The sequence below is a fragment of the Natrix helvetica genome, assembly GCF_964273705.1.
Source record: "Natrix helvetica genome assembly, chromosome: 5".
Classification (NCBI taxonomy): Eukaryota; Metazoa; Chordata; class Lepidosauria; order Squamata; family Natricidae; genus Natrix; species Natrix helvetica.
Genome location: NC_138551.1, coordinates 4,306,892 through 4,376,076, shown reverse-complemented (window position 1 = coordinate 4,376,076; position 69,185 = coordinate 4,306,892). Strand labels below are relative to the sequence as shown.

The 69,185-nt window shown below is 46.6% G+C and overlaps 2 protein-coding genes across 3 annotated transcripts in view; one reads left to right on the top strand and one right to left on the bottom strand.

The window, feature by feature from the left end:
- Positions 1–8,600: 8,600 nt before the first annotated feature.
- On the top strand, positions 8,601–42,610 carry PDE6D (phosphodiesterase 6D). Its single transcript, XM_081956144.1, has 5 exons — positions 8,601–8,796; positions 33,524–33,612; positions 37,790–37,915; positions 39,031–39,136; positions 41,905–42,610. Exons 1-5 carry the CDS (start codon positions 8,729–8,731, stop codon positions 41,984–41,986), a joined length of 471 nt encoding a protein of 156 aa, XP_081812270.1. The 5' UTR covers positions 8,601–8,728; the 3' UTR covers positions 41,987–42,610.
- Positions 42,611–61,389: 18,779 nt separating this feature from the next.
- PTMA (prothymosin alpha) overlaps positions 61,390–69,185 on the bottom strand; it is a 16,573-nt gene continuing 8,777 nt past the window's right edge. For both annotated transcript variants that reach the window (XM_081956145.1, XM_081956146.1), the window contains exons 4-5: positions 64,643–64,716; positions 61,390–62,446 (exon numbers count right to left, since the gene is read on the bottom strand). In XM_081956145.1, coding sequence (XP_081812271.1) covers positions 62,399–62,446; positions 64,643–64,716 — 122 coding nt within the window. In that variant the 3' untranslated portion in view covers positions 61,390–62,398. The remainder of the gene's footprint in view (positions 62,447–64,642; positions 64,717–69,185) is intronic.

Below are 69,185 nucleotides of genomic sequence, written 5' to 3'. Positions count from 1 at the left end.
TAGCAAAGCATAATTCAGCATGCTAGCTGGGGAATTCTGGGAGCTGAAGTCCACCCATCTCTAACTTGTTAAGATTGAGAAATAAGTAGCTTATTTAGCTGCCAGTCTCACCAGAGATCCTGGTTACTGTACAAAGGTGGACACCCAGCTACTAACCCAACTACAATAGCAGGAATTGGATGTCTGGTTTAATGAAAAGGGGTGACATGATAGCAGCTTTCCAATACTCAAGGGATTTGTCACAAAGAAGGTGGCCAGGATCCAATCTGTTCTCCAAAGCACCTGGAGCAGGGTTGGGATTCAAAATTGTGGCTTGGCTTGGTGGGCCTGGCAGGGGAAGAATACTGTAAAATCTCCATTTCCTCCCAATCAGCTGGGACTCAGGAGGCAGAGAATCAATGGGGACAGAGTTGTGTATTGAACTGCCCTGCCATAGACTTGCCTTGCTGCCTCCTGATTGGCTAAGACTCAGCAGCCTGCCGGCGGGAGAATCCAGCTACCTGATTGGTCAATCGCCTGACAGCTCGACTATAAAAGAGCTGTCAGCTGTCTTTTGCTCGCTGTTTGCCGGCCTGATATTTGCCGTACTTATGAGCTGTTTGTCACTGTTAATAAAGGTTGTGTTAGCTTCAACCTGCCTTGCCTCAGTCCCTGTCTGCCTCGTTCTCCCTACAGAACACTGGCGACGAGGATGGGATCAGGTCTGAGGTAAAGGACAAAGGCGAAGTCACTGTTAGAGCTGTCTCAAGTCACTAGCGACGAGACGTCGCTCATCGCTGAATTTTTTTTCTCTGATTCTTCACGCCCGTCCTTCTCAGGATGGCTACCCAACCGGCATTCTCGGCATTCAGCCCAGACACCGAGACATGGGACCCTTACCTCGAACGGTTTGAGTGCTTCCTGGAGGCAAACAACTTCACTGGTTTGTCTAGCGGCCGTAAAAGAGGCTATTTCCTCAGCGCCTGTGGCCACAAGATGTTTGGCACAGCCAAGGCTTTAGCAGCCCCTCAGTCAGTGCACTCAATGCCTTGGGAGACGCTATTGGAGAAGCTGAAGAACCATTATTCTCCAACTCCCTCACATATGGTGAGGCGCTATGCATTCCGACAGAGTCCAGAGAGAGGGAGAATCCATGTCAGACTACATGGCTTCTCTCAGAACGGCGGCTCTTCATTGCAATTTCCCTGTGCTGGACGATGCCCTACTGGAACAGCTGGTCTGTGGTATCAGAGACCTCAGACTCCAGCGGCGTTTGCTGGAGCGAAAAGAGCTGACACTTCAGGCAGCCGTGGACAAAGCCACGGCATACGAGATGTCTGACAAGTCTACCGCAGAAATTCAAAAATTTCTGCTGCCAGACACTCATGCCAGCAGGGGCCACGCTGTCCACTACGACGAGGTCGAAGCAGACGATCTCTCAGACATTGAAGAGGACATCAGTCGCCTCAACCTGACAACCCAAAAAAGCCGGTCACAGAGAGACTTTTTGCCTCAGTCGGGTTGCCTCAGCTGTGGCGGGAACCATGCAAGGGCAAATTGCAGGTTCAAAGGCGCCACCTGTCAACATTGTGACAGGAAGGGACATTTGGCCAAGGTGTGCAGGGCGGCCATGCCAGTTGCTCTTCGGCCTCCTGAACACGCCTTGCCAAGGCAGTCCACAAGACTAGCGCCTGCACACCACCGGGACTGTTTTGCCATTGCCATTGACCAGCAGCACTCTGAATGGGCTGTCAGTCACGCATCGCTCTCAAAGCCGGCTCACAAAATATATCTGACTGTCCAAATTGAGGGGAAGCCCTGTAAAATGGAGGTGGACACAGGGTCTTCAAAATCCCTTGTCTCGTGGGCCACAATTAAGCGGATGCTGCCCAGCCTTACTAAGGTTACCCTGAGGCAATGCCCAATTCGCCTCAGGGACTATCAAGGGGAGCAGATCCCTATTGTGGGCTGTGGCACATTCCAGATCGCCTGCCAAGACTTCAAAGGGCCTCTCCCTCTCGTCATTGTCGACGGCCAGCTGCCCCGCCTCCTAGGGCTGGACTGGTTCTCCGCGCTGGGGCTCAACATTTCCGGCATCCATTCCGTGGTTCCAGACCCTTTCGCCGCGCTGACCAGCAAGTTCGCGGATGTTTTCGACGACCAGCTAGGTAAATATACGGGGACACCTATTTCATTTTATTTGGACCCCCAGGTGGCACCAATCCGCCTTAAGCCTAGGAGGGTGCCTTTCGCCCTACTGCCCAAGGTAGATTTAGAATTGGATAAATTAATCGCGCAAGGAGTGCTAGAGGCAGTGGACCACTCCCCCTGGGGGACCTCCATTGTCATACCCATCAAACAGGATGGGAGCATTAGGATCTGTGGTGACTTTAAATGCACAATCAATAGGGGGTTGCAAGCCAACCCTTACCCTGTACCTGTGGTGCAGCACCTGCTCCACTCCCTGGGGCGGCGTAATGTCTTTGCAAAGTTAGACTTAGCACAAGCCTATCAGCAGCTCCCTGTGGACGAGCCCACTGCCTTAGCCCAGACCATAGTGACCCACCGGGGAGCTTTTAAGTCCAAGAGGTTACAGTTTGGGGTCAGCATTGCCCCGGGCATCTTTCAAAGCCTGATGGAGCGATTGCTCCAAGGGCTGCCTGGGGTGGTGCCTTATTTCGATGATGTGCTTGTATCCGCCAAGGATCAAGCCGTCCTCATCATCAAATTAAGAGCAGTCTTGCATAGGTTTCGCCAAGCGGGGCTTAAACCTAAGCGTGGCAAATGCAAGTTAGGAGTCCCCAGCGTAGAATTTTTGGGATACCTTGTGGATGCCAAGGGCATCCACCCTACCCCATTCAAAATTGAGGCAATCAAAAAAGCCCCCACACTTACATCTAAGGCTGAGCTTCAGGCTTTTCTGGGGCTTCTCAATTTTTACGCCATATTTTTGCCCCATAAGGCTTCGTTGGCAGAGCCTCTTCACAGGCTCCTGGATTCTAAGATGCCCTGGCATTGGGGTCCTAAGAAAGCCCATGCTTTTAAGGCAGTCAAGGATGTTCTCACGTCCCAGTCACTGCTGGTTCAGTATAGTGACCGCCTTCCCTTGATTTTGACGTGCAATGCATCACCTTTTGGCATTGGGGCTGTGCTGAGCCACGTTCTCCCTAATGGCTCTGAAGCCCCAATTGCCTATTATTCCCGCACTCTCTCAGCTGAGGAAAGAAACTACAGCCAGCTAGACAAAGAAGCTCCAGCTGCTGTAGCAAGGGTCAAGCGGTTCCATGACTATGTCTACGGTCGATTTTTCCAATCAGTCACGGACCACAAGCCCCTCTTGGGTCTCTTGGCAGGGGACCGCCAGACACCCCCCCCCAAATATTGTCACCTAGAATGACCAGGTGGACAGTCTTCCTGGCTGCCTACAATTGCCAGCTGCTCTACAGGCCAGGGAAGAACTTGGGGCATGCTGATGCCCTCAGCTGCTGCCCCCTACCAGTGCCGGTGGTTGACCGTGCTCCCGCTGCCTCTGTCCTCCTAGTTGAGGAATTAGCCATGCCAATATCCGCCCAGGATATTGCCAGGTTTTCTGCCAAGGACCCAGTTCTCTCCCAGGTGCTGGACTGGGTGCGCAGGGAGTGGCCGCAAGGGCCAGTTGGTCAGGAGTTCCAGCCCTTTTCCGTACGCCAGCATGAGGTATCCGTTCTCAATGGACGCCTGCTGTGGGGAAGCCGGGTAGTACCTCCCCCCAAGCTTAGGGCGCCAATTTTGAGCTGCTTGCACACTGCTCACCCAGGAATCGTGCGCATGAAAGCGCTGGGCAGGAGCTACGTGTGGTGGCCCAAAATTGACCAGCAGATAGAAGACTGGGTGGCTGCCTGCCAACAGTGCCAGCAGTCAGGTCCAGCTCCCCCGTCAGTACCCGTCAGAGAGTGGGACATACCCCGGGCTCCATGGGCACGAATCCATTTGGATTTCGCTGGCCCATTCCTGGGACAGAATTTTTTAATTGTAGTGGTACGCCTACTCGAAGTGGGTGGAGCTGGCGCTCATGCCATCCACCACTTCAGAGGCTGTCATTAAAGTTCTAGAAAGACTTTTTGCAACCCATGGGTTGCCTGATGTGGTGGTGTCCGACAACGGACCCCAGTTCACGTCGGCACCATTTCAAATGTTCCTAGGCCAGCTAGGCATCCGACATGCGACCACGGCTCCGTTTCACCCGGCGGGCAACAGCCTGGCTGAACGAACCATCCGGTCTACTAAGGAGGCATTGGGCCGCCTGGGGCCAGGCAATTGGCAAAATAAATTGTGCCAATACCTCCTGGCGCAAGATATAACACCGTGCCCGGTCACCAACCTAAGCCCAGCAGAACGGCTAATGGGACGCCGGATCCGGATAACCCTGGACCGGCTGCTCCCCAGTTATGTTCCAGAGAAAAGTCCCATCACAGACTGCACTGCTCAAGCCTTTAATGTGGGAGACCTGGTCTACGCTCAGAACTTTGGAGCTAAACCAGGGTGGCTCCCTGGGCAAATAACACAGCTAACTGGACCCTACTCTTATAGGGTCCAGCTTGACGATGGGAGGGAGTGGCGCCGACACATTAATCAGCTTAGACGAAGATCGCCCGGTGCTCCAGACTTCCAACCAGGGCAGGCCCAATCCTGCCCTGGCGAACTAACGTTGCCCGAAGCCGCTTCCGCGCCCGTCTCCAACGACTTCTCATTGCCAGCCCTACCTGGCAGTCCAGTTGGTCCAGCGATGATCACTCGTCCTGCCGCCTTGGCCGCTCAGTCTCCAGCAGTTCCGCAGGCTCAGCCAGCAGAGACTCCTCCTATGGCCGCCGCCCCTGAACTAAGACGATCAGGGCGGATCTGACGTCGGCCAGCGTACTTGGCGGACTACGCATGTGCCAACTGGGAGGAGAGGGGTGTTGTGTATTGAACTGCCCTGCCATAGACTTGCCTTGCTGCCTCCTGATTGGCTAAGACGCAGCGGCCTGCCGGCGGGAGAATCCAGCTACCTGATTGGTCAATCGCCTGACAGCTCGACTATAAAAGAGCTGTCAGTTGTCTTTTGCTCGCTGTTTGCCGGTCTGATATTTGCCGTACTTAGGAGCTGTTTGTCTCTGTTAATAAAGGTTGTGTTAGCTTCAACCTGCCTTGCCTCAGTCCCTGTCTGCCTCGTTCTCCCTACAGAACAGACGGAGCGTGTCAGGGGTGGTATTTGCCAGTTCTCCGAACTACTCAGTTTCCACTACCGGTTCTCCAGAACTGGTCAGAACCTGCTGAATACCACCTCTGTGTCCTGAAGGCAGGACAAGAAGAAATGGGTGGAAGCTTAAAAGGAGAGAAGCAATCTGGAACTAAGGAGAAATTTCATGACAGTTAGAACATTAGTCAAATGGAACACAAGTTGCCTCCAAAGGTTGTGGATGCTCTGGTTTTTAAGAAGAGATTGGACAACCATTTGTCTGAAATGGTACAGACCAAATTGTTCATAAGGAATTTAACAAAACTACTTATTTCACCCAGCATCTCTAGGCAGCCTTTAACAGATTAACAGAGTTGGAAGGGACCTGGTAGGTCATCTAGTCTAACCCCCACCCAAGCAGGAGACCCTACCTACACCATTTCTGACAGGTGGCAGTCCAGTCTCTTCTTGAAAGCCTCCAGGGATGAAACTCCCACAACTTCCGAAGGGAACTTCTGTTCCATGGGTTGGCTTTTCTCACTGTCAGAAAATTCCTCCTTATTTCCAGGTTCAATCTCTCCTTCTCCACTTTCCACCCATTGTTGCCTTGTCTGGCCTTCAGGGGCTTTGGAAAATAGCTTGGCCTCCCCTCCTCTCTGTGGCAGCCTTACACATTTTAAAAATAAATAAGCAAACCTCTGCATTCCAGAACATTAGCTGTTCTCTTAACTTTTAATTAACTTCTGTAGCAACTGAGAATATTATGACATTTAAGCCTTCTCAGGTAAACAGGGTAGATTGCTTTGGCTTTTAAAAAATAGCAGCAGTAGGTGCAAATTCATCACCATTGATCCGTCTCTCGGGGCCAACATTAGAAATTTCCTGCTTTTTGATGGCTCCCCGAAGTTCTGGACAATGATTTGTTTATGTAGCGATGGGTAAAAACAGCAGGAGGCTGCTAAAACTATTTTCCTAAATTCTGTTGTGTTGTGACATTAAATTTTCATTTGTTTGTTTCTCTCTCTCTCTTCTTCTTTTTGGTCAAGTGTTGCCCTTTTAAATAATAAGGAACAGGAGCAACAACTTGGAAGCTGGGGAAAAATACTACCAGGAAATTGAGTTAAGTGAACAAACCACAGATAAGTTAATTATGGGTAAAACATATTAAACAAATGCAGCCCCAGCTAACAATTTTATTGTTGGCTAATCTTTCGAAGATCACTGCTTTTATATGGCAATTTTTTAAAAAGGTTAACCACATTTATTTATTTATCAAACATATATGCTGCCCATGTCACCAAAGGTGACTCTGGGTGGCTTACAGACATTAAATAACATCCAGGATAAACATTAAAACAATAAATGAGGCTCTTACATTTTTAAAATTCAAACAGGATGGAGAGGGAGAGAGCAAAGTTCACAGCAGAAAGTGATGAGGTATTCTCTAGTACATCTCTAGTCACTTCCAGCATGCCACACACCCGTTACCTGTTGATAAAGGTGATACAATATTGTTTGTCTATTAAGCTCCAAGTAGCTTGATTTTGCTAACATTTGGGTGAATAGATGGAATTTTTAATATTTTCCTTTTCTGTTTTAATGTGGATGCTTGGAACAATGTATCCAAAACTAGAATATTGATATACAGTTGTTAGGTAAATGAATAAACCCAGCCACCCGTGCAATGTATGAACATTAGAATAGATTAGAATTATTTATTAGCCAAGTGTGACTGAACATACAAGGAATTTGTCTTTGGTGCATAAACTCTGTGTACATACAATAGTAGAGTTGGAAGGCACCTTGGAGGTCTTCTAGTCCAACCCCCTGCCTAGGCAGGAAACCCTATACCGTTCCAGACAAATGGCTATCCAACATCTTCTTAAAGACTTCCAGTGTTGGGGCATTCACAACTTCTGGAGGCAAGCTGTTCCACTGATTAATTGTTCTAACTGTCAGGAAGTTTCTCCTCAGTTCTAAGTTGCTTCTCTCCTTGATTAGTTTCCACCCATTGCTTCTTGTTCTGCCCTCAGGTGTCTTGGAGAATAGTTTGACTCCCTCTTCTTTGTGGCAACCCCTGAGATATTGGAAGACTGCTATCATGTCTCCCCTAGTCCTTCTTTCTCTTAAGCTAAACATACCCAGTTCCTGCAACCGTTCTTCATATGTTTTAGTCTCCAATCCCTTAATCATCTTTGTTGATATGTGATAAATCATTATCATAGTCACCATAAAAATACATTCATTATGAATCATGAGATACAACAGTGATAGTCATAGGATACTAAATAAGCAATCAAAATCACACTAGGAAACTAAATAAAGCATATACATTGTAAAGATACAAGCAATAAAGTTATTGTCATAAGTAGAAAAGGAGATAGGTAATAGGAAGGATGAGAAGAAGAATAGTCATAGTGTCTTGGTAAATAGTTTGACAGTGTTGTGGGAACACTAGTTGTTTAGCAGAGTGATGGCATGAGGGAAAAACTGTTTCTAATAAATAGAATTCTTTATTGGCCAAGTGTGTGATTGGACACACAAGGAATTTGTCTTTGGTGCATATGCTCTCCATGTACATAAGGAGAATAAAATACATTCACCAAGAATAAAAAGATGCAACACTTAGTGATAGTCAAATTGTACTAGCAAACAAATAAAACAATATAAATTGAAAGATATAAGCAACATGGGTATAGTCATGTGGGAAGAGATAAACACTAAATGTTAGGTAAATGAATAAACACACACCCATCCTGCAATGTATCAAAACTAGAATACTGAGTTATAATTGTTAGGTAAATGAATAAACCCAGCCACCCCTTTAGAGAGGGGGGAAAAGTTATTTTTTTTTAAAAAGTGGAAAAGTTAAAAGAATGGGGAGAAATCACGAGTTTCCCAACTGAAGTTGCCCCAACAACAAGGGAGTCCAAACTTGGCAACTTTAAGAGTTGTGGACTTCAACTCCCAGAATTCCCCAGCCAGCATAACATAGCTGGCTGGAGCATTCTGGGAGTTGAAATCTACAACTCTTAAAGTTGCCAAAGTTGGACACACACCCCTGTCCAAAATAACCACGAAGCAACGTATCTCGGGGGAGAACAGAAAGCCCACGCGTGGAAGGGGCAAAAGCCCCGTTGCTCCTGCCTCTGGGCGCCAGGGGGCGCGCTCCGGCGCAACGCTTCCCCGCAGCAACGGCGTCTCCCACTGCGGGCAAGAATCCACGCTTTTTGAAGAAGATTGTCCCGCGGCAGCACCCGTCTCCAGCTGCCTGCGGTTGCTGCGAAAGCGGTGGGGGGGGCGTCCCTTCCATAGCGACCGGTGGGGCGTCGCCGCCCCCTCAAGCCTCTCCTCGTCTTCTGATTGGCCGCCGAGGCCGCCCGTCGGCATCCTCTGGCGGCGATTGGCCGGCGCGGGTCGGCTCCTCCCTCCCCCGGGTGGGTTGGTTCAGCTGGTACAGTGGCGGGCGCAGGGGAGTCCGGGCCGGCGAGCTCTGCCTTTTCGCCTCGCTCCCCTCCTCGGCCAGGCGTGCCAGGGGCGTCCAGCGGGACCATGTCGAGCCAGGAGGAAGAGGAGGAAGAGCAGCAGCGGGCCAAGGAGATCCTCCGGGGATTCAAACTGTATCCGGCCTGTCTGGGAGGCGCGCGAGGGAGCGGGGCGGCCGGGAAATACGGTAATGCGGCGGCGGGGGGCAAATTTGGGAGGGAGCGTCTAAAGAAGAAATACGGTGACGTTCTATTCTAGGGGCTGCCTTGGGAGTGGTGTGCGCGCTTATTGGGTGACTTATGGTACTTGGGAGGGATAGTTCATAGCAGTCCAACCTTGGCCCCTTAAAGTCTGGAGGACTTCAACTCCCAGAATTCCCCAGCCAGCTTTGCTTTGCTTTTCTGGCTGGGGCACTCTGGGAGTTGAAGTCCGCCAGGCTTAAAAGTGGCCAAAATTGGAGGCCCCTATTTTAAGAGGGGCTAGATAAATACGGTACCAGAGTGATGAGCAATGGGCTCATTTGGGGGGGGCTCTCCTGGGGCAGGTGAGGAAGGAGTGTCTTGAGCTGCCTGCGGTGCCCCCAAAACGTAGTCCTCGACTTACAATGGGTCGTTTAGTGACGGTCGCTGAAGAAAAGTGATAGGATCATTTTTCAACACAGCAGTGATTTTTGGGGTGCTCTCCTGGTGCAGGTGGGGAGGGAGTATCTTGAGCTGCCTACGGTCCCCAAAACGTAGTCCTCGACCTACAAGGGTTCATTTAGTGACGGTCGCTGAAAAAAAGTGACAAGACCCTTTTTCAATGGGGCAGTGATTTTTGGGGTGCTCTCCTGGAGGAGGTGGGGAGGAAGTTTCTTGAGCTGCCTAGGGTCCCCCAATACAGGTACTCCTCGACCTACAATAGTTCATTAAGTGACAGGACCATTTTTTTAAATTTAATGTTTTTTTTTTGAAGCACAAATAATACAAACAGTACATATACATCTGAATACAAAAAGAAAGACAAAAAAAGAAGGAAAAAACCCCCACATATTACACTGTACCACTCACCTCCTAATGACCCTTTTTTAAATTTTCCCCTTATATTTCTTAGATATACAATATATTCCAATTGTTTATTTTATCCCCTTCAAAACTACATATATTCTTGCGTAGATTTATTCCCTTTGCCTTCCACCAACACCGACCATTTTTCACAGGGGCGACCTTTTCAGTGGTTCAAAATTCAAACTCTGGGCCACTGGTTCATACTTTAACGACCGTGGCAGCGTCCCAGGGAGTCACACGATCTCCTTTTGCGACCTTCTGACCGGCAAAGTCAATGGGGAAGCCAGGTTCACTTAAGAACTGTGTGACTAATTTTAACAACTGTGACGATTCAATGAACAACGTTGGCAAGAGAGGTCGTAAACTGGGGCGAAACTCACTTAAATTCTCACTTAACGAAAAGTTTATGGTTGTAAGTCAAGAGCTACCTGTATTGGCTGGAATTCCCGTGTCGTCCCCCCCCAACTCTACCAGGTGAATAGATAATTTGGGGGCTGTGAGGTTGACAGGTTAAATACTGCTTATTATTCTGTGGCTCTGGTTCACACTACATAGAGGTAGTCCTCGAGTTATGACCACAATTGAGCCCTGAATTTCTGCTGCTAAGCGGGACAATTGTTAAGTGAGGTTTGCCCCCATGGGATGACTTTTCTTGCCACTGGTGTTAAGGGAACCGCCGCATTTGTGAAGTTAGTCACTTGGTTGTTAAGTGAATCTGGCTTGCGCATAGGCTTGGCTTGTCAGGAGGTCGCAAAAGGGGATCGCGTGCAACCGTCATAAATAGGAGTCAGTTGCCAAGCATCTGAACTTGGATCCCGTGGGGACAGTGCATCAGTCGTAAGTGTGAAAAACAGTCCTAAGTCGCTTTTCCATGCTATTGAAAAGTCATTAAATGAACTGTTGTAAGTTGAGGATTCCAGCATTTAATGGTTGACAGGTGATGACTGAGCATATCTTGCCTTAGGCTTAGTATTCTGCTTCTTCCCAGGTGCCCTGTGGTGAGAAGGGTAAAGGGCTAAGATTATCATGCCTTAATCCCATCACCCTGGAGCTGAAGGGGGAGATCTTTGTTATGTAGAGTAGACTGGCCCAGGCCTTTTAATGGCCATTAACAATGGTGGGGGCTATGAAGAGTGAGTCTCCTTCCTGCCTAAAAACATGTTTCTCCATTTCTGATCCAGGGAAAATATAATATTCTGCCTTTTTCAATATTTCCCAGGATATTTCATTCTTCTAGAAGAGGGGTGGGTGCTAACTTCCTACAGTGGGTTAATCTATTGCAGGGGTGTCCAAACTTGGGAACTTTAAGACTTGTGGACTTCAACTCCCAGAATTCCCCAGCCAGCATGGCTGGCTGGGGAATTCTGGGAGTTGAAGTCCACAAGTCTTAAAGTTCCCAAGTTTGGACACCCCTGATCTATTGTCTGAGCCCAGCTGGCATGGTTGCTTCATGCTGCCATATACAAGCATTCCTTGAATTATGACCACAGTTCAGCCTATCATTTCTGTTGCTCAGGAAGACATTGCTTAAGTGGAGCTTTGCTTCACTTTACGATCTTTCTTGCCACCGTTGTTAAGTGAATCACTGCAGTAGTTAAGTCAGCAACACAGCTGTTAAGTGAATCTGTCTTCCTGCTTTGCCGAAGGTCGCAAAAGCCGATCAGACCACCCTGGGACACTGCAACCGTCACAAATAAACGGCAGTTGCCAAACACCTGGATTTTGATCACATGGATGTGGGGGGATGCTGCTTGTAAGGGTGAAAAAACGGTCATAAGTCATTTTTTTCCCAGTCCCGTTGTAACTTTGATCACTGAATGAATAGTTGTAAGTCTACCTGCATGGTGCAAAAAACCCAGAAATAACCCTGGGGTCAGATCTCGGTAAGATGCATGGATGCAGTTAGTGTGTTTGGGAAAGCTCTGCTTTTCTTCTTAGGCTACCTAACATGTGTTTGAAGCGCTTCCCAAATCGCTTTTCGGACAATGGTTTTAGTATCGGCCATAATCAGCAACCCTGGAGCTGGACATGGCCCTTTCATCCCTCTGCTGAGGCTCCTTATTGCCGGTTGGCTCTGCAATTGATGGTGCTTTTGGCTAGGACAGGTAGAGGAAAAAGGACGCCACGCTAGGAGGAGACTCTATGGTGGGGGAACTGGACTTCCGATCAGCAGAAGAAAAAGGATGCTGTGCTAGGAGGAGACTCTATGGTGGGAGAACTGGACTTCTGATCAGCAGAGGAAAAAGGACGCCACGCTAGGAGGAGACTCTATGGTGGGGGAAGCGGACTTCCGGTCAGCTCCAGAATTGAACAGGGGAGTGGAGGGACTTCCAGTTAGGACCTTTGTGGCTCTTTGAGTGTTTAAGGTTGCCGACCCCTGGTATAGGCTTTGCGAGCTGATGGGAAACGGAAGGGATCCATACCTACTCTTTGCAGTTTCAATGAAGAACCTCTGTAGTTCTGGGCTGAAATGAGAGGTCCTTGGTGGTTGTTTCCTTGCAGACGTTTCATGACCCAACTAGGGAACATCACCAGTGCTAGAAGGCAGGCAGGGAGGGAGGGAGGGAGGGAGGGAAGGAGAGGAGGAAGAGGACTGTGGGGTCCTTGGTGCTCTCTGAGCTTCGTTGTATTCTTGCAGACGTTTCATGACCCAAACTAGGGAGCATCATCAGTGCTAGAAGGCAGGAAGGAGGAAGGGAGGGAAGGAAGGGAGGAGAAGAGAAAGAGGTGGTGGAGGAGGAAAAGGACTGTGGGGCCCTTGTTGCTCTCTGATCTTGCTTGTTTTCTTGCAGACGGTTCATTACCCAACTAGGTATCATCAATGCAACCTTCCACTCCCTTACAACACTGATGATGTTACCTAGTTGGGTAATGAAACGTCTGCAAAAAACCAAACAAAACCCCAAGCTCAAGAGAGCATCTGTCAACTGACTGCGCAAATCAGTCTTGACACCACCAAGGGCTCCTCTTAACAGCTTACCAGGCATTTACAATAAGTACTAACTGGGACTGTAGTAAGGTAGACTAATCCAGAGTTCCTGCTTTTATTTATTTATTTATTTATTTTCAGTATTTCTAGACCGCCCCCTCTCCCCGAAGGGACTCAGGGCGGTGTACAGGTGTGTCATTAAAACGAATACAAAAGACGAATATCCTATGCCCTTAAAAACGAATTAAACCTCATACAACTGTACAAAAAGTAAAAATTAAAAATTAAATTAAAAACAACTAAAAGTATACCCCTAGAAAATTTAAAAAATGCAGGCTTGAGGAACTAAAATTGGGAATTCGGAATTAGGCCAGGCCGGCTAGAATTTTACACCCTCTCTTCCGCCCCACCCAACCCTTTGGTGGGATTGTGTAGATGTCGGCTGTGGAATTCGCCCTCCAAATCGTTCCCCCTCGGTTGTAAAAGCAGAAAGGAGCGTGTTGCACGGAGAACCCTGCAAAGCTAATTGCTCGAGCGAGTGAGCCAAACGGCACATCAAGTCGAGAAGATCTTGAGTTGTAACAATTGCCATCCCTTAAAAACAAATCTCATGAGGCTCCACTCACATAAACTCCTCCTGCCGATAGCAAATGCTCTTCCACCTTCCCTCTCATTGCATTTCCCCCTCCTCCCCGGAGACAAGGTCAAAAGCGTCTTTTTAATCTCGCGAATGCGCCTCCTGCTTTGCGTGTTGCTACCAAACAAAATGCAGACTTGGAGCAGAATAATACGATGATGGTTTTGATGTAGAGCAGGGCTGTCAAACTTGATTTCATTGAGGGCCGCATCAGGGTTGTGTTTCACTCTGGGGGTGTGTGTGGGGTGTGTGGCCAGCATAGGCATGTCCTGCTTGATGTCACCCATGTCGGGTGCCTGTGGCAGCCTGAGTGCTCTGCCAACGAAAACAGGCTCTGAACCTCAGTTTCGCTGGCAGAGGATTGCAGGAGGCCATCACAGCTGGAAACGGAGCTCAGGAGCCCATTTTCCCTGTCAGAGGGCTTCAGGAGGCCATCACAGCTGGAAACGGGGCTCGGGAACCTATTTTATCTGTCAGAGGGTTTCAGGACGCCGTCACAGCTGGAAACGGAGCTCGGGAGCCTGTTTTAACTGTCAGAGGGTTTCAGGAGGCCGTTGCAGCCGTAAACGAAGCTCAGCAGCCTGTTTTAACTGTCAGAGGATTGCAGGAGACCATTGCAGCTGTAAACGGAGCTTGGGAGCCCATTTTCGCTGTCAGAGGGTTTCAGGGGGCCGTCGCAGCCGTAAACAGAGCTTGAGAGCCTATTTTAGCTGTCACAGGGTTTCAGGAGGCCATTGCAACCATAAATGGAGCTCGGGAGCCCGTTTTGCTAGCAGATGCACCACGGGCCGGTCCCTCACTTTTCCAGGGTGGCCCTGCGGGCTGGATCTAAACACCCTGTGGGCCAGATCCCGCCCGCAGGCCTTGAGTTTGATACCCCTGATATAGAGCATGCTAGCTTGAGGACGGCTGCAATATCTGATTTGCAGTTGTCCTCACCACATCTGGTGAGGTCTCATTTGGGAGAAAAGTGTATCTCCCAAGAGCTGTCCTGTATTTCCATGACAGATAGGAACAGCATAGCCTGTTGCCAGGAACACTGAATACAATACAATAATAGGATAGCAGAGTTAGAAGGGACCCTGGAGGTCTTCTAGTCCAACCCCCTGCTTAGGCAGAAAACCCTGCACCACTTCAGACAGATGGCTATCCAACATCTTCTTACAGGCTTCCAGTGTTGGGGCATTCACAACTTCTGGAGGCAACTTCTGTTCCACTGATTAATTGTTCTAACTGTCAGGAAGTTTCTCCTCAGTTCTAAGTTGCTTCTCTCCTTGATTAGTTTCCACCCATTGCTTCTTGTTGTACAAAACAACTTAGAACTGAGGAGAACTTTCCTGACAGTTAGAACATTTAACCAGTGGAACAGCTTCCCTCCAGAAGTTGTGAATGCCCCAACACTGGAAGTCTTTAAGAAGATGTTGGATAGCCATTTGTCTGAAATGGTATAAGGTTTCCTGCCTAGGCAGGGGGTTGGACTAGAAGACCTCCAAGGTGCCTTTCAACTCTGGTATTCTATTCTATTCTATTTCATTCCATTCCATTCCATTCTATATTCCAATATTCTATTCTATTCTATGCTATCTATTCTGTTCTATTCTATTCTATTCTATTTCATTCCATTCCATTCTATATTCCAATATTTATTCTGTTCTATGCTATCTATTCTGTTCTATTCTATTTCATTCAATTCCATTCTATATTCCAATATTTATTCTATGCTATTCTATTCTATTCTAAACCTTAGTGCGTGGGGATAATTTTTTACACAGTGCAGACCTGGGACTCTTTCTCTGTTTTGTTTAAGCAGTCGTGCTTCTGCATTCCAGCCACAATTTCTGATCTGGCGGTTTGATTTTTCAGCATGTGGGATTGTGCTTTGCTTGTTTGTTTTCACGTTGGCTGGGCATGAAGGCAGATGGATCCCTAAATAGCCGTTCTCTTTATAGCCTGACTTATCTTGGTCGTCTCTTAGGTTCACCAAAAGATCCTCGGTCTTTCTTTTTAAAGTGACACCCATATGCAAGTCGTCCTCGATTTACGACCACAGTTGAGCCCAGCATTTGCACGGCGGAGTGAGGAATTTGTGAAGTGAGGGTTTGCCCCGTTTGACGACCTTCCTTGCCACCGTTGTTAAGGGAATCGCTGCAAGAGGAGTGTTTAAGTGAATCCGGCTTCCCCCATTCATTTTGCTTGTCAAGAGGCGGCGAAAGGGGATCCAGGGATGTAGCGACCGTCATAAATATGAATCCGCTGCCAAGCATCTGAATTTTCTTCACTTGATCATGGGGATGTTGCAACGGGTGTTAAGTGTGAAAAGTGGCCAGATCACTTTTTTCACTGCCGTTGCAGCTTTAAACGGTCACTAAAAGAACTTTTGTCAGTTGATGTCTGTCTGTCTATTTATCTATATCTTTCTATCATCTACCAACCTACCATATTTTTGGGACTATAAGATGCACCGGTGTATAAGACACATCAAGATTTCGAAGAGGTAAATAAAGTTTTTGTCCTCCCTGGCCCCCAGGAGCACACTGCAGGCTTCAGCAGGGCTGGGGGGAAGGCAAAAATGCCCCCCCTTTTTTTACAAAAAAAATGGCTTGTTTTTCACCAAAATGGGGGCATTTTTGCCTTCCCCCCAGCCCTGCTGAAGCCTGCAGAGTGCTTTTGGGGGCTGGGGGAACGGCAAAAATGCCTCTGTTTTTGCGAAAATGGCCCATTTTACATCTGTTTTTTACAAAGATGGGATGCGGGGGCCTGGCTTTGGGGGGCCAAAAATGGCTGTATTCAGTGTATAAGATGCACCAACATTTCCACACTCTTTTAGGGTGGGGGGAAGGTGTGTCTTATACCCCCCAAAATACAGTGTGTGTGTCTGTCTGTCTCTCTCTCTCTCTCTCTCTCTCTCTCTGTCTCTCTCTCTCTATCTATCTATCTATCTATCTATCTATCTATCTATCTATCTATCTATCTATCATCTCCCTAACCCAAGTTAGCTGCCCAATACACTATATAGCATGGAAGGATCTAATGCTCTCTCTTTATATAGCAATATACACACACACACACACACATACCCCGCCCAGAGTTATCTTGTAGGAGAAATGTCCAGCATAGAAATTTAATAAAAGAAATAAATATATGGGGCTGGTTTAAAAATCATTGCAATCGAACGCTTCCGAATTGATCTGCAAGACCAGCCTTAGCTGTTTAAAAGTTCTTCTTCCTCGTTCAGTGAGGAACCTTGGAAGCCAGTTTTCAAAGGAAACAGACAATCCCATTTCGGCTCTCAGAATCCACACCAGAGCCCGTAGAGCAGTTGCAGAATCTCTTGTTGGTGGCAGCCCATGAAGAAGGATCAGAGAGGCATAAAGAAGATTATAACCTTGAGATCAGGAGCTAGGAAGGTGGGGGGGGGGGGGAGGCGGCAAAGGCTAAAATAGTTCACCGCAATTGTACCACATAATAAGCTTGGCTGGAATTCAATGTCAGCATTAGGAGCATCATACCGGTAAGGTGCGCACCGCAGAAAACCTGGTTGTCTTCTCTTGTTTCTAGAAGGTAGCCATGTTGGCTGGTGAAGAAGAAAACTCACCACTGGGCAGTGCCTGTGGGTTTGAATCTTTTGGAGAGGAATTGGGAAGACCCTCGGTTGTTTTACAGGGAGTCCTTGTGTCAGGGTTCCAAATAGCATCCAAAAGTTAATCAGAGTCCAAGGCAAAGTATTGCTCAAAGTTCCAATCTATGAAGAGAGCCAAGTTGGCACATCTGAAGAAATCCGAATCTGAAAGCTTCCCAGGTTTTCCCCTCCCAGTTGAAAGTTCAAGATCTTTCCCCCACACCCACAAGCCCATCCCATGGTCCAATCTCCCACTGCCACGCTGGCAGCTTCCACTCATCCGCATCCGGCCAGGTGCAAAGACAAAGGATGACCTTGGTTTTCTAGAAAGAATATTGTTATGACTTCATATCATCTAACTCGGTACAATCCCCCCTCCCATTTTCCCACAATAGAAAATGCATGGTAGAATAATAGAAAGTATGACAGGCCAAAGGCCCGAAATAAAAGATGGCTGCAGTCCTGACACCTCAATTTATATAGGGACATGGTGGCTCAGTGGCTTAGACGCTGAGCTTGTCGATCAGAAAGGGTCAGCAGTTTGGCAGTTTGAATCCCTAGTGCTGCATAATGGAGTGAGCTCCCATTAATTGTCCCAGCTTCTGCCAACCTAGCAGATCGAAAGCAGGTAAAAAATGCGAGTAGAAAAATAGGAACCACCTTTGGTGGGAAGGGAACAGTGTTCCATGCGCCTGCGGTACTGAATCATGCTGGCCACATGACCACGGAGGAGCACATATGTGCGAGGGGAATCTTTACCTTTACCTTACTTCGACTTATGACCACAACTGAGTTTCTGTTATTCAGTGAGACTGTTCTGTTGTTAAGTGCATTTCCCCCCCATTTTACGACATTTCTTGTCCCCGCTGTTAAGCGAATCATTGCAGTTGATAAGTTAGTACCCTGGCTGTTAAGTGAATCTGTGCTTCCCCGTTGACTTTGCTTGTCAGTAGGTGACAAAGGGGGATGACATGACCTCTGCGGACACCGTCCGCAACCGTCATAAATACAAGTCAGTTGTCAAGTCTCTTGAATTTTGATCACATGGTCGGGGGACACTGCAACGGTCGTACCTGTGAAAAACGGTCACGGGTCACTTTTTTCAGTGCCGTTGTAACGGTCGCTAAATGAACCGTCATAAGTTGAGGACTACCTGTATTTATCTCCACGTTCCTAGCCAAAGAAAAAAGGAGTTGCTAAGATCAAACCTTGCGAATGTTTACCTGTCCTGGTGTAGCTGCCTCTTTGGGATTCCTGTATTTTGAAATTACCATATTTTTCAGAGTATAAGACGCACCAAGATTTTGAAGAAATAATTTTTTTTAAAAAAAGTTTTTGCACTCTGCACTTCTGGTGAAAAATGGGTCATGCAGAGAGTTTGAGAGGCCTGCAAAGTGCTCCTGGGGGCTGGGGACAAAAACGAGCAAAATATGGCCCATTTGTTGCAAAAACGGGCCTGTTTTTTTGCCCCCAAAAAGGGCATGCATAGGCTTTGGGAGGCTTGTAGAGTGCTGCTTGGGGCTGTTGGAGTTGCCCTCCCCAGTCCCCAAGAACACTCTGCAGGCCTCCCAAACCCTCTGCACGTCCATTTTTGTGAAGGGGGCGGGGTTTCGGGAGGCTGAAAATGCTGTATTTGGTGTATAAGATGCACCCAGATTTTCACCCTCTTTTTTTGGAGGGGGGGAAAGGTGCATCTTATACTCTAAAAAATACGGTACTTCTGAAATCGACTCTCCTCAGTCAATTTCAGGTTGAGGGAACTGTCCAGCAAGGCTTTTCCTGAAAAGAAGGAACTGAAGCTGAAAAGTTTGCTGGAGTTTTGGACAAGCTGGCTGTGATTTTTAATTTTTTTTCCTGAGAGCAGAACAGCCTCGGATCATCTTTCTGGCAGGGTCCCCAAGTAAGACCCCCAACAAAAGAAGACCCCGAGGATTGAGTTTCCTCAAAGTTACATTTTATTAGAGATGTCACATTGGCACATCTGGGACAAGCCGAATCTGAAAGCTCCCAGGTTTTCCCCATCCAAACGAAAGTCCAAATCCCTTCCCCAGCACCCTCATGTCCATCCCATGGCTGTCATAAATATGAGTCAGTTGCCAAGTGCCTGGATTTTGATCATGTGATCTTGGGGATGCTGCAACGGCCGTAAATGTGAAAAACGATCCTACGTCGCCTTTTTCAGTGCCGTTGTAACTTTGAACAGTCACTAAGTGAACTGTTGTATGTCGAGGACTACCGGTATGTAGTCAAGGGCGTGGGATTTGTGAAAGGGCGGCAGAAGAGGAGGAGGAGGAGAAAGGAGGAGGAGGAGGAGTCCTTGGTGCTCTTGGTTGGTTGTTTTCTGGCAGACGTTTCACGACTCAACTTGGTAATCTCATCAGTGCCAGAAGAGAGTGGGAATTGGGAAAGGGAGGAAGAAGAAGAGGAGGAGGAAGAGGAAGGCCATAGGGTCCTTGATGCTCTTTGAGCTTGGTGGTTGTCTTGCAGACATTTTCATTGCCCAATTAACATCATCCTGAGTAGTAGGAAATGTTATCTAGACGGATAATAAAATGCATGCAAGAAAACCACCGAGCTCAGAGAGCACCAAAAAGTCCACAGTGCATTCCTGAACTACAAATATTCTCTCTTTTTGGAAATAAACCTCTTCTGAGATCAGATCAGAAATTAGGTTAATGATTGCCGAGGCATGGAATGCACCAGGGTGCCTTTTCTTATGTAAAGTGGGACAATTATTCTCTTGATTCTTGGGTTGAGCAGGCTGCCCCACTGTTTCTCCACCTCAGACGCTGAGCTAGCTGGGGAATTCTGGGAGTGGGAGCATCTTGAAAAGCCTCTGAGATTGAGGACCCGTGGGTTACCCCCTCACAACTGTTGGAAGAAAGGTCCTTCTGGGTTCAGTTCCAAGTGGGGGGAAAAGACCCTGGAAACACGGAGGCTGCTTAGAAAGACAGTTTAATCGTGGACAGGATCACATGGCTTGAGCTCCTGAACAGAGAAGGGGGATCACATACTTCCAGATGTTGGGTGAAGAAGGAGAGAGTGAAGAAGGGGCTTGCTGGTTTTTTTATTATCTGTTCAGCCCCACCTCTCTGTTTCCTGTTCCTATGTAAGAAATGTATTCTGATTGGTTGTCAGACTCCCATGGGGCCATGCAGGGGCAACTCTCTAGGCTGTGTTTTGAGTCCCAAGTTTGGTTGAGTTTCCAGATGCTATGTGGTGAGTTTGTGTGGAAGGCTGATCCTACCTTTATTATGTAAAGTAGACTAGCTCACGCTTTAATGGCTCATTGACAAAGTGACGGGGGGGGGGGGACGGACACAGGAAGCTGCAGGCAGCTACTTTGTCTTTAAAAACATGTTTCTCCCTTTTCACGACCAGGGAAATATCATATTCTGCCTTCTTTATATTTCCCAAGGATATTTCACTTTTCTACAGTTTTTACTTCCTACACAATGAAGGCCGTAAAAGCTTTCATAATCCAGATCGGGGCTCTCCGAATTTGGCAGGTTTAGGGCTTGTGGACTTCAATTCCCAGAATTCCCTAGCCCAAAGAGCCACAAAGTTCCTAACTGGAAGCCCCCTGCTCAAGCAAGAGATCCTATACCATTTCAGACCAGTGACTGTCCGGTCTCTTCTTAATAACCCCCAGGGATGAAGCATCCACAACCTCTGGAGGTAAGCTGTTCCACTGATTCATTGTCCTCCCTATCAGGAAATTTCTCCTTTAATTCCAGGTTGCTTCTCTCCTGGATTAGTTTCCATCCGTTGCTTCTTGTTCTACCCTCAGATGCTTTGGAGAATAGTTTGACTCCCTCTTCTTTGTGGCAACCCCTGAGATATTGGAAGACTGTTATTAAGTCATCCCCCAGTCCTTCTTTTCTCTAAACTAGCCAAACCCAAATCCTGCGACTGTTCTTCATATGTTTTAGTCTCCAGACCTTTCTTAATTTCCTGACTGAGAACAATTAATCAGTGAAACAATTTGCCTCCGGATCTTGTAAATTTTTAAAGAAAGGATTGGACACCACTTGTCTGAAATGGTATAGGGTTTCCTGCCTGAGACGTTGGTTGGACTAGAAGACCTCCAAGGTCCCTTCCAACTCTGTTATTCTATTCCTATTCTGTTCTTTTCTGATCTGATCTTATAACATACTAGCTAGATACCCGTACTTCACAACGAAACTATGTGATCCGGCAATGCAGGAGAAATCCGGTTCAGTCCGTTGGCTCCGTGGTGGACGGTGATTGAAACGCATAAGGAAAGGTCGGTCCTGCCGCCTTGGGTCCAGAAGCAGTTCCATAGGTGGAAGGCATAGACATTTTAGTGAGGTACCGATGTTTAGTACTGTAAGGAATCTCAGACCATTCCTGAATGAAGGGAACATCTGCCAGTTTGAACTGAGGTAACGGAATGTGAGGCAAGTGGTAGCTGGAACAGTTCTTTTTAGGTGGGAAGGGGAAGTAGAGTGTCTAACTCCTTAGCATCAGAGTGTGTTAATATAAGGCAACTGGCAGTTGGAACAGAGTTCTTTTCAGGTGGGGAGGGGGAGTAGAACTCCTTAGCATCAGAGCATGTTCATTACTGTGTAAGAAATACTAATGATCTGATGGTCATTTTGAAAAATCCTTTCTTAGTGAGCGCCTAGACGCCGAGGGGAACATGCGTGCCAAATTTCAAGTTTGTAGGCTTTACGGTTCTGGAGATTTCATAATGATGCGTGAGTGGTATTTCGCTTTTATATATATATATATAGTTAGATATAGATATATAGATATAGATTTGTTATCCTCATGGTTGGCTGAGGAATTCTGGGAGTTGAAGTCCACAAGTCTTAAAGTTGCCAGGTTTGGAGATTCACTTAACAACGGTGTTACTAACATAACTTCTGCCTTGATCCCCTTAACAACTGTGGCAAAAATAAGTCATAAAATGGGGCAAAACTCATTTAACAATTGTCTCGCTTAGCAACAGAAAGGTTGGGCTCAATTGTGGTCTTTGGTTGAGGACTAGCTACATGGATGTCAATGTGCCTACCAGGAATTTCTCCATAGTAATGTAACAGAGAGTAATGGAGCTGTAGGGGGCCACTTTTTAAAAAAAACAAGTGAAATGCTTGGGAACCTCTGGAGGGTTTTCCTCCTTTAAACAAACACCATTCTTTGAAACCTAAAAGATCCAGCTAGATCTGAATTCAAAGCCAGAGTGCCATAAAGAAGAGCTCCCGGGAAATCTGCATTTTTAATTGGTCAGAAGTGCCCAGCCAAATGCTTTAGAGTTGGTTCTTTCTGCTTGGTAATAAATCAGATAAAGACATTTCCCAAAATATCAAACTGGATTAAGCTGCCAACTTCTCATCTCAAGGGCGAACCTGCGGTTGCTCATTCGTGCACTTACAATACAATACAATACAATACAATAGCAGAATCGGAAGGGACCTTGGAGATCTTCTAGTCCAACCCCCTGCCTAGGCAGGAAATCCTATACCGTTTCAGACAAATGGCTATCCAACATCTTCTTAAAGACTTCCAGTGTTGGGGCATTCACAACTTCTGGAGGCAATTTCTGTTCCACTGATTAATTGTTCTAACTGTCAGGAAGTTTCTCCTCAGTTCTAAGTTGCGTCTCTCCTTGATTAGTTTCCACCCATTGCTTCTTGTTCTACCCTCAGGTGCCTTGGAGAATAGTTTGACTCCTTCTTCTTTGTGACAGGTCTTCAGATATTGGAACACTTCTGCAAAAGAGATTTAAGGCCATGTAGGAGATTTTATTTATTTATTTATTTCTTGGATTTCTAAACCGCCCCCTCTCCCAAAAAGGGACTCGATGCCAAGTCCTGGCGAAGTTTGCTAAAAACGATATCTCGGGGTTTAGCACTGACGGATTTTATACGGGGGGTGGGGTGGGGGTGTCAGAATTTTGGCTTCCTGGTGGACAGAATGGAATATTAAGTTAGATTTTATTTGTGCATTCAGTTCATACTGTGATGCTCTGGATCCAGCCTACTATTTAACACCCATTTTAATGAAATTATTTGCTGGTTTTGTAGAGATTCTCAGTCATGGTTGTCCCAAAGGGGCTTTTTTTTCAAGAGGCAACTGGACTTTCTGGTTTTTTCTTTTGAAGACGTTTCGCTTCTCCTCCAAGAAGCTTCTTCAGCTCTGACTGGATGGTGGGGAAGGAAAGGATTGATACTCCTTGCAGACAGCTGGTCATTTGCATCCTTTTAGAGGGTCGTTCATTCTTCTTGCTCTTCCTTCCTTTTCTTCTTTTTCCTTCCCTCTTCATTCTCCTTCCTTCTTTTTCTTTTCCCTCCCCTCTTCATTCCCCTTCCTTCCTTCCTTTTCTTCTTTTCCCTTCCCTCTTCATTCTCCTTTCTCCTTCCTTCCCCTCTTCCTTTCTTTTTCCTTCCTTACTCTCTTCCCATCTTCCCATCTTTTTCTTTGTCTTTCCTCTTTCTGTTTCTCATTTCGTGTCCCTTCCTGCATGCTCAAATGCAAAAGGGGGAAAACATTTCTCCTTTTGTTTTATTTTTAGTTTGTTTTGCTAGCCTTCTGCCAGCGAAAACAGAGCCAGGAGTGGGGGAGGCAGTCGTTCACAGTTTCCAGGATGTCTCCAATGGCCAGATCTAAGCACCCTGCGGGCCTTGAGTTTGACACCCCTCTTCTATGGTAAAGTTTATTTCTCTCCTTGCCGAAGAATTAAAATAGGCTCCAAGTCAGCCCCCCCCCCCCCTTGCTAAATTTAATGCTTGCAAGACTTCCGTTTTGCAGAGCTGACATTTGCAGCCCTGTTGCATAGTTTTTTTCCCTAACTCGTCGCTGTTAAACTGAGATTAGAAGAAGAGATTTAGGATAAGCTTTAAAAGCCACCTGGTTCTGGTCTCTAGAAGACGCTGTTACGTTTCTCGAAGGGCACCATGAGAAGGGGACCGACGTCTTTTTAGACTCCTGCATCTGCTTTGAGTCAGGGCGAAGCATCTGGAAGGTCCCAGGGGTAACGAGGAATAACATCTGCAAACTTGAGTTTCCTGTCTGGAACAAGGGCTTAGCCAGATGGTGTGGGTAACGGCACTAGCCCTTACACTTATATGCCACTTTGCAGTGCTTTGCAGCCCTCCCTTAAGCAGTTTACAGAGTCAGCCTCTTGCCCCCCAACAATCTGGGTCCTCATTTTATCTGTTCCACCACAGAAGGAAGGAAGGAGGAAGGGAGGAAGGAAGGAAGAGAAGAGGGAGGGAGGGAGGAAGAGCAATAGCACTTAGACTTATATACTGCTTCCCAGTGCTTTCCAGCCCTCTCTAAGCGGTTTACAGAGTCAGCCTCTTGCCCCCCAACAATCTGGCTCCTCATTTGACCCACCTCAGAAGGGTAGAACACTGAGCCAGTCAGGATCGAACTGTTGACAGTCAGCAGAATTAGCCTGCAATACTACAATTCTAACCACTGCGCCACCACGGCTCGGTGATGCATTTCAGTGGGTTTTGTAGTCCTTCTCTTGGCAATATCCCTGCTCTTTCGCATGGTATTTTTTCACCAATGAGTAGAAGCAGAACTTTAACCTCCTTAGACTGTAATATCTCTGCTGGTCCGCCTACAGCCGGCATCTTAACAGGCGGTGTCAGGCACAGCCCTTACGACAAACTGACTGTTAGTTATTTCCGTGCCTCTCAAACCCTGAGCACTTTTAAGACGGGCGGATTTCAACTCCCCAAAATTTCCCCAGTCATCAAACTGCTTGCTTTCCACCGCCAGAGCCCAAAGCCTCCTCCTGTTCTCTTTCCATGTCAAAATTGGAAAGAAAACCCCTGAAACGGCCATAATTACCGCCGTCTTGGCAGACGGTCTCGGTGACGTCATCTGGCTCCAGCCAGACCAGGCAAGTGTCTGCAAAAGCAGGAACTCAGCTGGAGTGGCCAGAGATGCATTTTCAGATAAGGAAGAAAGCACAGAGTTGGGGTGGAAAGGATGAAATCCAGAGAGGAAGGAAGGAAGGAAGGAAGGAAAGAAGGAAGGAAGGGAAAAAAGGAAGGAGGGAAGAAGGAAAGAAAAAGGAAAGAAGGAGGGGAGGGAGGAAGGAAGGAAGGAAAGAGGGAAGGAAGGAGGGAAAAAAGGAAGGAAAAGGAAGGAAGGAAAAGGAGGGAAGGGAGGAAGGAAGGAAAAGAGGAAGGAGGGAAAAAAGGAAGGAAAAGGAAGGAAGGAAAAGGAGGGAAGGAAGGAAAGAAGGAGGGAAGGGAGGAAGGAAGGAAGGAGGGAAGGAAGGAAAAAAGGAAGGAGGGAAAAAAGGAAGGAAAAGGAGGGAAGGAAGGAAGGAAGGAAGGAAAAGAGGAAGGAGGGAAAAAAGGAAGGAAAAGGAGGGAAGGAAGGAAAGAAGGAGGGAAGGGAGGAAGGAAAGAAGGAAGGAAGGAAAGAAGGAAGGAAGGAAAGAAGGAAGATGGGAAGGAAGGAAGAAAAAGGAAGGAAGGAAAGAAGGAAGGAGGGAAAAAAGGAAGGAAAAGGAAGGAAGTAAAAGGAGGGAAGGAAGGAAAGAAGGAGGGAAGGGAGGAAGAAAGAAGGAAGGAAGGAAAGAAGAAAAATTTATGCAGGGAAATGCAGAAGAGAAGAGAGATTCTTGCTACGTCAAAAAGAGGAATATTTTTTTTCACAACCTGCTTTTCTGAGAAATCATCCAGAAATCTGAACTGCAGGAAATCCTCGATTTAACAGCCAATTTGAAAAAGATGTGTGGACTTCAACTCCCAGAATTCCCCAGTCAGCAAGACATTCTGGGAGTTGAAGTCCACCCTGGGGTGAAATGCTACTGGTTGGGACGATTGTCGCTGGTTCTGTGAGCTGTGCGATCGTGGGAAGCTTTTCCCCGTGCTTTTTAAAGCATTTTCTTCCTGCTGGTTCGGAGACAAAAACAGCAGAGGGGGGGCCCTGCGAGGTTGCCACCCAGCCCGTTTCTAGCCAGCAGAGTGCTGCTGGAGGCCAGGGAGGCCAAAAATGGGCCACGCGGGGGGACGCACATCCCACCCCCTCCCCCGGGAGGCACGTTTGGCTGGCAGTGATGGCCCGGGCCGGTCCTTTGAAATTTCCAAGTGGGCCAGATTTACCGTATTTTTCGGAGTATAAGATGCACCAAGGTTTGTAGAGGCAAATTTAAAAAAAAAAGTTTTTGCACTTTGCAAACCTCCCAAAAACAGCCTGTTTTTCACAAAAAAGAGCCCATCTTTTTTCAAGAAAAGGGCACGCATAGCCTTTAGGAGGCTTATAGAGTGCTCCTGGGGATGGGGGACAAGCAAAAAACAGTCCGCTTTGTCAAAAAAAAGGACATGGATAGCCTTTAGGAGGCTTGTAGAGTATTTCTGGGGAGGGGCAAAACCGAGCAAAAAATGCCCCATTTTTCTCTCATTTCTGCCCTCCCCAGCCCCCAGGAGCACTCTGAAAGCCTCCTGAAGGCTATGCATGGCTATTTTTGCTAAAGGGACAGGGTTTCAGGAGGCCAAAAATACTGTATTCAGTGTATAAAACGCACCCAGAGTTTCAGCCTCTTTTTTGAAGGAAAAAGATGCGTCTTATACTCCAGAAAATACGGCAAGCACCCCGCAAGCCAGATCCGGCCCGCGGGCCTTGAGTTTGACACCGCTGCCCTATATACCATTTCGGACGAGTGGTTTTCTGGCTTCCCCGTTGACTTGGCTTGTCGGAAGTTCGTAGAAGGACACACACACACACACACACACACACACACACCATAAGTACGAGTCAGACACCAAGCATCTGAATGTTGATCTTGTGACCCCGGGGATGTTGCAGCGGTCATCAATGTGAAAACTGGACCTACGTCGGGGTTTTTTCCCCCATGCCGTCGTAAGTTTGAACGGTCAGTAAGTGAACCGTTGTAAGTCAAGGACTCCCTGTATGTTTTTGCAAGATTCTGGTTTAGCAAGGGAAGCTGCCCGGCTCTCGGTAGCTAAGAAACAGAACAATTCATAGCCTGAAAGAAGCAACTCTGATCTCCCACGGCACCAATTTGGTGTTTTTCCCCCGTTGTGGAAGCACAGATCCTATGGGGGCCAAGCAGACACATATGTCGTGCCGTTGCCATGATATTAGCATGCTCCTAGCAGGCTGCCAGGGCTTCTGGGGCTGAGGAAGCGTTTCTAAATATCCAACTGTTCCAGGAGATTTTTTTTTACAGGCGGTCCTCGACTTACGACCACAACGGAGCCCAGAATTTCTGTGGTTAAACAAAGACAGTTGTTAACTAAGTTTTGCCCCGTTTTATGACCTTTCTCGCCCCAGTTGCGATGCGAATTGTCAAAGCTGTTAAGTTAGTAACACCGTCTTTAAGTGATTCTGGCTTCCCCCTTCCCTCAGAAGGTCGCAAGAGGGGATCACATGATCACAAAGGGGGCACAACCCACTTAACAAATTTCTCACTTAGCGACAGAAATATTGGGCACAATGATGGTCGTAAGTCGAGGACAACCTGTAGCTACACTACTGGCGCCCAACAAGACCACCACAAAAGTCACTTGAACACACGATCACAGGTAGTCCTCGATTTATGACCACAATGGAGACCCAACATTTTTGTTGTAAAGTGAGTGTACTGCAGTTGGTAAGTTAGTCAAGACGGCCGTTAAGTGAATCTGGCTTCCCCGTTGACTTGGCTTTTTGGAAGGTCGCAAGAGGGGATCACATGACCTGGGGATGGACGCTGCAGCAGCCGTCATAAATGCGAGCCAGTTGCCAAGCGGCTGAATTTTGATCACGTGACTGTGGGAATGCCGCAAATGCCCCAAGTCCCTTTTCCCAGTGCCATCGTAACTTTAAACTGTCGCTAAATGAATGGTCGTAAGTCCAGGACTGCCGGTATTGAACCCCCCCCCCCTTCTCTCAGCATAATCTACCACACAGGGTTGTTGTAGTAGTGGTGGAGAAGCAGAAGAGGAAGGAATATGAGGTACATTCATCCCCTTTGGTTTATTTATTTTTTAAATAACCAAAGCAGGATAGATGAAATAAAACAGGGGTGTCCAAACTTGGCAACTTTAAGACTTGTGGACTTCAACTCCCAGAATTCCCCAGCCAGCTCTGGGAGTTGAAGACCACAACTCTTAAAGTTGCCAAGTTTGGACACCCCTGAAATAAAACAAAACCAAATACAAATAAATCCTCCTCATCGCCAAAGGATCCATTCCTACTCAATCAGCCGTGCCATGCAATTGTGGGAAGCTTTTTTTTTCATTTTTTAAAAGAACTTTTTATATACCTATTTCCCCGAAGCAATATTTTAAAAAATTCTTTAAAAAGCGGGGGGTGGGGAGGGGGGAAAGTCTCCCACGATTGCACGGCCCAGTTGAACCTTTCCTCCCCCCCCCTTTCTTAAAGCATTTTTTTTACTACCAGTTCGGATGAATAGGTTGTAAAAAAAATGCTTGTCTTAGGCACGGAAGCCAACTGGGTGACTTTGGGCCAACCGCCAGGAGAGGGGGAGTTCTAGTCTTTTCCTAGGCATGAAAGCCAACTGGGAGATGATGGCCAACCACCAGGAGACAGAGAGTTCTAGTTCCGCCTTAGACACAAAAGTCAACTGGGTGACTTTGGGCCAACCACCAGGAGAGGGGGAATTCTAGTCTTTTCTTAGGGATGAAAGCCAACTGGGTGATGATGGCCAACCACCAGGAGACAGAGAGTTCTAGTCTTTTCTTACACATGAAAGCCAACTGGGTGACTTTGGGCCAACCGCCAGGAGAGGGGGAGTTCTAGTCTTTTCTTAGGCATGAAAGCCAACTGGGTGACTTTGGGCCAACCACCAGGAGAGGGGGAGTTCTAGTCTTTTCTTAGGCATGAAAGCCAACCGGGTGATTATGGCAAACCACCAGGAGACGGGGGAGTTGCAGTTGTGGTGAGAACAAGAGGAGGAAAGATGAACTTTCCGATGTCAGTACTGGGTCTCCGGGAGAACTGAGCATGGGGAGGCCCAACGCATCATTTGCCATCAACTTTTTATATCTACAACAGGAGGCGAAGAGAAATCCCGATTTCCACCTCCCCCCCCTTCTTTTGGCAGCTCTGCCAGGACGTTTGTGTTATTTTTCTGAGTTGGGCTGGGTGAGAAGGACCCTGTTGGCTCCCCAGGTCCCTGGGTGAAGAGGCTGCCTGGAAAACAGCAGGGTCTTAAGGGAGGGAGGCAGGAAACGCTCAGCCCAAAGGTCCCTTGGAGGTGGTGATTATTTCGTCTTTCGGAAATAATCCTCTCCCTTCCCTTATTCCGGGGAAAGCTGCCATTGGAAATGGGCAGGAATCATTACAGAGGGTTCCTTGCAACCCCGTTTTCTTATTGGGGGGGGGGGGATCCAGCGATTCCTATCCTGTAACCCAGGGGGTCTCCAAACTTGGCAACTTTAAGCCTTGTGGACTTCAACTCCCAGAGTTCCTCAGCCAGCAAAGCTGGCTGAGGAACTCTGGGAGTTGAAGTCCACAAGGCTTAAAGTTGCCAAGTTTGGAGACCCCTGCCAACAGGAGGGGGGAAAAAAACCTAAAACAAAATCAAATAGGAAAAAGAAAACAAATTTTTTTTAAAAAGAAAGAATCACATTTCTTTAACTTCATTCTTGAGTTTGGGCCCCACCATCCTTAGCATTAGGGATGGGGTGGCTCAGTGGCTAAGGCGCTGAGCTTGTCGATCAGAAAGGTCGGCGGTTCGAATCCCTAGTGCGCATAACGGAGGGAGCTCCTGTGACTTGTCCCAGCTTCTGCCAACCTAGCAGTTCGAAAGCACGCAAAAAATGCAAAATAGGGACCCCCTTTGGTGGGAAGGGAACAGCGTTCCGTGCACTTTTGGCATTGAGTCGTGCCGGCCACATGACCACGGAGACGTCTTCGGACAGCGCTGTCTCTTCAGCTTTGAAACGGAGATGAGCACCGCCCCCTAGAGTCAGGAACGACTAGCACAGATGTGCGAGGGAAATCTTTACCTTTACTTTATCCTTAGCGTTTAATGTACAGGCAGTCATTCATTTAGTGACCATTTGAAGTTTATAAGGGCACTGGAAAAAAATTGACTTCTGACCGCTTTTCACACTAAGGACGATTGCAGCATCACGTGAAGAAAATTCAGACACCTGGCAACTGGCTCGTATTTACGACGGTTGCAGCGTCCCAGGGTCCCTTTTTGCGATCCTCTGACAAGCAAAGTCCACGGGGAAGCCAGATTCACTTAACAACAGTGTTACTAACATAACAATCACAGTGACTCGCAAGAACGGTCGTTAATGAGGCAAAGCTCACTTAACAACTGCCTCGCTTAGCAACAGCCATGTTGGACTCAAATTGTGGCTGCCAGTCGAAGACAAACTGCACTGTAGCCCAGTGGTTCTCAACCTTACAAAGGATGGACCAGCCCCCAGAATTCCCCAGCCAGCTGCCTGAGGAATTCTGGGAGTTGAAGTCCACCCTTCTTTAAAGGGCCTAAGCTAGAGCCTTTCCCCTTCGGTTGTCTTTAAATTTGGAAAAGCTGGTCTAAAATTTTAGGAATCCCTGGACCACCTTGGATCCCGATGCCCGCCGCCGACGTTTGTGTGCAACTCACCTCTGAAAAGGAAAGTGGACGATGCCAACTAACTCACCGCTTCGAGTTCTTTATAAAAATGATAAAAGGCGAGGCACAAATAAATAAAATAGAAATAAAAGGTGTGTTCTTCCCCTCCCCTCCCAGGCTTTATAAGGACTGAGGCAGTGGTGAAATCTCTCTTTTTTTTACTACCGGTTCTGTGGGTGTGGCTCGGCGGGCGTGGCTTGTTTGAGGGTCATTTGACTGGGTGGGCGTGGCTATGTAGTCATTTAACTGCGGGGTCAAAAGACAGAAACTCACTTTAACAATGTACTGCTGGGGAAGGGTTGGACTAGATGACCTCCAAGTCCCTTCCAGCCCTGGAGTCTCCTCTGAAGCTGCGTCTAGTGCCAGGTTTATAGCCCTCCCTTCCTCTCCTTTTTCCCTCCCTCCCTTCTTCCCTTTCTTTCTTCCCTTTCAGCATTTTTTTACTACCAGTTCGGGCAAACCAGCCCGAACCGGTAACATTTCACCCCTGGACTGAGGGGTCCTTCGTGTTCTCTAAGCTTGCTTGCTTTGTTGCAGACGTTTCATGATCCAACCTAGGTAACATCATCAGTGCTGGTAAGGAGTGGTGTTTGCTGTCAGTTTAGATCAGAGGTCCCCAAACTTAGCAACTTTAAGACTTGTGGACTTCAATTCCCAGTATTCTCCAGCCAGCTATGCTATGTTACCTAGTTAGGTAATGAAACATGGGGGGGGGGGGGACAAGCTCAGAGAGCACCCAGGACCCCCCATTTCAACCCTGTGCTCCAAATATTCCCCTTCATAAGGAATGTTGTGCCCTCTGCGTACATCTGTCCTCCCTCCAGATGAAAATCTTTGGAAGCCTTTATGTAAGGATCCCATATTCCCTCCTTTTGTTCCCAGCAGAGGATAGAAGGAAATAAGCAATTAAAGCAGAATTAATGCGTTTGGAATCCGTCCTGAAACTGAATTGCTTGCAGCCACCTTAACCACTCAAATGCCTCTTCACTTCTGCCTAGCCAATGGCAGACCCTCTAAACACGTTCGACTTCCATATGTTTATGGGAGCTTCCTTCTAGCGCATCTGGAAGGCATTAGCTCGGAGAAGGCTTCCCCAAAATGTTTCCTTTCGCAGCTTGAAGCGCAGCTCGGTGCAGGCAGTCCTCGACTTACGACCACAGTGGAGCCCAAAATTTTCATTGCTAAGTGGAGGGTTTTTTTTTCAAGAGGCAATTTGGACTTTCTGGTTTTCCTTTGAAGATGTTTCGCTTCTCATCCAAGAAGCTTCTTCAGCTCTGACTGGATAGTGGGGAATGGAATCCTATCCAAGCAGAAGAAGCTTCTTGGATGAGAAGCGAAACGTCTTCGAAGGAAAAAAAACCAGATAGTCCAGCTGCCTCTTGAAGAAAAAGCACCTTTGGGACAACCCTGACCTGGAAGACTGAGAATCTCCATCGACACAAAGCAGAGGCTGTTGTTAAGTGAGTTTTGCCCTATTTTACGACTCTGCTTGCCATGGTTGTTAAGTGAATCACTGCAGTTTGTTAAGGCAGTAACACGGTTGTTAAGTGAAGCCGGCTTCCCCGTTGACTTGTCAGGAGGTCGCAAAAGGGGATCGAATGACCCTGGGACACTACAACCTTCATAAATACCAAGTATCTCCATTTTGAACACGTGACCTTGGAATGCTGCAATGGTCGTAAGTGTGAAAACCGGCCATAAGTCACTTTTTTCAGTGCCGTTGTAATTTTGAACAGTCACTAAATGAACCGTTGTAAGTCAAAGACTACCTGTAATTTATAATAATACTAGCTGATAACCCGGGGTTGTCCAGGTATTTATTTACAGGGGGGAAATGTCCGGACCGAACGTAATTTCTAATGTTGGATTTTCCCCTTACCAGAGGGAGCCCCCCTTGTGGAGTACTGTGAAGCTGTTACCATGGCAACTCCACTGCACTGTACAGTAGAAGCCATTTTACGACAGTGCAGTAGAAGCCAGTTTAAGGCACAACAGGCTGTATCTTAACAGAACACACATCCCAGGGAGCGCTAGGGGTGTCTTACCCCCACAGTATTTGTTTCCAGAGAGTAAGTCATCTGTGTACCAAGTTTGGTTGAAATTGCGCAAGGCGTTCCAGAGTTATGCTGGAACACACAAACACACAGTCATCCATTTATATATAGATAAAATAATTGTTCCCCCTGTCAGGAAATTTCTCCTTAATTCTAGGTTGGATCTCTCTCTAAAAGCTTCCATCCGTTGTTTCTTGTCTTGCTTTCAGGTGCTTTGGAGAATAAGTTGACACCCCACCCCTCCCTTGCTCTGTGGCAGCCCCTCAAGTACTGGAAGTACCTTCACCCATTTTAAATAGAATAGAATAGAATATGGAGTGGGACGGAACAGAATAGAGAATAGAATAGAATAGAACAGAATAGAATAGAATAAGGAAGAGAGTAGAATGGAACGGAACGGAACGGAATAGAATAAGGAATGGAATGGAATAGAAATAGAAGGGAATAGAATAGAGAGTAGAATAGAATAGAACAGAACAGAATATGGAACAGAACAGAACAGAATAGAAAATAGAATAGAATGAGGAATAGAGTAGAATAGAATAGAACAGAACAGAATAGAATAATGAATGGAATAGAATAGAATAGAATACTTTATTGTCACTCTGAATGTACAGTAATTGGCCTACATTAAAATGAAATTACATTGCATACAAGTGCTGAGAGCATTCGGGGGGGGGGGGGAGGAAGGGGATTGAATGCAGAATTTTGCCCATTTCCAGATTTATCCTTTGGACCTCCAAGAAGCTGTTTCTGCTCGCACTGGAGAGCTGGGCTGCCTTCGTTTAATATTGCAGGCAGGTTTTTATAGGTTTTCCCCGCAGTTCCGTAGCTTCCCCAACCCATCGCCCGATGGAAGCCATCTTGCCTCATGTCTCTCGGACATCGTCCACCTTTCCAAGTGCTGGCAGAATTTGACACTGAGGCTACCGCTCGGGAACGCGTTTCCTTTTCATGTTTTCCTCCTTAATTCTTGCGCAAACAGAAATTGGATGAATCTCCGAGATGCAGAAACCGGGAAAATCCTCTGGCAAGGAACAGAAGATCTCTCCGTCCCCGGAGTGGAGCATGAAGGTAACATGGGGCCGCGTGGAGTTTCTGGGGCAGGGTATCTCAGCCTCAAGGAATATGGGCTTCAACTCCCAGGGTGTCGGGGTTCCAAATCGCAACTGGGGCGGGAGCTGCGTTTAACCCATCTAGGGAGCGAAATAACCTAGTTATTAGCTGTCAGTTTAGTAGCCTCACATTGCAACGAAGGAGGACATACAGGTAGTCAGCTTACAACCACAATTGGGCCCAAAATTTCTCTTGCTGTGTGAAACATCTGTTAAGTGAGTTTCCCCCCCATTTTACAAACTTTCTTGCCCCAGTTGTTAAGCGAATCACTACAGTTGTTAAATGAGTAACCCGGTGGTTAAGGGAAACTGGCTTCCCCATTTGACTTTGCTTGTCAGGAGGTCCCAAAAGGGGACCGTGTGATGCCTGCCACCGTCATAAATATGAGTCAGTCGCCAAGCATCTGAATTTTGAACACCTGACCCTGAAGATGCTGCGATTGTAAGGTTGTAAGTGTGAAAAACGGTCACGAGTCACCTTTTTCAGTGATGTAACTTTGAATGCTCACTAAATGAACTCTTACAAGCTGAGTAAATAGAATTTCCCAGCTACTAAGATTGTTGGCCGAGCAGGCACAAAAACAGCCAGGGAAGTGGACTCCTTGTCAGCCAGCAGGAGTGTTGATGGGAAGAGAGCAAGGAAGGAAAAAAGAGGGGAAGGAAGAAGACAGAATGAAGAGGGAAGGAAAAAGAAGAGAAGGAAGGAAGGAAGATAATAACGAGAGTGAAGAGTTGGATATGATTGAATGATGATCAGTTAATCTGGCTGTTGGCTTCCCCCCCCCCCCCCCAAAAAAAATATATCTGCCGTTAGGATCCAGATCTCAAAGTCTTTATTATACAGATCATTTTCTCCTGGGGGGGGGGGGGAATCATTTTACTATCCTGCTGAATAATTTACAAGAACCACAGCCTGATTAAAAGGCTGAAAGCATTAAAGCGGAGGCAGCTTGTTTATCCATGAAGATAACTCAACAAGACCGTCCAGGTGTCCATTGAGAGGGAGGGATGCATCGAAAGACATAATCCCTTTTTAGTTGAGATCCTTTACGAACTTTTGAATGAAAAACGGCCTTTCCTACCGTTGCTTCCTTCCTTTTCCCGTCAAGGGTGAGACTTCCACTCAGGGTGTCACCCTTAAATGTGCCACTTAAAAGGCCTGGCTACGTATTTCTAATTAACATCCCCAACTGCCCACTGGATAAAGATAAAACTGTATGTTTTCCTGTTCACTCATGTCCGTCTCTAGGTGATGGCCTCATCTTTCCATTTCCTGGCCAAGAGAGCCAGCATTGTTCACTCATTTCCGTGGTTGTGTGGCTAGCATGACTGTACGGCGAACATTGTTACTGAAGTGGTACCTATTTATCTGCTTGCATTTGCATGCTTTCAAACTGCCAGGTGGGCAGGAGCTGCAGCAAGGAACCGGAGCTCACTGTTCTGACCGAGGCTTCCCGAAAGCATGACGGAAACTCCTGGTCCCGACAAAAAACCCTTTTATTAATTGACTGTGAATTCTGCTCATTCTCATCCAGCAAAGTCTTTCCAAGGAGGATTTACAGTCACAGACCTCATCTGGCTTGGAGAGCTGCCAGGCCGATCTCTGCAAACTTGCCAAGGAGTCTCGGAGAGTCCCGAACCAATGAAGCGAACTCATGGTCTCCTGCAAACTCCACTCCCCTTTTGCTCCTCTTTTATTTCCTCTGGGAAGGGCCATTCATTATCCACTGTGGCTTCACTCCCAAATCAACCCCTGTTCTTTAGCTGTTCCCTTTGTCTGGCAGCTCTCTGCATGCACACACTGGGAACAGGCTCCAGCTGTTCTTCTGCCTCACTGATGTCTGACTCTGAAGGCAGCTGAGAACTGTCAGACAGCTCTGGCCCCATCTCTGCCTCCGACACAGAGCCCTCATCAGAGCCTTCCCCAGACTCCAGGACTGGCCCAGGTTCCTCCCCAACCTCCTCACTCTTTAAATCTGCTGGCCACTGGCAGGCCACAACACTGGCTCCATCTCACAGCGCTCGGGTCTCTAACCTGTCAGTTTTTTAGCTGAAAAGCTCGGCATGATAGTTGGGCTTAATATATTTTGCCACACCGAAGAAATATTTTAAGCCTCATTGTCCAGCCGGCGGTTAGGTATCTATCATGATAGCCATTAAAGCAGTGTTTCTCAACCTTGTCAACTTGAAGATGTCTGGACTTCAACTCCCAGAATTCCCCAGCCAGCATTCGCTGGCTGGGGAATTCTGGGAGTTGAAGTCCAGACATCTTCAAGTTGACAAGGTTGAGAAACACTGCATTAAAGGCATCAAGTCCTCGAGGTTACAACTGCAACTGCCATGTTGACTCCTTTTGACCCACTCGGCAGGCAGCCTTGCATTATGCCGGCCCAATTGGGGAAGGGTCCCTTCCTGCTGCTTCCCACAGCTGACAAGGCCCTTGTTGGGAATGACTTTGCGTTTGGCGCCTCTCTTCTAACGAATGAAAGACTTCATGAAAAGTCTCCAAGCCATGTCTTATTTATTTATTTATTTCTTAGATTTTTAGACCGCCCCCCTCTCCCAACAAGGGACTCGGGGCGGTGTACAGTCAATGCAAATAAAATACAGTCATAACAATGAAATACATTTAAAATACATTTGGAGGGGGAGATAGACTGTACAAGAAATAAATTATTCTAAAACCCTAAAAACATCCCAATTAAAACCCCAAACCCAATTAAAATAAATCCCCGGGAGGTGAAACTAAGAAAGTGCCAGGCCAGCTGATTGAAATAGGTGAGTCTTTAACTTTTGACGGAAGGAACGGAGGTCGGTGGTAGTTCGAATGTCAGGGGGGAGGTCATTCCAGAGGGTTGGGCCCATCACAGAGAAGGACCTACTCCTAGGTGTCGCCCGTTGGCATTGCCTAGCGGACGGCACCAGGAGGAGCCCCTCCCTGTGTGAGCGGATGGGTCGCAGGGACGTGTGTGGTAGGATGCGATCCTGCAGATAACTAGGTCCTATGCCATGGAGCGCTTTAAAGATGGTGATCAATACCTTGAAACGCACCCGAAAGGCCACAGGTAGCCAGTGCAGCTCGCGCAGGAGAGGTGTTACGTGGGAGTAACGTGTACTCCCCATAATAACCCGCGCGGCTGCGTTCTGAACTAGCTGCAGTCTCCGGATGCGTCCCAAGGGAAGCCCCATGTAGAGGGCATTGCAGTAGTCCAGGCGAGACGTCACCAGCGCATGAGTGACCGTGCGCAGGGCACTCCGGTCCAGTAGGGGGCGCAATTGGCGCACCAGGCGAACCTGGTGGAACGCCCCCCTTGCCACGGCTGCCACATGGTCCTCCATTGACAGCCGGGCATCAAGGAGGACGCCCAAATTGCGCGCCCGCTCCACAGGGGACAGTTGTTCGCCCCCTATGGCCAGCGATGGAGTCAGCTGGCTGAACCGAGGTGCCGGTACCCACAGCCACTCGGTCTTGGAGGGGTTGAGTTTGAGTCTGTTGTCCCCCATCCAGACCCCGACGGCTTCCAGACACCGGGACATCACTTCGACAGCCTCGTTGGGGTGGTTTGGGGTTGAAATGTACAGCTGAGTATCATCAGCATACAGGTGGTACTCAACCCCAAAACCATGGATGATCTCACCCAGCGGCTTCACATATGCGTTGAACAGGAGAGGCGAGAGGACCGACCCCTGTGGCACCCCACAAGTGAGTGGCCTCAGGGACGACCTCTGCCCCCCTGTCAACACACATTGCTTCCGGTCGGAGAGGTGTCGTTCTTCCCCACGCACAAACAAACCCTTTTGGAAAAGTTGCAGGGAACGGTTGCCGTGCCTCTCTACCGTAATTATTTTAGCATTTTTAATCTGGACCCAACAGGGGATCATACTACATGCTGTGGGTTTTCCTATTTGCATAAGAGAACGGGCGAGCCATTGCATCATACGGCAGGCCTGCTCGGCGCAACTGCCTGAATTTTTTTTTACAATTTTTTCGGAAGCGCCGCCTGGCTTATGCTGACATTCTTATGCCTTTGGCCACAGCAGGCCTTGTCTTATTATTTGGAATATTAATTTTTACCAACAACCAACTATCTTCTTTCTCTCTCTCTCTCTCTCTCTCTCTCTCTCTTTTTTTCCAGCTCGAGTTCCTAAGAAGATTCTGAAATGCAAAGCTGTGTCTCGGGAGCTGAATTTTTCCTCCACGGAGCAGATGGAAAAATTCCGCCTGGAACAGAAAGTTTATTTCAAGGGACAATGTCTAGAAGGTGCAGTTGTATTCTCCTACCTAGGGGGATCTGGGCTTGGTTTTCACCAGGGAGAAGGAAAGAGAGAGAGAAAGAGAGAGGGGGGGGGGGACAGGTAGCAGAAAGAATTAACATTTTTAGGTCCTATCAGAAGTCAGCACCAATAATAAATAAGGCTTATTTATTATGGCATCTACAGAGGTCATTGATATACAAATTTAGTTTAAATAAAGTGTCAGCAAATAGGTGTGTGACTGTGTTTGTGTGTGTGTTTGCTGACACTTTATTTAAACTAAATTTATTCTAGGGAGATTTGGGTATAGGCTGGGTATATATGTATGTATTTATGTATGTATACTTACATATATACCCAGCCAAGGGAGGAAAGCAATGGCAAATATAGACAGCTTGTTACAAAGCAGAGACATCACCCTGCCAACAAAAGTGCATATAGTCAAGCAATGGTTTTCCCAGTTGCAATGGATGGCTGTGAAGGTTGGACCATAAGGAAGGCTGAGTGCCAAAGAATGGAGGCCTTTGAACTCTGGAGCTGGAGAAGACGCCTGCATTGAGTCCCTTGGACTGCAAGGCCATCCAACCGGTCAGTCCTAGAGGAGATCAACCCCGGCTGCTCTTTAGAAGGCCAGATCCTGAAGAGGAGACTCAAAAGACTTTGGACACCTAATGAGAAGGAAGAAGGACTCCCTGGAGAAGAGCCTCATGCTGGGAACGATGGAGGGCAAAAGAAGAAGAAGGGGACGGCAGAGAAGGAGGGGGCTGGATGGAGTCCCTGAAGCAGTCAGCATGAGCTTGAATGGACTCCAGAGGATGGGAGAGGACAGGAAGGCCTGGAGGAACATTGTCCATGGGGTCACGATGGGTCGGACATGACTTTGCAACTAACAACAACAAATGTATGCACTGGGCTGGTTGGGGAATTCGGGGAGTTGAAGTCCACACATCTTAAACTTACCAAGGTTGAAAAACACTTCTCTGGCCCTTTTCATATCCTGACCATATATGAGACTTAAGTGCAGGGGGATGGCCAGCTTCAAGGCCACTACTTAGTTGCACGACAGGCGTAAAAGGGGACAATTTGGCTCTTTATGGCGCTCACCGCCTTCTTATTTTTGCAGAGTGGTTCTTTGAGTTTGGCTTTGTCATCCCAAACTCCACCAACACCTGGCAGTCTTTGATAGAAGCAGCGCCAGAGTCGCAAATGATGCCAGCGAATGTTCTCACGTGAGTGATTGCATTTCTCATTCCCACAACCCCCGGCCAAAGTCAGTGACTTCCCAAAATACGGAGAGGGCAGAGTGGATCCCAATTCAGATGTTGAAGTAGTCTGTTCTTTAGCTGAAGGCTCCAATCAGGGGTGAAGTTTGCAGAGCAGACATTAATTTTCAGATTATTATTTTTATTATTATTTTGGTAGGGGGAGGAGGGAGTTGCGAAACGTCCCAGCTTGAATTCACAGGTGAGCTTCACCTGATTTCTTTTTTTTGGGGTTTAATTTTTTTTTTATGGAGTTTATCTATATATATAAAAGCGAAATACCACTCATGCATCATCACAAAATCTCCAGAACTGTAAAGCCTACAAACTTGAAATTTGGCACTTATGTTCCTCTTGACTTCTAGGTGCTCCCTAAGAAAGGATTTTTGAAAATGACCATCAGATCCTTAGTATTTCTTATATTATTATTAACACGCTCTGATGCTAAGGAGTTAGACGTTCCACTCCCTCTCCCCACCTGAAAAGAACTCTGTTCCAACTGCCACATGGGTGTGGGCATGGCCAGGGTGTGACTCATCCGGCCTGCAGGCTGAGAATTTAGACATTCTACTTCCCCTCCCCACCTGAAAGGGAGAGAAGGGGATAGGAGAGGATCAATGGAGCCAGCCGGAGGGAGAGAAATAAAAATAACAGCCTCAAGCTTTTAGCTTTGAATCTTTGAGGTTGGCTCCTTCGGTCTTGAAATGATCAATTCTTTATCATTTGGAGCCTGGCTGGATGGCTTCCACAACCCCAGGCTCCAGCAAGTCATTTGGGCTGTTCATTCAGTCCTTCACTTCGATAGCCACCCATCTCAACCAATGACTCAGTGCTAGAGCTATAAAAACCATTAATAAATAAATAAAACCATCTGAAACAATAAAAATATCCAAAATAAATATAGACAGCAACTGAAATAATTCACTAGTTAGCAGTTCTGTGGTTAAGGTGCTGGGCTAGAAACACAGGTGTCTGTGAATTCTAGTCCCGCCTTAGGCATGAAAGCCAACTGAGTGACTTTGGACCAATCACCAGATGGCTTTGGGTTCTAGTCCCGCCTTAGGCATGAAAGCCAACTGAGTGATTTTGGACCAATCACCAGGTGGCTTTGGGTTCTAGTCCCGCCTTAGGCATGAAAGCCAACTTGGTGACTTTGGACCAATCACCAGGTGGCTTTGGGTTCTAGTCCCGCCTTAGGCATGAAAGCCAACTGGGTGACTTTGGACCAATCACCAGGTGGCTGTGAGTTCTAGTCCCGCCTTAGGCATGAAAGCCAACTGGGTGACTTTGGACCAATCACCGGGTGGGTGTGAGTTCTAGTCCCACCTTAGGCATGAAAGCCAACTGGGTGATTTTGGGCCAGTCATTTTTTCTCAGTCCAATGCACCTCACAGGGTTGTGGTGATGGTGAAAATAAGATGAAAGGAGGAGTATTTGCCACCTGGAGTTATCGACAAAGTAATGAAGGCAAGATAAAAATCAAATAAATAATAGGAAAGCCCTTAGCACTGTGATGGCAAACCTATGGCATGTGTGCTGAAGTGGCATGTGGAGCCATGTCGCTTGGCACACATGGTGTCACCCGTTCTTCTGGGTTTCTGGCGCTCCTGTGCCTGTGACGATCAGCTGGCCTTTGTGCATGTGGCACTGCCGGAAACTGTAAGAGCTGTTCTCCTGTTTTCCGGGGTGAGCATGTGTGTCAGCCAGCTGACCGGCCCACGCGCATGCGCGGCAATAACCAAAAGACTTGCTGGCCGATGCACAAGCATGCGTCAAACCCCGGAAGTACATTTTCGCTCCTCTTCCTGTTCATGGCCCAGACAAGGACACATGCACGCAAAGTGCTCCCTTTTTGGCACTCGGTGAAAAGAGTCAGGTTCTACAGTTAGGCTACAAAAACGAAATGCACAGGTACAGTATAGGTGGTACCTTGCTCAACAGTAATAACTGTGAAAGGGATCTTGGAGTCCTAGTGGAGAACCCTTTAAATAGGAGCCAGCCGTGTGCAGCAGCTGCCAAAAAAGCCAACACAGTTCTAGGCTGCATCAACAGAGGGAGAGAATCAAGATCACGTGAAGGGTTAATACCACTTTATAATGCCTTAGTAAGGCCACACTTGGAATACTGCATTCAGTTTTGGTCGCCATGATGTAGAAAAGATGTGGAGACTCTAGAAAGAGTGCAGAGAAGAGCAACGAAGAGGATTAGGGGACTGGAGGCTAAAACATAGGAAGAACGGTTGCAGGAACTGGGGATGTCTAGTTTAATAGAAAGAAGGACCAGGGGAGACATGATAGCATTGTTCCAATATCTCAGGGGTTGCCCCAAAGAAGAGAGAGTCAAACTATTCTCCAAGGCACCTGAGGGTAGAACAAGAAGCAATGAGTGGAAACTAATCAAGGAGAGAAGCAACTTAGAACTTTCCTGACAGTGAGAACAATGAATCAGTGGAACAGAAATTGCCTCCAGAAGTTGTGAATGCCCCAACACTGGAAGTCTTTAAGAAGATGTTGGATAGCCATTTGTCTGAAACGGTATAGGGTTTCCTGCCTAGGCAGGGGGTTGGACTAGAAGACCTCCAAGGTCCCTTCCAACTTTCTTATTCTATTTGTATCATGGGCTTAGCTCATTCAGAGCCCCAGGCTCGGGCACACTGCCCAGTTTTTAAAGCCTTCAATTGTCTCTCTCTTGCCATTTCACGTGTTTTTCTCCTGCTTTCTTTTCTCCCTCTGCAGCGGGAACGTGATAATAGAAACCAAGTTTTACGACGACGACCTCCTCGTCAGCACTTCCAGAGTAAGACTGTTCTACGTTTGAGAGAAAGCCGGGGCAGGGCTTGGGCCTGGCTTTAGTTCCTCCCCTCACCCGATTCCCGGGGCCGAATCCCCAATTCCTCCCCAGTGACGGAAGACTGTTTTTTAGGAGGTAAGGGGCCTGGCGAGATTCATCCCCTCCACCCATCCTTCTCTTGCCCTCCTGTCCGGGACAAGGCCAGCCTGCAACACCTTGAGAGCCTCTGCTTGGATATTTGGAAAGGTGGGGGGGGGGAGAAGGACTGGTTTTTGGGGGCACCCAGCTGGCGAGAAGGATCAAGATTGTAAATGGGACTTAGAGGGGTGATGTTGTTGTTTTTCTAGATCTTTCTATGCCTCCCTACTTAGTCGCCTTCTCGGCAGGCTGCCTATCCACTCGGTTTCTTCATGGTCCCTTTATTCCTTTTAAGTTTCACTTGTTCGGCTCCCCCCTTTTCTCTCTCTCTCTTTCTCTCTTTCTTTCTTTTTTTCTCTCTCTCTCCATTTTTTAAATTCCAACTCTCCTCTCCGTTTAACCGGTCCAGACTCATTTTCTTCCACCGCCCCCGTTTCCTTCAACTTGTAAAATAGACTGCAATATTCTTACATAATGTAATTAAAAATAAATAAATTTCTGATTGAAAAACAAGCGTTTTGCCTGGTTTTGCTCGGAGTTCATTCCGGAGGGTACGTTTTTCCCAGGAGGGCGGGGGGGGGGAGAAAATAAGCACGAAACGATCTGAAGTTTGGGATGTCTAGCCTTGTCCTCCTGCGCCTGGTGTGTGTCTCCCAGATATTCTGGATTCCTGGACAGAATGCAAAGAGGAAATTTTGCCATCGAGTGTTTCCCTGCAGGGCCAGTCTCCTTATTTCCAAGAATTATGGATGATAGGATAGCAATCTTCCGATATTTGGGGGGGGGGTGCCCCAAAGCAGAAGAAGGGGTCAACTTACTAACAAGACAATTAACGAGTGGAACAAAAGTTGCCGTCAGAGGTTGTAGGTGGACGTTTTTAAGAAGAGATTGGACAAACCACTTGTCTGGAATGGTTGAGGGTCTCCGGCTTGAGCAGGGGGCTGGACTAGAAGACCTCCAAGGTCCCTTCCAGCTCTATTCTATGTTCTCCATGAGCTCAGTTTGAGTAGACTTTGCCTATTCTCCAAAGCACCTGAAGGCAGGACAAGAAGCAACGGATGGAAACTAATCAAGGAGAGAAGCAATCTGGAATTAAGGAGAAATTTCCTAACAGTGAGGACAATTAACCAGTGGAACTGCTTGCCACCAGAAGTTGTGGATGCTCCATCACTGGAAGTTATTAAGAAGAGCCCAGACAACCGTTTGTCTGAAATGATATAGGGCAATGATGGCAAACATTTTTGGCACCAGGTGTACAAACCAGAACACATGTGCATGTAAAGTCCAAAGACTAGCTGGCCGGCGTATGCCAGCCTGGTTTTGGGGCATTTTTCGGGCCGTTTTCCAGCCCAAAACCAGCCTCAAACTGGCCCAAAACTACCTGTTTTGGGGGCGTTTTTCAGGACATTTTCTAGTGCTCTAGTGCCCGCGAAGACCAGCTGCCACGCCAGAAACCAGAAGATCAGCTGGTGCATGTGCCCACAGAGGGCTCTGCGTGCCATAGGGTCCCCCTTCACTACTTGAGCAGGGGTTGGACTAGATAACCTCCAAGGTGCCTTCCAACTCTTATTCTCTCAGTCCTGCAGAAGAGGATTGACCCATCAAGAGGCTCAACAGCTCTTCCTCCTCCATCCTGGTGGTTTGGATGGAGGCCCTTGGTATGCTCCATATGCTGGGGGGGTTTTCAGCCCAGAATCCGAGAAGGGACCGAAATGCTGAAGTAAGAAAGAAATCCTATTATTCCTGAGATCATTTCCTGGAATTTCCCCAAATGTGGCCCTCTAGGTTCTTCAAAGGGATGCGGTGGCTCAGTGGCTAAGACACTGAGCTTGTCGATCAGAAAGGTTGGCAGGTTCGAATCCCTAGCGCCGCATAACGGAGGGAGCTCCCATTCCTTGTCCCAGCTTCTGCAACCTAGCAGTTCGAAAGCACATTGAAAAATGCAAGTAGAAAAATAGGAACCACCTTTGGTGGGAAGGGAACAGCGTTCCGTGCGCCTTCGGTGTTTAGTCATGCCAGCCACATGACCACAGAGACATCTTCAGACAGCTCTGGCTCTCCGGCTTTGAAACGGAGATGAGCACCGCCCCCTAGAGTCAGGAACGACTAGCACGTATGTGCGAGGGGAATCTTTATCTTTAGGTTCTTCAAAAATAAATTGTGATTACATGGCTACTTCTGGGAATGTCAGAGAGTGAAAGCATTCCCTTGCAATTCCACCGTTCCTTGTGCTGTGGAATATTTATAGAGTTTTTTTGGTGATCACATAATACAGGTAGTCCTCGACTTATGACCACAATGGACTCCCAATATTTCTATTGCTTAACCAAGACCATTGTTAAGTGAGTTTTTGCCCCATTTTACAGCCTTTTTTGCCACCGTTGTTAAGTGAATCACTGCAATTATTAAATTAGGAACACGGTTGTTAAGTGAATCTGGATTCACTTAAAGGTCACAAAAGCAGATCGCGGGACACTGTAACCATCATATGTACATGCCAGTTGCCAACCACACCGAATTTTGATCATGTGACCTACGAGGATATCGCAACAGTCGTAACTCTGAAAAATGGTCATCGGTTTTCAGTGCTGTTGTCACTTTGAACAGTCACTAAATGAATGATTGTAAGAGTGACCGGCTCCTCCCTGGTGTAGGAGGAGGAGGAAGAGAAAATGAGGCAGACTTGAAAAATTCTGTCACAGGTAGTCCTCAACTTAAAACTGTTTTGTCAGCCGGATCTCCGGCATGAGTTTCTTCAGCAGGCTTGCCTATTGATTGCCATAGTAAGGGGGGGGGGGCTCTGGTATTTGGGAGGGGGAAGTGAGCTGGTGGAGTCCCATGAGAACTGAAAGGGAGGTTTTGACTCATGAACTCATGGCGCTACTGAGTGGAGTTGCTCACACTCCGTCAAGGCCAACCGTCCTGAGACTCCAGATGGGAGAAAAACCTGCAGAGGAGCCTTCCCATAACATGATACTGGACATTGATTGGACTCTCAGTACTAGACCCTGGGGGGGAGGGAATCGGGTTGACTTTCAGTCTGTGACCTTCGCACGTTTTAAATCAGATCTTGCCTTGCTTTCGCTGCTATCATTTCAAACTTGTTTCCTGCCTAAGCAGAGGGTTGGACTAGAAGACCTCCAAGGTCCCTTCCAACTCTCATTCTATTCTATTTTATTCTATTCTATTCTCTATTCTCTCTTCCCGTCTATTCTCTTCTCTCTTTTCTCTTCTCTTCTCTCTTCTCTTCTATTACCATTGGGTGTCATGTGTCGTGCATCTCCAAGAAGCATCATCAGGTTAGTATGCAGGACGGTTAGCCTTGACCAGGTCCAAACATCGGCTATCAGCATGCTCAGAAGATGGTGAGAACAAAACTCCCTTTTTGACTATCACTCCTGTATTCCCATGCCTCCCCCATTGCCATGGCAGCCGAAAGCAAGTTAGGGAAGCGAGTCTAATCTTCAAGGAGAGTCTCTTTCCTGACCACGGAAGGCTGTGATTTGGTCAGCTGCGGTCTGGCATCTCAACTCCTCCCTACCACAAATCTTCCCGAGGTTGGTTCCCAACAACCCATGAAACCTGATTTTGCATGTTTTTTGTCCTGCCCATCAGCAGAAGGGAACATTTCTGCTCAAAACAGCTTCCGTATCTCCTGTTCATTAAGCAGAACTGACCCAGGCTTCCTTAAAAAGCATGAAGCAAAACCCCTTTTATTCATACGACTGTAAATTCCTTTCATTCACAGTCCGCAAAGCTTAGCAAACAGTCTTTCAGATGAATGTTTATCCACACGCACCTTATCTCGCTTGGAGAGCTGCCAGACAGCTAGTTTCCAAACACAGGGCAAGGCAAAACTTGGCACAGGGTCTCTTATAGTCACAAAAAGAAGTTTCCACTCTTGATACGACCGAAGGAACGAATTGTTTCCTGCAAAAGCCCCCTCCCCTTTCGCCCCTCTTTTGTTTCCTCTGGGAGGGGCCAATCACCTCCAAGGTGTGGCTTTACTCCCAAGTCGACCCTGCTTTCTTAGTTGTCCTCGTCTTCTGGCAGCTCTGCGCATGCGCACACTGGCAAGAGGCTCCAGCTGTTCCTCTGCCTCACTGCTGTCTAGCTCCCTCTCTGCCTCCGACACAGAGCCCTCTTCTGAGCTTTTCTCAGCCTCCAGGACTGGCCCAGGTTCCTCCCCAGCCCTCCCCACTCTCCGACTCTGCTGCCAGATCTGCTGGCCACCGGTGGGCCACAACAGAAAGTAAATGAGGCTCAGCTAAGTATCTGACACATTTACACACACACACACACACACACTTATTTAATAAAGAGCTAGCCTTCAATTTGGGGCACGCAGGAGTGAAACCATCCTTCTCCCGCTGTCTGACTACAATTCCTTTGGCTCAGGAGTGGGATTGAAAATTTTTTTCCCTACCTGTTCTGTGGGTGTGGCTTGGTGGGTGTGGCTTGGTGGTCATGTGACCGGGTGAGCGTGGCTGCACAACTGACTGACACACCATGTCAAAGGAGCTGGATTTCCCGCAAAACGGCCCCTGCAGCAAGCAGGAACCTCATAGACCAGGGGTGTCCAAACTTGGGAACTTTAAGACTTGTGGACATGCTGGCTGGGGAATTCTGGGAGTTGAAGTCCACAAGTCTTAAAGTTCCCAAGTTTGGACACCCCTGTCATAGACCATCAGGCACAGCTGATCATTGGAACATTAAAAAAAACTTTTTAAAGCATTTTTGTTTTTACTACCAATTCAGGCGAACCAGCCCGAACCGGTATCATTTTACCCCTGCTTTGGCTCTATCCTATGTAAAAGGGTAAAGGAGTCCGTACAGATTTTACTCCACTAAATTGTTTCCGATTGTTCTAGGGACCGGTGCACATCTCCCGTTTCAAGCCCATTAGCCAGTGCTATCCAAAGACATTTCCGTGGTCAGGTGATTCGCATGACGGAGCTCTGTTACCTTCCCATCAAAGTGGTACCTATTTATCTACTTGCATTCGCGTGCTTTGAACTGCTAGGTTGGCAGGAGCTGGGGCGAGGACGGGAGCTTACCCCGACTGATGGTACCCACCTGGTCCAGCCTACAAGCCCAGTGTCTTAACCGCTGAGCCACCATGCCGCCCCTCTTCTTACATGGCACAGACCTAGTACACGGGGTGAAAAACAGATTACAAATAGTCCTTGTGTTAGGACAGCAGTTGGCTAGCCTTGTTGCTGTCGTAACCCCAAGACGTGCAGGTTATTAAGTGGGAAATGGCAGGAATCCCAGATAAGGAGCGGGGGGGAAGGGGATTGATTATGATCTGTTTATTAGCATCCTTTAGCACACCCAATTTGCGGTGGGCGCCTCGTTTCTGAAATCAGAGATTATTATTTTTTTGGAAGACTTAAAGCTACCAAACATGTAAAAGAAGATGAGAAATTAATCTTAATTGTTGCATTCTTCTCCGATTTCTCACCCTCGCCATGTCTTAGACTGAAAGATCTTTTTTTTTAATAAAAGTTTTTTTTTTAATTTTCAAAACAAACACAGCACATCCTTCTTTACATACTGTAGAAAGTGTATCAGTTGGTTACAAAAAGGCTTTCGTGCATCTCTTCCACAGTCATCAAACATAATTCATATTAACTCAAGTATTTTAACTCAGATATATTTATACATGTCACCATCATCATACCTCCATTTTCATTTGACTGTAATTGTTTAAACGTCCTTCATCATAAAATATACCAAGATTTAAAACATAACCACATACTGGCATTTCATTTACTATTTCTAAAATCCTCCAATAACACTGAATCCTTATGTCCTATTCTAGCTAAACATCCATAATATTTAATAACAAAGTTTTCTAATCCTTCTTTCCAAATCACTGTTTACAATTTACATCCCATTTCTTTATGTTGTACCCATACATATGTATATGTTGTTATCATTATCCCTCCTTTATTTAACTTTATCCTGTATCATAACATTTCCCCCCCTAATAGTCAAGACTTAACTGAATCTAACTTAGTTCTTTTTTATTAACCTTTATATATAATCCAAAAGGATTTCTAATCTTCCTTTCATGGGTACCATTCAATATTCATATCCAATTATTACTTATCATAACACTACACATTGTATACATTATTATCATTATCAATTATTTATTTAACTGTATCTATTATCACTAAATTTCATTAACTAGTTTTAAATTATACTCTTCCATCTATCAACCTGTATCTTTCCAGTAGCAAAACAGCTGAAAGATCTTATTCAGGAGAGACCAAGGCTCTCGAAACGTGGTCCCTTTAAGACTTGTGGACTTCAACTCCCAGAATTCTCCAGCCAGCATGGGGAATTCTGGGAAGTGAAGTCCACAAGTCTTAAAGGGGCCACGTTTCAAGAGCCCTGAGATAGCTAACAAGCTGATGGGAACTAATTTTTCATGTTCTCAGTTGTGGGAGCTTCATCCCTGGAAGCTTTGAAGAAAAGACTGGACTGCCATCTGTCAGAAATGGGGTAGGGCGGGATGGGGGGGTTGGACTAGATGACCTACAAGGTCCCTTCCAACTCTTAAGTCAGTTACAATCTATTCCTTCCCCTTTGAGAAGACAGGGTTGACACTTCTCCTCCATTCTCCTGGAAGCCCACCCGTCCTCCAGGAGTTCTCAAAAGATTACGCTTAAAGGTTTGGGGGGTAATTACTTCCACTTTCCAACCCTGTGGGAGAAATGAGGATTAGCAGCACCTAACAGACTCATGCTGCAGTTCACAAAGAAGCAATGACTTCTTTAGTATGAAAAGGTGCTCCTGAAAGGATGTTCTGAGGTTTTAGCCCCGTCATGGCGAACCTATGGCATGTGTGTCACAGGTGGCATGCAAAGCCATTTCTTAGGGCACGCGAGGCGTTGCCCTGTCAGCTCCAGTTGATTTCGGCCTTCATTTTTGACCATTTTCAGGCTTCCGGAGGCTTCCAGAGGGCGAAAAAGAACCCAATGCGGAAACCGGAAGTTCAGGAACGGACTTCCGGTTTGCACGTTGGGCCATTTTTCGCCCTCCAGAGGCTTCAGGGAAAAACGGCCCAATGGGTAACCCGGAAGTCCATTCCTGAATGTCCAGTTTGAACATTTGGCCATTTTTTGCCTTCAGGAGGCTTCTCTGAAGCCTCCGGAGGGCGACAAACGGCCCAATGTGCAAACCGGAAGCCGGAAAACAGGCCGTTTCTGGCCTCCGGGTGGGCAAGGGACGCTGTTTTCACCCTCCCCAGGCTCCTAGAAAGCCTCTGGAGCCTGGGGAGGGCAGAAAACAGACCTACTGGGGCCTGGGCCCACCAGAAGTTGGAAAACAGGCTGTTTCCGGCATCTGGGAGGCAGTGGAGGGAGGTTGTTTTCGCCCTCCCCATGCTCCAAGAAAGCTGTGCGCTTGGATGGGGCAGTGGGTGGGTGGGTGTCATGCATGCACGGTGCAGGGGGGGAGCATTAAATTATGGGGATGGGCAAGCGAGCATGTTCAATAATGTGCACGCTCTTGCTTTTGGCACCCCAGGCGAAAAATGCTCGCCATCACTGTTTTAGTCCCTTTCAGGATGCAATTCATTGGGCTCCAATGCAGCTTTTCTCAACCTTGACCAGTTGAAGATGGGTGGACTTCAACTCCCAGGATTCCCGGCTCCTGAATAGGAGAGGGACTGTCGATTTATAAATCAGTCATCAATACTCTCCATCGGTCCTTCAGAGCTGTTGACTAATATGACCACTAGATGGCAGCAAAACACAACAGTTCTTTCAAAGAGAAGCACACTTGTTAAATTTCTGAACTTCAGCCCCTTGAAGGTGCCTGGACTTCAATTCCCAGAATTCCCCAGCCAGCCTTGGGGGGAAATTGCCAGCTGAGGAATTCTGGGAGTTGAAGTCCAGGCATCTTCAAATGGCCAAGTTTGAGCAATACAGTTTTAACTCCCTTTTGTCTTTCCCTGGTTCTGTCAGATTTCAGCACCCATTCTCCCCATCTCGTATGGGTCATCCAAGTAATTACTGCCCGCGTGGGTAGCTGGTTTACTCAGAGAGAACCGAAAGTTCATTAGCATGACTGCACCCAGTTTTACAAACTGCACAGGGACAGCTCTGTTTCCTATCTGAATTTCTCACCTAAAACTACACCAGGAAACTTGAGGGGGGAAGGGAAAGGAAGGGAAGGAATAGAGGAGGGAGGGAGAAGAAAGAAAAGAAAGAAGAAAAGAAAAAGAAAGAAAGAAAGAAAGAAAGAAAGAAAGAAAGAAAGAAAGAAAGAAAGAGAAGGGAGGGAAGGGAAGGGAAAGGAAGTAGGAAGGGAGAAGAAGGAAGGAAGGAAGGAAGGAAGGAAGGAAGGAAGGAAGGAAGGAAGGAAGGAAAAGGATAGAGGGAGAAGAAGGAGAAAGGAAGGAAGGAAGGAAGGAGGGAGGGAGGGAGGGAAGGGAAAGGAGAGAGGGAGAAGAAGGAGATAGAAAGAAAGAAAGAAAGAAAGAAAGAAAGAAAGAAAGGAAGGAGGGAAGGGAATGGAGGGAGGGAGAAGAAAGGAAGGAGGGAGGGAAGGGAAAGGAGAGAGGGAGAAGAAGGAGAAAGAAAGGAAGGAAGGAAGGAAGGAAGGAAGGGAAAGGAGAGAGGGAGAAGAAGGAGAAAGGAAGGAAAGAAGGAAGGAGGAAAGAAAGAAAGGAAGAAAGAAGAAAGAAAGGTGAGAAGGGAATGGAGGGGGGAGAAGAAGAAAGGAAGGAAGGAAGAGAAAGGAGAGAGGGAGAAGAAGGAGGAAGGAAGGAAGGAAGAAGAAAGGAAGAAGAAAGGAAGGAGGGAAGGGAATGGAGGGAGCAAGGGAGAAGAAAGAAAAGAAAGAAAGAAAAGGGAAGGAGGGAGAGAGAAAGAAAGAAGGAAGGAAGGAGGGAGGGAGGGGAAAGGAAGGAGGGAGAAGAAGAAAGGAAGGAAGGAAGGAAGGAAAGGAGAGGAAAGAGGAAGAGAAAGGGAAAAAGGAGGGGAGGGGAGAAAGCGTCATGTCCAAAAAGACGGCATGAACAGGTGTGATAACATGTAGTATATGGTGAGGTCCTGTATTACAATGCCTGCAATGAGCAGGGTAAATTCGTGCAATCGATTTATTGATTCGATTTTTATCCTGCTTTTGTAACTCAAGGTGGCGAACATGCTTAATATGAGGCAGAGGGAGGGGGAGAAGGGGGAGAGACTGGCCCAAAGTCACCTAGCTGTTTTTGCATGCCTAAGGCAGGACTAGAACTCACCGTCTCCTAGTCATTGGCCCCAAACTCACCCAGTTGGCTCTCCTGCTTAAAAACTGGACTGGAACCCACCTCAACCACCAGACCCAAATGGCCCTAGCTAACATTTTTCCACATTTGGGGGCCGGTGCTGTGCACCTTTTCTTGGGCTTTTAACCCCTCTGTCCCCTCACCTCATGCTTGGGCCAGTTCCTGAAAGCCCTAACCAGACATACGGTCAATTCCTGCGATTGCACTAAAGGTTTTAATCCTATTTTTCCATCTCAAGTAGCAAAAAAAAAAAACCATGCATTTTTCTGGCAGGTTTTGGTACTTTGGTGCTTCTGCTAGAGGTTCGGTCCAAATACGGTTACCTTTTCAAGGAGCAGCTTTGGTTTCCCAGCCCACCCACCCCCACCCCCCTTCTTACAGCCAGAGGGTCATTTTGCTCCAGACGTGGCCAACTAATCAAATCTAACCTAATTTGATTTGCAAAATGCTTCCTCTCCCTTCCATTTGAGGCTAAAAAAAAAACCCCCAAACCAGCAGTCTTTAGCCTTTTATCACAGGCAGCAATGTTTTATTATTCTGTTCCCTTGGTCCTTCCCCCCCCCCCTTTTAGAGATCAACCCATCTATGCAAATAATCATCATCACAAGAGGGAAGGGAAATGAACGAGGATGGAAAAAAAAATAAAGGCCTGAAAATTACTCCGGTAACCAAACGGCTCCAAGGATATTGATCACGGGGCTTGGAAGTTTTCGTCCTTGTCTCGGGTTGTTTGGCATCTGTTTGTCCACGGGGAGTAGCGGAGAGATCCAAAACACTGAAATTGGTTCTGGTTTCTGGTCCAGATGTTTTGCTTTTGGATCTGATGGATGAACAGATGGAAAGAAAATAACGGCGCCTTGTTCTGATATATAGGATGGCCGCTGCTAGGCTGCTGTATGTCCAGAAGTGGAAGCCTATAGTGACAGAACAGAATATTTGTAGCTCAGGGTGGAAAGGAGGGGTTCTGGGTGGAGAGGAGGAGGAAGAGGAGGAGGAAGAGAAGGAAAGAAGGAGGAGGAGGAAGGAGAAGAGGAGGAGGAGGAAGAAGGATGAGAAGTAGGAGAAGAGGAGGAGGAGGAAGAAGGATGAGAAGTAGGAGAAGAGGAGGAGGAGGAAGGAGAAGAGGAAGAGAAGAAGGAGGAGAGGAGGAGGAGGAGGAGGAGAAGGAGAAGAAGAAGAAGAAGAAGAAGAAGAAGAAGAAGAAGAAGAAGAAGAAGAAGAAGAAGAAGAAGAAGAAGAAGAAGAAGAAGAAGAAGAAGAAGTATTAATCAGTGGAACAACTTGCTTCCAGAAGTTGTGAATGCTCCAACACTGGAAGTTTTTAAGTAGATGTAGGATAACTATTTGTCTGTGTAGGGTTTCCTGCCTAGGCAGGGGGTTGGACTAGAAGACCGCCAAAGCCCCTTCCAACTATGCTATTCTAAAGAAGAAGAAGAGGAAGAGAAGAAGGAGGAGAGGAGGAGGAGGAGGAGGAGGAGGAGGAGGAGGAGGAGGAGGAGGAGGAGAAGAAGAAGAAGAAGAAGAAGAAGAAGAAGAAGAAGAAGAAGAAGAAGAAGAAGAAGAAGAAGAAGAAGAAGTAGTAGTAGTAGTAGTAGTAGTAGTAGTAGTAGTAGTAGTAGTAAGTAGTAGTAGTAGTGTGGAGTCCTGAGTCGTGTCTGAATTTGGCCCTTTTCTTGCAGACATTTAATGAAATGGAAGATTTGCAGAGTGGAAGAGAAGGAGGAGGAAGAAGAAGATAACGATGGTGTCCTTGGTATTTTCTGAGCTTGGCGGTTTTCTTGCAGATGTTTTTTGTCTGAATTGGTACAAGGCCTCCTGCTTGAGCAGAGGGGTTGGACTAGAAGACCTCTAAGTTCCTTCTGATGCCATTATTCTTCTTCTCTATGGCAGCCCTTCAAGTACAGGAAGACAGCTATCAGCTCCTCCTTAAGCTTCTCTTTGTTAGCCTTAAGTAACTGGCAATTTTTGCAAAGGGATCATTGATCTCCAAAGATTTACAATTGCAACTTAAGGGGGCCCCACCCTGCCAAGTTTAGCCCTTGGGATCTTGTAATCTACTCCTTGTCCAGGAGGGACTATTTCCTACCCCATTTCAGGAAGAATTGAATTTTGAATGTGGTACCTTAATTTTTATCTTCACTTGGAAGTTTTTAACCTGCATTTAACGCTGGTTTTAATTTAGGCTTTTATTCGATCTCTTAATATGGTTTTGTGATGGTGTTGTTGTAAACCTTAGGTGAGATGAACGGCAGGAAATTTAATAAAGTAAACAAATGAGACGCATAACTGAACTTTTTGTAGATTTATTGATCCACTATACAAGTGGTTCTCAACCTGTGGGTCGGGACTCCTTTGGGGGTCAAATGACCCTTTCACAGGGGTCGCCTAAGACCAGGGGTGTCCAAACTTGGGAACTTTAAGACTTGTGGACTTCAACTCCCAGAATTCCCCAGCCAGCCATGCTGGCTGGGGAATTCTGGGAGTTGAAGTCCACAAGTCTTAAAGTTCCCAAGTTTGGACACCCCTGCCTAAGACCATCGGAAAACACATATTTTCGATGGTCTTAGGAACCGAGACACCTATTTTATGGTTTGGGGTCACCTCAACACGAGGAACTGTATTAAAGGGTTGCGGAATTGGGGAGGTTGAGAACCGCTGCACTATACGCTTCAATGAAATGTCGAGTGTTTCATTTTTAACCTTACTTTTTTTTAAAAAAAAAACTTGGATATTTGCATTATATTTACAGACCACCTGCCATGGAAGTTATAAACTTACATACTACAGATGTCATATGAGTACGATGCTACCCACGTATAATTTTTATTGATACTTCTAAGCTGGAAGAAAGAAGCTCACCCAAACTAATAGAAAGGAAGAAAAGGAAAAGGAAAAAAAAGTCATCACAGGAGAGACAAAAGAAAAGTTAAAGAAAAAAAAGAGAAAAACATTCTGGAGACTCTAGAAAGAGTGCAGAGAAGAGCAACAAAGATGATTAGGGGACTGGAGGCTAAAACATATGAAGAACGGTTGCAGGAACTGGGTATGTCTAGTTTAATAGAAAGAAGGAGCAGGGGAGACATGATAGCAGTCTTCCAATATCTCAGAGGTTGCCACAAAGAAGAGGGAGTCAAACTATTCTCCAAGGCACCTGAGGGCAGAACAAGAAGCAATGGGTGGAAACTAATCAAGGAGAGAAGCAACTTAGAACTGAAGAGAAATTTCCTGAAAGTGAGAACAATTAATCAGTGGAACAGAAGTTGCCTCCAGAAGTTGTGAATGCCCCAACACTGGAAGTCTTTAAGATGTTGGATAGCCATTTGTCTGAAACGGTATAGGGTTTCCTGCCTGGGCAGGGGGTTGGACTAGAAGACCTCCAAGGTCCCTTCCAACTCTGCTATTGTATTGTATTGTATTCAAAACGTATAAATATAAATATATTCCAACCCCTCTCACTGAAGTTACGTCATATTATTGTTCTTTCTATAATCTCCCCTATCTAATCATCAAAGTCTGAAGTTCATTTTTTTCATTATTATGCAAAGAATTCATAAGAGGTTTATAGTCAGCAATAAATGTAGATAAATAATGTCTTTTCTTTAATCAAAGAAGTTGGGTTATCCATCTCAGCAAATCCATCAATTTTACCAACCATTATTAGAGGACAGTGCCAAATTTTTCTACCTGTGTGCATAGAAAAATCTTGTTGCTGCAATAACATCTTGAAATCATATTCTGTGGCTTTTTCCTAACTTTTTATCCAATAATCCTAGAAGAAAGAAATTCTTCTTCCATTGATTATTGATTTTGAAGAAAAAAGAGGTCATGATTATAGGTAGTCCTTGACCTTCAACCACAATCGAGCCCAAAATATCTGTTGCTAAGCAAGATGGTTGTTAAGTGAGTTTTGTCCCATTTTACAACCTTTCTTGCCACTGTTAATAATAATAATAATAATAAATATTTATTTCTTAGCCGCACCCTCTCCCGAAGGACTCGGGGCGGCGTACAACAAAACATAGGAAATAAATATATAGACAAACATACATATAACAAAACATATACCAGGACATATACAAGGAGGAGGTGAATTGATAGATAAAAACAAGTAAAAACACAATGTTTAAAAACCCCTAAATAAATTGAATGCAATTAAAATACCCCAAATAAAAAACCCGTCAGGAGCGATATAGTTGGATCAAAGTTGAGCCAGGCCAGCAACTTGAAATAGGTGGGTCTTGAGCTTTACACGAAAGGAGCGGAGGTCAGAGGTATTCCTAATATCCGGGGGGAGGTCATTCCACAGGGCTGGGCCCGCCACAGAGAAGGCTCTACTCCTAGACGCCACCCCCCGGCACTGCCTGGTGGACGGCACCTGGAGGAGGCCCTCTCTGTGCGAGCGGATTGGTCGCAGGGATGTATGGGGCAGAATACGATCCCGCAGGTAACTAGGTCCTGAGCCATGGAGCGCTTTGAAGATCGTTGTTAAGTGAATCACCGCAGTTGTTAAGTTAGTAGAATGGTTGTTAAGTGAATCTGGTTTCCCTATTGACTTTGCTTGTCAGAAGATCAGAAAAGGGGAATACAATACAATAGCAGAGTTGGAAGGGACCTTGGAGGTCTTCTAGTCCAACCCCCTGCTTAGGCAGGAAACCCTATACCATTTCAGGCAAATGGTTATCCAACATCTTCTTAAAGACTTCCAGTGTTGGGGCATTCACAACTTCTGGAGGCAACTTCTGTTCCACTGATTGATTGTTCTCACTGTCAGGAAGTTTCTCCTCAGTTCTAAGTTGCTTCTCTCCTTGATTAGTTTCCACCCATTGCTTCTTGTTCTACCCTCAGGTGCCTTGGAGAATAGCTTGACTCCCTCTTCTTTGTGGCAACCCCTAAGATATTGGAAGACTGCTATCATGTCTCCCCTGGTCCTTCTTTTCATTAAACTAGACATCCCCAGTTCCTGCAACCGTTCTTCATATGTTTTAGTCTCCAGTCCCCTAATCCTCTTTCTTGCTCTTCTCTGCACTCTTTCTAGAGTCTCCACATCTTTTCTACATCGTGGCGACCAAAACTGAATGCCGTATTCCAAATGTGGCCTTACCAAGGCATTATAAAGTGGAATTAACCCTTCACATGACCCAGGGATGCTTCAATCGTCATAGATATGAGTCCGTTCCCAAGTGTCTGAATTTTGATTGTGTGACCATGAGGATTCGGCAACAGTCGTAAGTGTGAAATACGGTCATTTTTTTCCATGCTATTGCAACATCAAACGGTCGCTAAACTAATGGTTGTAAGCTTAAAACTTACCAAGGCCTTATAAAGTGGCATTAACACTTCACGTGATCTTGATTCTCTCCCTCTGTTGATGCAGCCTAGAACTGTGTTGGTTTTTTTGGCAGCTGCTGCACACGGCTGGCTCCTATTTAAACAGTGATCCACTAGGACTCCAAGATCCCTTTCACAGTTACTACTGTTGGCTCCTTCCAAAAAACGCAACACAATCCTAAAACTACATTAACAAAGGGATAGAATAATTCCTCTGTTATGGTTAGATAAGCCTGTGAATAATTCTTGATCTGCAAAATACTTTTGAGTCTTTATGCAAAACAGGATGTTAGCAGAATCTCAGTCTGGCATGGATGACAAAATATTGGGGCAGCAAAAGGAATCCTCAAATTGGCAGAAAGATCAAACAGAGTTTTTGGGAGATTTTGAAGATCTAGTTGTCCAGTTTGTATCCAGCTTACAAAATGTTTTGTCCCATCTCACTCACCAGAGGGCACTCTTGATTCATAAATCTAGCAACTTCCTGTGTACCGTTAAATTATAGGTAGTCCTCGACTTACGACAGTTCATTTAGTGACTGTTCAAAGTTATAAGGGCATGGGAAAAAGTGACCGACGACTGCTTTTCACACTTACAACCACTGCAACATCCCTATGGTTCAGTGATCAAAATTTGAGCGCTTAGCGACTGACTCAAATTTATGACGGTTGTAGTGTGCTGGGGTCATGTGATCCCGTGTTGTGACCTTCTGACAAGCAAAATCAAGGGGGGGGGAGCCTGACTCGCTTAACAACCGTGATAAAAACAGCAGGGATTCACTTAACAGATGTGCCAAGGAAGGTTGTGATAGGAGGGAAAACTCACTTAACGAATGTCTCACTTAGCAACAGAAATGTTGGGCTCAATTGTGCCGGTAATCGAGGAATGACTGTATATGGATTCAGCAGCTCTTTGAACTGAAAGGAGCTTTGGATCTCAGTGACCAACAATTGAGCCCAACGTGTTAAGTGAGACATCCGTTAAGTGAGTTTTGTCCCATTTTACGACTTTCTTTGCCAAGAGTTGTTAAGGGAATCATTGCAGTGGATAAATTAGCAACCCGGTTGTTAAGCGAATCTGGCTATCCCCATTGACTTCGCTTGTCAGAAGGTCGCAAAAGGGGATCACGTGACCCACCCACCCCGGTCGAACACTACGACCATCATAAGTATGAATCAGTTGCTAGCCAAGCGTCTGAATTTTAATCCCGCGACCGCGGGGATGCGCAAAGGTTGCAGCTGTGAAAAACAGGCGTAAGTCCATGTTTTCAGGGTTGATGCCACTTTGAACACTCACTAAGTGAACTGTCGTAAGTCGAGGACTACCTGCGTTGCAAGCTGCTCTCCTTGCTGCATTCGACGGAATCAGTTAAAATGGAATCCTTAGAAGTCGGAGGGGAGATATTTACTTATCGCCCAGGCCGAGGCCTAAGAAAAATCTTTGTTTTTCATTCTTTTGGAAGGTGTGTGTGTGTGTGTGTGTTTGTGTATCACAGCAACACACTCAGCTCTTTTGCAAAGTTTGGGAATACCCAGCTTGATAGATCCTGCAAAACACACCCAAGCCCCCAATGATGGCTTTGGGCTGAAACCTAACATAATATTTTCATTCTTTTGATCGGGGGCGTGTGTGCGCACGCACCTCTTTTGCAATGTTCGGGAATGCCCAGTTTGATAGTCTCCACCACCACCACCACCAATTTAGAATCGAATAGAGCTGGAAGGGGCCTTGGAGGTCTTCTAGTCCAGCCCCCTGCTCAAGCAGGAGACCCTATTACCATTTCAGACAAGTGACTGTCCGGTCTCTTCTTAAAACACCTCCAGTGATAGAGCACCCACGATTCCTGGTGACAAGCTGTTCCACCGGTTAATTGTCCTCCCTGTTAGGAAGTTTCTCCTTAATTCCAGGTTGCTTTTCTGTTCTTGTCCTGCCCTCTGGTACATTGGAGAATAATTGGACCCCCTCTCCTTCTTTGTGGCAACCCCTCAAATACTGGAGCACTGCTATCAGGTCTCCCCTTGTCCTTCTTTGGACTAGCCAGATGCAAAACCTGCAGTCGTTCTGTGTGTGTGTGTGTGCATGTGTGTGAGTGCGTGTGTGTGTGTACCCAGATATCTTTGTTCCCTCTGGGATGCAAATTCCTTCGCCCTCCCTCTTTCCTCCTGCCCTATTTTATTTTATTATTATTTTTTTGAGCCATTCTTGGCTGGGGACTTGTCCCAGTTAAAGCAACTCCTTGCTCGGAGTTGCTCGCCAATCGAATTTATTCCCTGGTTTTTCCATGAGGTTAAGCAGAATCCGGCATGGAGCTGGACGGAAGTCCTTGGTGAGAATCTGGGACATTTTCCCCCGAAGAAGGACGGAAAACCCGAACAACAGAATAACCAAGTTGGAAGGGGCCTTGGAGGTCTTCTAGTCCACCCACTGCCCACCCACCCCCGTTGAAGCAGGAGATCCTGTGCCATTACGGACAATTGGCTGCCCAATCTCTTCTTTAAAACCTCCAGTGTTGCAGCACCCAGAACTTCTGGGGGCAAGTAGTTCCACTGGTGAATTGTTCTCTACTGTCAGGAAATTCCTCCTTAGTTCTAGGTTGCTTCTCTCCTGGATTAATTTCCATCCATTGCGTCTTGTCCTGCCCTCAGGTGCCTTGGAGAATAGGCAAAAATCTACTCAAACTGAGCTCATGGAGAACATAGAATAATAGAGCTGGAAGGGACCTTGGAGGTCTTCTAGTCCAACCCCTCCTGCTCAAGCCAGAGACCCTCAACCATTCCAGACAATTGTTGTCCAATCTCTTCTTAAAACCATCCAGGGATGAAGCACCTACAATCTCTGAAGGGAACTTTTGTTCCACTCGTTAATTGTCTTGTTAGGAAGTTTCTCCTGAATTCCAGGTTGCTTCTCTCCTTGATTAGTTTCCATCCATTGTTTCTTGTCCTACCCTCAGGTGCTTTGGAGAATAGTTTGACTCCCTCGTTTGTGGCAACCACTGAGATATTGGAACACTACTATCATGTCTCCCCTAAAGTGGTATTAACCCTTCACGTGATGTTGATTCTCTCCCTCTGTTGATGCAGCCTAGGACTGTGTTGGCTTTTTTGGCAGCTGCTGCACACTGCTGGCTCATATTTAAATGGTTGTCCACTAGGACTCCAAGATCCCTTTCACAGTTACTACTACTGAGCAAGGTCCCACCTATACTGTATCTGTGCATTTCGTTTCTCTTGCCTAAATGTAGAACCTTATTCTTTTCACCATTGAATTTCATTGTTAGATAGTGCCCATTGTTCAAGTTTGCCAAGATCTTTTTGGATCCTGTTCTTCCGTTCTGTGGAGTTGGCTGTTCCTGCCAGTTTAAATCTACACATTTAATAAGTTCCCCTTCTATTCCTTCATTAATGATCCAAATTGGGAATCCTGGGCCTAAGATGGGAGCCTTGTGGTATCCCATTGCTTCCTAGTTTGTAGTTTTGTCAGCCAGCTACAAAACCCCGTCTGGTATTGGTGGTATCTAGTCCACATTGTTCTAGTTTACCAAGAGAATTGTGGTCTACTTTGTCAAATGCCTTACTGAAATCTAAGTATACTATGTCCACAGCATTTTGCTGGTCTAGTAATTTATAGTGACCTTATCAAAGAATGAAGAGATTGGCTTGGCATGCTTTTAACAAACCTGTGCTGGCTGCTAGTTGTAACTTTATTTGCATCTAGTTGTTCGCGGATCTTTTTGTTTTATTTTCCAGGATCTTCCCAGGTCTGTAGTTTCCCGGGTGTTTTTTTCCCTTTCTTGAAGAAACTACATCATATCTTTTCCAATCCTCAGGTACTTCGCCAGTGTTCCAGGATTAGTAGGAACGCTTCTGTAGGTAGTCCTTGACTTACGACCATCCATTTAGTGACCGTTCAGTTACAACAGCCCTGGAAAAAGTGACTTAGAACTGTTTTTCACTTATGACCATTGTGGCATCACCACGATCACGTGGTTTACATTTAGATGCTTGACAACTGACTCACACTTATAACGGTTAGCGTCCCAGGGTCGTTATCCCCTTTTGCGACCTTCGCATGAGCAAATTCACTGAATAACCCTGTAACTTACTAATTTACCAACTGAGATTCACTTAGCTGAGGCAAGAAAGTTTGCAAAACGGGGCAAAACGAAACTGTCCTATTTAGCTTCCGGAAAGTAAGGGGAGCCGAATGTCAACTCAGTTATAAGTTACCATGGTGAGGAAAGTGGGGGGAATGCATTAAATGCATGCCTTCGGCTAGAGTCAGATCTCAGATTACTATAGGCTTGTGAGGCGTGCACCTCATTGGAGAATGTGATTTATGACACAGACTGAGGGAAGGAACAGGGGTAAAGTTCAGCCATAATTCAAATGAGATTTAGATCTGACTGCAATGGGGTCTTGCCAAAATGGTGTTCCTAATGACTGGTTTTCTTTTGAAACTTGGCTTGAGGCTCATGAATTAATTAGGGCATCTTTTAGAAACCTGACAACAGTAATGTTGGGTTCAACTGTGGTCGTTAAGTCGAGGACTACCTATACCATTAATGTAGGGGTTTTGTTTCCACTTTATCTAGGAAAAGTATCTGGGAAATCCTCAATTTACTTGGGTGGGTGGGAGGGGAGGTTAAAAAAAAAAACTACACAGCACTTGCGCAACCAGCTTTGTTAGAACAAGTCAGCAAAATAAAATTCCGGTTTATTGTTGGACAATATTGTTTTCACACATACATCAAACAGGCCAAAAGAAAAAAAAAATTAACAGCAACTCCTTAGACAAAAAAAAAAAAAAAAGAACGAAAAGGAAAAAAAAACCCTTTTTAATCTTTGGCCTTGTCATTTCATACAAACCCACTACTTTATGGTACAGGTAAAAGTACATACACACAAAAAAAAGTGTTACTGGAATGCTCAGCATAAATCTTGGACTCTTTTTTTTGCATTTTTGAAATTATTATTATTTTTTTTACAAGGTCTTTTTAAAAATTTTCTTCTCCTTTTGGGGGGGGGGAGATCATGTTTTTTGGACACGGTCACACAAGTAAAGTCGAGATTTTTTTGTTTTTGTTTTGATTCATTTATAGGAACGAAGGAAAGAAAGAAAGAAAGAAAAGAAAAGCACATTTCAAAAGCCCTTCCCCACCCCTCCCCCTTTTGGTCAAATCGGAGATCGCGTTAAAAATGGCTGACCTCATCACAATATGTACAAAAATATAAAATGTAAATAAAAAATACAAACAAATTCTCCTTTTTAAAGTTACTTTTAAGAAATCAAGCTGGGGCCTTGAACTTTACGGTGGGGAGGGGAAGGGAGGGAGGGGCACAGACTGCGTCACCCACCCCATTCACCCGTGACGGGGAAGGGAGGGAGGGAAGGAAGGAGGGAGATTTTGGGGGCTGGGGGTTGTTTTTTTACAAGTTGGGGGGAAAAAATGGCAGCTCTACGCCGTGCGGCTTTTACTGGGTGGTTTTTTTTCATGTTTGTTTGCTCTACTTTATGACGGTGACCATTAGCAACGAGGGGGACGTAATTTTTTTCTTTTTTTTGTAACAGAAAGTTTTCAAAGGTAAAAGTAGGTCACGCTGGCCTTTCTTTTTTTTAAAAAAAATCTTTCCTCTTCTTTTTTTTAAGTTTAAAAAAAAAGTTGTTTCTTTTTCTATTTATTCTACTCCCTAGTCGTCTTCGTCGGTTTTCTGCTTCTTCGGATCGACGTCGTCATCCTGAAAAAAACAGAAGGCGGGAAGGTGGTCAGAGAGCTCGGACGGGGAAAGGGGGTTTTCACTAGTTATAAATGGAATACTTCTCTGCCCCAGAAATCAAAAGTCCACCCCCCCCCCAACAACAAAAGAGAAACTCTGTCGCTCGGGGGTTGAACTGTGGGGCCCTTGGTGGCTCTTGTGGTTTTCTTGCAGACGTTTCATGACCCAACTAGGTAACATCATCAGTGCTAGAAGGGAGGATGACGACTGTGGGGTCCTTGGTGCTCTTTTTTCCTTTTAGACATTTTGTTATCCAACTAGGTAACATCATCAGTGTTAAAAAGAAGAGTGGAGGTTTGCTCTCGTTTTATATACAAAGGCTTGGAGTTTTGGAGTTATTACGGCAATTCCTTTATTAGGCTGCGGTTTACTATTGACTAAGGAACGCGGTAGCTCAGCGGCCAAGACGCTGAGCTTGTCGATCAGAAAGGTCGGCAGTTCGAATCCCTAGCACCGTGTAACGGAGTGAGCTCCTGTTACTTGTCCCAGCTTCTGCCAACCTTGCAGCCCGAAAGCACGTAAAAAATGCAAGTAGAAAATATAGGGATCTTTGGTGGGAAGGGAACAGCGTTCCATGCGCTTTTGGCGTTGAGTCATGCCCGCCACATGACTACGGAGACGTCTTCGGACAGCGCTGGTTCTTCGACTTTGAAAGGGAGATGAGCACCGCTCCCTAGAATCGGGAACGACTAGCACATATGTGCAAGGGGAAACTTTACCTTACTATTGATTGCTGATCTAGTTAGCTGATGCTAATCTTGGGGTGAATCTCCAACTTGCTTCTAACACTGATGAAGTTCCCTAGTTGGGTCATGAAACGTCTGCAAGAAAACCACCAAGCTCAGAGAGACCTCACAGCCCTCCTCCTCCTCCTCGCACTGATGCTGTAACCTAGTTGAGTAACAAACGTCTACAAGAAGCTTAGAGACGTACAAGGATGCCATAGGTCCATCTTTCTGTATTTTTCAGCAACGTTAACATCCCACCGCCTTCCTGACCCAACAGAATTCCTTGGGGATGTACACCAAGCTATGCAGGAAAACCATGTATATATCCTTTCACACCCCCAACTACCTTCCCTTCCCATTTCCTTGTTATTTTTCTGGGCGATTATCACATAAAACCTCCCCACAAGGGATAACGGCAGTTTCTAAATTATGGTAAATAAGCACTCAGTTCTCCACAAATTTTCCTAATGCCGATTTTTTTTTTGCTCTCTGGGTCAGACTACATCCTCCATCTTCCTCAGCCATCCTGAGGCCCATGCTAATTCCCACAACACTGTCAAAACTATTTACTAAGGCTGTACTACTATTCTTATCTTTCTTACTGCCACTCTTTTTCTACTTACTACTATAACTTTGTTGCTTGCATCTTTACGATTGGTATTGCTTTATTTAGTTTCCTAGCACGAGTTAGGTTTGATGGCTTATTTAGTATCCTGTGAGTATCACTAAATGTTGCACCTTAGGATTCACCATGAATGTCTTGTTATGATAAATTATATCTGGGCTTGTGGGAATACCATCCCGAAAATACACCAGTCGAGAGATGAAAAGAGATTAACCACAACAAGAGAAAGGGAAAGGAAGAGGAGAGAGGGGAAGAAAGAGGAAAAGAGAGGAAGGATGGAAGGGACAGAAAGAGAAGGAGAGAGGGTAGGGAGGGAAAGAAGAGAGGAGTAGGGGAGAGGTAAGTGAAGAAGGGAAAGGAGGAAGGAAGGGAGAAAAGAAAGGAAAACTAGAGTTGTGATAATACAAAATAGATGTACGGGGATGGTAAACAAAGCAACCCAGAAAGTATAATTTAACTTTTTATATGGGAAAACAAATGGGCAAAAGTGATAAAATATAAATAAGAACTATAATTATGTGAATGTTTACCTGTAACTGTATGTAAGAGAATAAAAATAAAAACCTTTAAAAAAAAAGAATGTCCTTTTATGACAACTAGGATCGTGATTTACCACTTATAGCTTTTTTGTGTACTTGCAGAATTTGGGCAACAAAAACGACAAAGCATTTTACATTTCTGTATTGTTTCCTTTGCACTTCTGCGTTTTACATGGCGATGAGCTATATGAAAAATGAGGAGTGGTAAAGATGGGGCTGAAACCTCCTCCTCCTCCTCCTCCTCCTCTCGGAGGGTTTGCCTCACCTCATCGTCCTCAGCTGCCCGTTTGCCGGTTGGACCTTCAGTCTCGTCATCTTCATCGCCATCTTCTTCTTCGCCTAGAGAAGGAAGGAGAGTTTGAGAAAGGAGCTCCTGGACCCAAACCGGCTTCTTCTGTTATCTGCATGCTTCCAGGCCCATCTCGGGGCTTTTCCCAAACCTGTGTCTTCAAAGAAGTCCCCACCTCCCCAGAGAAGAGACGGGCCCGGTTTATCTAAGCCAACATCCTGTTTCCCGTCCTCTGGCCAAACCAGATGCCTACAGGAAGCTTCAAAGCTTGTTGGAAGGGAAGGGAGTTCTTCCTGGGAAGCGTCTGGGGGGCGGGGGGGGAGGCTTTCATTCAAAAGCGGAAAAAAAAACCCCAGGACAAAAAATGTGTTGCTTTTCCAGAAACATTTCCGCTAGGAATTTTACCTGAAATTTATATATAGAGAGAGAAATGGGAGAGTTCCGTAACTTTTAAATGCTCAATATATCATACTAAATTTGGGGAAATAGTGTCAATAGTGGCAAAAGAGGAACTACGTGGCGCACAGATGCTTGTACCCAGACATGCTACATAAGGAAAGATGGCACACGCTTATTGGTGTAACTAAAAAATAATAAAACTTTTATTCGGGAGGCTCAGACAAGGGCTCTGTGTCGGAGACCGAGAGGGGGCCAGGGCCGACTGACAGTTATCAGCTGCCTTCGGAGTCAAGACATCTGTGGGGCAGAAGAACAGCTGGAGCCTGTTCCCAGCGTGCACATGCGCAGAGTTGCCAGACGAAAGGAACAGTTAAAGAACAGGGGTCGACTTGGGAGTAAGGCCACAGGTGGACGCTGAAGGGCCCCTCCCGGAGGGAATAAAATAGGAGCGACAGGGGAGTGGAGTTTGCAGGCGGCCACGAGTCCATTCCTGCATCCTTGCCAAGTATTGCGGCGTCTGAAAGATCTCGGCCTGGCCGCTCTCCAAGCCTGATAAAGGTCGGAAATTGTGAACTATCTTGAGAGACTGTGGGAGAGGAAAGACTTTGCTGGAGAGGAACTCACTGTCAATTAAATAAAAGGGGTTTATCGGGACGAAAACTCGGCTTCGTGCTGCTGGGGAAGCCTCGGTCAGAACACAACATTCCCCAGTACGGTTCCTTTCCAAACACAGGTAGTCCTCGACTTACGACCCCAAAGGAGACCAAAATTTCCATTGCCAAGCGAGATAGTCGTTAAGTGAATTCCTCCCTCCCCTTTTACGACGACGTTTCTCGCCACAGTTGTCGCATGAATTTTGCTGTGGCTGTTCAAGTTACTGACAACTGTTGCAAAGTCGACTCCGGCTTCCCCATTGGACTTTGCTTGTCGGAAGGTCGCCAAACGGGATCGCGCGACTATGGGGTCGTTGCAACCGCTGTGAACTGCAAGTTCAGTCTCCATCAAGCGTCTGGATTTTGATCACATGACCGTGGGGGATGGCTACAACGGCTGTTAAGCGCGGAAGTCACACGTCTCTAATTTTCAGTGGTCATAACTCCAAACAGTCACTAAGCAGACTGTTGTAAGCCAAAGACCAACTGTATACAAACATTTTTTTAAAAAAATGGCTCCCAAAAATTAGGCTGCATGGGAATAGTGTTTCCCCGAAAATAAGACAGGGTCTTATTTCAGGAAAAACATGGTATCACCACGCAATCTAATTTTGGGGAACTGCTTTAAAAAAAAAATTATGTGCTTGTGTGTACAGACAAGGGTCTTATTTTCTTTTGACCCCCGAAATAAGCACTTGGCCTTATTTTCGGGGAGGTCTTATTTATTTTTGGGGTGCAGGAGGCGGAGAGAGTGGTCACCCCATGCTTGCTGCTGTGTTGCAATATTTTCAGGGAGGGCTTATTTTAGCACATGCGCTCAAAAAGCCCAATGGGGCTTATTATCCGGGGGGGCTTATTTTCGGGGAAACAGGACAGGAAGTTGTTGCTGAACGCTTATCCGATGATTTCTACCACACATGAAATGGCTACTCAATTCATGTTTTCCCCCCCGGATCCCAGCTGCTCAAATCCTTGCAAAGGGGACGTTGGGTTAAGAGTTAAGCTACTAAGCGTTGGAGAAGGGAAGCTCTGCAATCAGTTCCTTTCAAGAGCCGTGGGGCGAAGGCCCTCTTCCGTGGGAAAGGCAGGCGGTCGGATGGAGGCCTTCCAACCAAGGCCGCCCGAGGCTCCGGGCAGCCAAGGGAGTCCCAGCCAAAACCACATTATTTCTGCATCTCTTCTCCACTATAAGCTTCTCTTTAATGAGGAAGGAGAGCCAGGACTCCGACTAGCTTGGGCACTAGCTTCCCAACCCTTTCCTCCCAAACTCAAGAGACAGGGGGGAGTGAGAGAGAAGAGAGGAGAGAGGAGTGAGAGCGAGAGAGAGAGAGAGAATAGAAGAGAGGAAGGACAGAGAGAGAGAACAAGAGGGAGAGAGAGATAAGAGGGAGGAGAGAAAGACAGGAGACAAAATAGGATGGACACAGAGAGAGGGGAGATGGAGGAGAGGAAAACAGGAAAGAAAATAGAAGAGAGGAAGGAAAGAGAGAGAAAAGGGAGAGACAAGAGGGAAGAGAGAAAGACAGGACAGAAAATAGAAGAGAGGAAGGACACAGAGAGAAAGACAAGAGGGAAGAGAGAAAATAGGAGGGACAGAGAGAGCGAAAAGAGGGAGGATAGGAAGACATGAGAGAAAATAGATGAAAGACAGAGGAGAGAGAAAAGGAAGAGAGACAAGAGTGGGAAGAGAAGAAAGAAGAAAAGAGAAAAAACAGGAAGGAGGGGAGGCAGAAAAGAAAGGGGAGGAGAAACAGAAAGGAGAGAGAAGGGGTGGAAAGGAGAGAGGGAAGAGGATAAAAAGACAGAGATGGAGGGGAGGAGGCAGAAGACAAAGGGAGAGGGAAGAGAGAGAAGAGAGAAGGGGAGAGAGAAGAGAGGAAGAAAAAAAATAGGGAGAAGTGGAACTGAACGCCACTTGATTCAAGAAAGGATAAAAAGAAATCAAGACACCCCAATCAGATGGAGAGGTAGATTCCCCCCCCCCCCCCCGATTCCAAGCCCCAGAGCTGGGTGGGGAGGGGTGCTTTAAGGCTCTGGGGATTTAAATAAATGGGCTCGCCTGACCCTTCCCGGAGAGGCCAATAATCTGTCTTAAGTGGCCTTGGGATCTGCAGGAGATTAGGGTCACCTGAGAATAACTTCCCCCCCCCCTTGCAAGATTAGCGTCTCCAATATCTTGGCACGCAAAGCCAATCCTGAGAAGGGGGGAGCAGCAGCCCAGACCCACCAAGGGGGTGGGGGAGAGGGGCTGGCAGTGCAAGGCATCCCACCCCCCCACCCCACCCCCGGCTTCCCGGTCCTTCCTCCTCCACCTCCATCATCAGCGGGCAGGGTATCTAGGCAACCATCCCCGCCTGGCAACCGAGATGCTAGAAAAACAAATAGCCGGGGATGCCAGAGGACTTATGGCGGTTCGATCGGAGCCAAATCGGAGCCAGCCATCTTTCGGAGCCCTGGCAGAGCCGCCTCCTTGACGGGCAGCAGGGTTGGCTTAGCAGGTCTGGCAGCTGGCATTTTGTGGGCATCTTCCAGTTGGCATTGAAGCCATTGACGGGGGACAGCCAAGCCGAGGGAGAAAACGTCCGCTGGGCAACTGCTGGGCATTCGGAGCTCCAAATATTTGCAGCTTTTCCAACCTGTGGCATCCAGGAAAGAGTCCCCGCGCTATAGTCCTCGACTTACAAACAGCTCACTTAGCGACTGTCGGAATTTACAAAAATGGACTTAGGACCGTTTTTCACGCTTTCAACCGTTGCGGCATCCACCGTGGTCATGTGATCGAGCGTCGGCTGCTTGGTGACGGACCCGTATTTATGACGGACCCGGAATCCCCTTTTGCGTCCTTTGGACAAGCAAGCCCAATGGCGGATTCGCTTAACAACCTTGTGACTAGCTTTAAGAAACGCAGCGATTCATTTCACCGCGTTACCAAGGAAAGTTGATAAACTGAGGTAAAATTAGCTGAATAAATGTTTCACCCAGTGTCGGAACTTTAGGGCTCAATGATGGTCGTAAGTTGAGGACTACCTGTGGGGGGAAATGCCACGTGAGGGACATTCCCCCACCCTCCCCGGGGCTCAAAAGGCTGGAGTTGCCACTCAAGGAGAGGGCAGCATCGTCGTTTTATCCCATGCGGTGGGGACGACGGACCTTTTCATTTTTAAACTCTTTTCGACCCATGAAAGATTTAAGCCGAAAACACCCAAACGAAGGTTGCGAAATTGCCAGGAGAATTCTGCCTAACCCCCAAGCAGGTGTTTCCCTCACCTGCACCAGCACTTTGCAAATACAGGCCTGCATGATCATACTGGCCAAAAATCCTGCCCAATTAACAACTTTGGAGTAGTCCTCGACTTGCAACCGTTCCCTTAGTGACCGGTTCCAAGTTACAACGGCCCTGGGAAAAAAAGGTGATTTAGGGCCGGTTTTCTCGGTTACAATGGTTGCAGCGACCCTGCTGTCACCGG

Bases quoted from the DNA above. Each gene is read 5' to 3' on its own strand.
- PDE6D (XM_081956144.1), top strand. From the start codon at position 8,729: ATGTCGAGCCAGGAGGAAGAGGAGGAAGAGCAGCAGCGGGCCAAGGAG. The intron at 33,613-37,789 runs GTAACATGGGGC...CTTTTTTTCCAG, and splicing joins CCCCGGAGTGGAGCATGAAG to CTCGAGTTCCTAAGAAGATT. The intron at 39,137-41,904 runs GTGAGTGATTGC...CTCCCTCTGCAG, and splicing joins ATGCCAGCGAATGTTCTCAC to CGGGAACGTGATAATAGAAA.